At 45.2% G+C, this 65,235-nt stretch overlaps 1 long non-coding RNA gene across 1 annotated transcript; it reads left to right on the top strand.

Annotated features, from left to right (window-relative positions):
• The first annotated feature begins 12,676 nt into the window (after positions 1-12,676).
• LOC146036505 (uncharacterized) lies at positions 12,677-53,433 on the top strand. The gene is made up of 4 exons (XR_014460825.1): positions 12,677-12,726; positions 42,043-42,146; positions 43,452-43,683; positions 53,249-53,433. It is a non-coding gene; the product is annotated as an uncharacterized LOC146036505 (long non-coding RNA).
• The last annotated feature ends 11,802 nt before the right edge of the window (positions 53,434-65,235 follow it).

A 65,235-nucleotide genomic window follows, 5' to 3' on the forward strand; every position in this document is an offset into this window, starting at 1 on the left:
AATATGTGCTGTTAAGCCATCTGCAGGCCCCAATTGGCTAGTTTTACAGGAGTCTGGGGGTGGGGTTAACAATGTGTAGTGATTTTTGCTGATCGATCCCCCAGGTACAGTTACTAGTATCTAGCACATCCAGCTTAGTGACCCCGTGCTAAGCATGGGCCCTTTTAGTCATGGATGACATAATCTTGCCATAACTGTAACAGGGGAGAGTTACTGCAAGGGGTGCGCAGAACATCCTGGCACCCCAGCTGTATGTAAGTCGGGATCAAATATTGAAGTGGACGAATACAGAAGAGTTGCAATGTCACAACCTAAAAGAAAAGTTAGATGACGTTGCGACAGTAGGTAATTACTGCATCACTTTACTTTTATAGCTCAGGAACATTTTCTATATTTTTAGCAAGCCAAAAGAAACCTTTTGTCGTTGTAAATCAGCTTTATACATTTTACTTATGGTGACAGCACTGTACTTGAAGCAGGAAGACAAGTTAAGAAAAGACAAGCTGCTTTGAAGTCATAATAGAGGTTCTGTAGATATGACACAAACACACGGAATCATGGTCTATCTGGTTCAGTTCTGCCAACTGTGTAACATCCGATATGTTATACTCACCTGAAAGATTGTGACACTGTGGTTCTTTCTTTAGTCCCAATTTTGTGGGTTAAAAAATAAATATAATATTTAATCAGAGTAATGAAATAAATGAAGATGCTAATTAACGTTTTAGGGTAGGTGAAACTTTGTGGGAGTTGTAAGATGGGTGTGCGGGAGACGCTACTGCAATTTAGCTGCTAATTAAGTTGCCATTGTCTGACCCCCATGCACAAATGACTCACGGAACAAAATGTTGTTTATGTTTTTTTTTCTGTGTTGCTAAGACCGCCATCGTTATTTACACGATTTGTCTTTAACACATAATTAACGGTGGAATGTTTTTGGTGTTTTAGAACATTTTCATATCTGTGACCAAGAATTTATTTAATTGGAGTTACGCCCAGAGGCAGAACTCTGGGAGGCAATGGAGTCATCTGCCGCCAGGCTCCTGCTCCCAAGGGGGCACCTCTCCTCCCCTGTGAGTTTAAATCAGTTATTTAAAAGCCAACGATATTGTTTTTGTGGCTGAGTTCTTAAAGATATATGTGTTCTCTATCTATCTATCTATCTATCTATCTATCTAAACATAAATATATATATAGGGTTGTGTGTGTGTGTGTGTGTGGGGGGGGGGGCACCAATATGTATCTTGCCTCCGGGCAACTGTAACAAACTTACGCCACTGGTCACGCCTGTTATTTTAACTCAACATTTTTGAAAGATATAAATATTTCACTACTTTCCCATACAGGCGTGTAGGGGCATAATTACTCAACATTTAAATTATTTGTTTACTCTTTGGGGGGTATTCAATTAGGGATGGCCATCGGTGCAGTCGCCATCGATGGTGATTTTGCACCCAGCCATCGATAGTCAGAAACTATGTGATGGATAACCATCGATAGTTTAGCTATCAATGGTCATCCATTATATTTGACTGAATAGCCGTGGACCAATCAAAATGTGGGGGCGAGGCTTCTGGGTGTCGGGGGCACACTGAAAAAAAAAGGAACATCGGTTCTCCTTTGCCGTCGATGTAGGGAAACCATCTGGTTCTCCCACATCGATGGCAAAAGTATCCAACATCAGCCATAAACCATCGATGATTTCAAATCATCAATGGTCGATGGTCATGCCTATATTCAATCCGTGGTCACGACTGCTGGGACGTCCCAACAGTCATGACCCTGGCCCGTTCTCGGGCCGCCTGACTTTGGCAGGCGGGATTCAAAGTTGGGTCTGTTCTGCCGAGGTGCCTCTTCAATGCTGTTGGAAAAGATAGCATTGATTAGGTTCCCCCGGTCGGAAATAGCGGTGGTGGATTGAATACCCCCCCCCCCCCCCTTTGTGTTCATTCGATTTGTGCTTGTCTGGTTTTTCTAGACCCTTCCAATATTTTAAGGTATATTTTTAATAAAAGTACATTTTAATTGATGCATCACACTCTCTAAAAGGCAAGTGCCCAGTCCGGAGAGATCCTTTCCTATCCTCTCTTCGATAATTACTCCATACAACTACCCTACTCCCAGGCAGCACCACCGCAACAATACTTGATATATTCAAACAGTTCCGAAATTGGTGTCTAGTGTTTTTTTTAAGATGAACCTCTGATATTGTTTTAAAAACAGTTCAGATTTATATTGTATCATTTATATTGCATGTTTTTATATAGAATAATTCAGGTACTTCAGTTGGTATATGCTTTATTAGTATACAGTATATTGAATTATAATTGTTTTTATTCGAGTTATCCTTGGTCAAGTTGTATTTTACTCACCAGTGTATTTCCATTCTTTTATTTAATTTTGGTTATAAAGTGCCCAATAGCTGGGAGATGGGGAAGAAGAAAACGATTGTTATAGGACCGAAATAGGAAAACACATTTATGGGCGCTATATAAAAAAATTTAATAAATAAATAAATATATATATACTTCAACATCACGAAATATATTGTTTCCAAAAGTAACCATGTTATTGGCATTGTCCCTGCTAATGCCTACACTTGTAGGTAATCCTCATCAGATGTCAATGGAACAGTAAAAGGTGACAAACGTGTTGATTTACAACAAAAACATTCATTCTGTGTTTGCGGATGACAGCGACTATGCCTCTGAAAATGAAACAAAATTCAGCAATCAATATTCAGAAAACCAGGGTCAAGAACACCTGATGGCAAGGAAGCCCCTAATGCACATGTTTGCTAGTGCAATTCAGCAAATCCAACAAAAATGGAAAAATAAAAACACATTAATGTGTCAGCATTACCAACCGGTTGAGTGATGACCACAAACAATACAACTTTAAAAAAAAAAATCAATCCACTTTCAGTTAGCATATGCCATTGCTGACAATAACTGGAAATGACAATGCAATAAAAGGAAGTGTCATGAAATTACCTGCAACCTTTTCAAAAAACTTTCGAAATACCATCCAATACAATGAATGAATGTACGTCAGGAGCATGTGAGAGGCCAACAGCCATTCACTGCAAATTTAAAGTCTTCCGTTTATTTAGATTTTTTTGTAAAATAGACAAAATAAATGTCAGGTTATTGGGATCATTATGTCTTTAGTGCCTAAAGTGTGCTCCTGAATTTTTATTCTGTATTTGTTAAACTCAGCCACTTTGGTGACAAACCTTTTCATACATTTGCCAATTTTTTGGTTTGGTTTCGTATAGCAGTTTGCAGAAAGTGACTCGCATAGCATTATAATTGGTTAGGTTGAAAAAAAGTCCATCGAGTTCAACCTATAATATCTCCTGATGTGTAAATGACCCAGATTAGAGTTAAATGACCCGGGTAAGGTTACTGCCTATATATTATAAACCAAGATCCCCTACGACCCAAAATGGTTATCCTACTTACTGCTGAGTACACTATAGTGCCTATAATTATGGTCAGAACCTGTATTCTTTTTTCTGCTGGAAATTTGTATTTTTAAACGTATCCATTGCGTCTGCCATCGTAACCTTCTCAGGAGTATTCCATAACTTACATATGGATGTAATTAGTTAGTTGTAATTAGTTAGTTAGCTATGCTCAATTAGTTCAATAATACCACTCAGGTGCATGCAAGGGAGGGGTTAATACTGAGTAAGTAAAACAATACATTTTTCCCCCCAGCTCACTGAATGGTATTAGTAACCAATCTTGAACACTACATGATAATAGAATTATTTATTTATTTATTAACAGCTTCCTATATTTCGCATACATATTACGCAGCGCTTTACAGAGAATATTAGAACATTCACATCAGTCCCTGCCCCAGTGGAGCTTACAATCTATGTTCCAGACATGTTACAGACATTCTAGGGTTAACTTGTTGGGAGCCAATTAGCCTACCAGTATATTTTTGGATTGTGGGAGGAAACCGGAGTACCCGGAGGAAACCCACGCAAGTACAGGGAGAATATACAAACTCTGCACAGTTAGGGCCATGGTGGGAATTGAACCCATACCTGCGCAGGTGTATGATATGCCCCCAAGCCATGTCAAGGCTTCTCTGAATATTGGGCATCCCTAGTGCTATATCTAGGTGCAGGGTGCGGCACCCCAAAAAACTAGCATAAGCTATCAAGCCCATTGCAGCACGCCAGGGAGATACTATAGTGTTAATAAATATTAGTAGTAAGAAGCCGAAGCTATGTATAGAGAGAGAGAGAGAGAGAGAGAGAGAGGAAAAAAAATTATGAAGTGTAATTAAAATATTAAGGTAAAAGTGTTAGTGTGGAAAGTGAAAGTGTTAATATAATGTAAGGGCATGTCGCACTAGAGCCACCCAGCCTAACCAGTCCAGGGGCACCGCACCCCACACCACCGTTACCCTAAATTGGGTCTACAATTAGCCAGCAAGGAGCCACATGATAATGGCTCCATACTTAATATATATGAACTAAGAGCTACCTACCTTGGAGCAACCCCAGACTACTCCATGTGGCATATCAGGACCCACATCTCCTCCTAATATGGGCTCCCTTCTGCCTCTCACAACATACATACGGATAGTGGTAGATGCTCAATTAGTGCGGCACACCCTTACATTCTATTAACACTTTTTTCCCATAGCAACCAATCAGATTGTTTGCTTTGGACAACATTCAACTTCAATAGAGCTCCAATCTTAGTCAATTTAACCCCATGACTAAGATGTGATGGATGGACTATATGCAGGAGCCATGCATGGCTTTCAACCATCATTGGGCGATGCTTCAGCACCCAAATAAATAGGAAACGTCAAATATGCTCATTTTCAATATCAACATCATTCTCAACACCCTTAACATCATGTACCACTCAAAGTAAAATTGTTTCAGAATGACTGTCAACACTTGGTTTGGATCAGAAGGTGCATGCATTCAGCCATCAAAATACTAGCTTGCCTAAATCATGAAATAAGCCACCGGGTACTCACCAGACGATTACACATTGAGTATGTGACTTTTGGCAATGGTTCTGCTAAGCAGTCAAGATAAATCAATCACACACCATTTTGCACTCATGTATATAGAGTCTTGCATTTTTGACAAGAGTTGAGGGACTCGCTGTCAGATGTAATCATTCGTGCTCTGGTCATATGCGGGAAAAGCTGCATGCTAAAGAAAGCATACCTTATTTGCATATTTACGTTGAATCATATGTAGCTCAAGATGCACCCAATTGGTTTAATTACTAAAAAAAAATAATTCCATAAAAAATTGGTCTAAAAGCACCTAGAAATAATTGATGTACAACATTGCTATAACCGCAACCTCCAACGTGAAATTCCTGTGAATAAATGGACTTTAGGTGGAGTTCTACAAAAAGTATACACTAATTGGGCCCATACTGCAATTACTATTGTTATAGAGTACAACTTTTGTAGAATTACAAAACCTTTATAATGTTTCATCCTATACTTAACAACCCTAGCTATTGTAGTCTTCAATGAGGTTATTGACATTTTTCAGTATGTACAATACTTCAAAGGAACGAGTTTTTGTCCCATTAGTTAAGTTGCTTATATTAGTTGAAGTAAAATAAAAATAAAAATTAAATAAAATCTGCATTGAGCAATTTTGCAGCAAGCAGAATGCAAGGGTTCCTGGTACGTTGTATGATACAGAGACTCAGCAGTTTGGCCATGGGGTCAGGAGGATGGAAAACGTGAAAAAGAAGAGAGTGGATATGTGTGGACTGTACAGTGGGGATGTGATTAGATACTGTAGGAACGGTATATGAAGGTTAAGTGGCTGGTTCTGGAATGTGATAGGCTGCCTGAAAAGGTGAGTTTTCAGGGAACGCTTTTAAGTTTGGAGTCTGGAGGAGAGTCTTATTGTACTTGGGAGTGCATTCCACAGATTGTGATAGATAGCGAGTAATGAGTGTGGATGAGAGACACAGATCTTGGGAGGAGCGTAGAGGTCATGTTGGAAGATATTTTGAGACAAGACAAGAGATGTATGTTGGTGTAGATTGGTTTATGGCTTTGTGTGTGAGTAAAGGGCAGGGCCTGGATGTAATAGGATCTGAGTTATGTTTGATTTTGTGAAATGTCCGATTTTACACAAAAATCTGACATTTTACAAAGTCGGACAATGTCATAGCGTCTAAGCTCACTAAAAATCAGAAGCTTTCAGCTCCGAGAATGGGCAGTACAAAGTCGGATCCAGATGTTTTGACCATGTTAAACATACCTCTCGGCCAAGGCAATGGTAGCTTTGTAACTGGGACACAAAACAGCCCTACGCCCCATGTGCCACTGTTGCAACCACCAACACCCACCACACAGGACACCATTCCCACTGTGGAGGTCCGGGATTGAAGATGATGGTGATATCATCCTCCTCCTCTTCTCCTATTGAATAGGCCACCAGCCATGAAAAGGGCAGGCCCATAGGCAGTGGCATAACAATGGCACTGCAGCCCAAGAGGGGATTGGGGCAAATGGTGCATGGTCTCTGCAGATTTCAATGGGTCTGGCCTTCCATATGGAATCTGGTGTAAATGTCCCTCCAAAAATGTCCACAGGCGTAAAGGAGACAGATGCTAGAGGTCCTACTAGACAGATGCATAGATGCTAGATATCCTACTGGACAGCATATATTGCTACATGGACAAGGTGGATACGCTGAACAGTCCATGGACAGTACATGGATTCCTGGGAGCACCTCCAGAGGAATTGGATGCTTCAGTTCCTATTTGTACTCCGTGTTTTGGACCGCTGCAGCTTGTCTTCATTCTGCCCTGCAACTCTTGGGGTGCACCTCAGCCTTCTTGGCCTTCAGGACACATTTCATGTCACTGTACCTCTTCTTCACATTCCTGAGGTCAGTGTGGCAGGAGCTGACTGTGTTAATGGCTTCCAGGAACTTCCCCCACATGGCCTACTTCTGGGAAGCAGGGGTCTTGTGAACCTTGGCACCCAAGTATGTTTGGGTAAAACTGTGCCATGTATGGTCCAGAGCAAAGTTTTCTGGATATGAAAAGTGCACATTGCAGACTGACTTGGTCTTGGCAGGTGCAGATGCAGCAGCCTCCTCATCAGCGTCTTCCACATAACTCTCGTGCACCTTCTTCTCCTTATACTCTTTTTTTATAGACATACAGTAACTGTTTTTTAGAATAGAATACATCTAAATTCGCATATTTACACCTAGGCTCGCTGCCTAGTTGTTATCCTTGACTCTGAACGTTCCTTTGTTCCCCACATTCAATCTGTCTCAAAATCATGCCGCAGCTAAAAGACATATTCAAAATTTGCCCTTACCTTACACAAAACACTGCAAAAACTCTAATCCATACTGTCATCATCTCACATATTGATTACTGCAATAGTCTCCTTATTGGCCTTACCCAATCCAGACTCTCACCACTACAGTCCATCATAATTGCAGCTCTCAGTGAAATGCTCTCTCCCAAGCACAATAGGACTCTCCTCCAGTCTCCAAACCTATAAGCGTTCCCTGAAAACTCACCTCTTCAGGCAAGCTTACCAAATTCCAGAACCATCCACTAAACCTTCATATACCATTCCTATCTAATCCCATCCCCACTATACAGTCCACACATATCTACTCTTTTCTTCACATTTTCCATCCTCCTGACCCATGGCCAAACTGCTGGGTCACCGTATCATACAGCACACCAGGAATCTTTGCATTCTGGTGGACTTAAAGAATATCTATCCTTGTGTATCAATGCCTACTGTATTTCCCTATCGCTGTGTTACATATTATGGCAGTAGTGCCAGTTACATATTATGTCCTTATGTCCTCAGTAGTGCCAGCTACATATCATGTCCTCAGTAGTGCCAGTTACATATTATGTCCTCAGTAGTGCCAGCTACATATCATGTCCTCAGTAGTACCAGTTACATATAATGTCCCCAGTAGTGCCAGTTACATATCATGTCCCCAGTAGTGCTTTTAGCAACAATATTTTTTTCACTTTCTGCAATGTATGGTTTTCGGAATAATTTGGATAACGGATATTTGGATAAGGGATACTCAACCTGCATTGGCCTCAGTCTATGTTTACTGCACATCACCGACATTCTTCCTTTTCTCTTGTTTTAGTGCAATCATTGAATGATATTAGATGATTCTTGGGGGTTCTAATTTTTAAAATGATATTCATGGCAGTATCCATCCACATAGTTAATAGCTAATAAAGCTCTCTATTGCATAACACTAATAACTTTTAAATAGTAATATTGAGCGGCATGAGAAATGTGTTCTAGATATTTTCAGGGGAAGCTGTTCAGTGATTTTCTTGAATGCAGCGGTTACAAAAGGTAAATGAGGATTTTTTTTTAGAACATTTTAATTGGAAATTTTTGCCACTTAAATATGAAGATGTACTGAAAGTTATCAATGGAACTTGGCAAGGGAGAGGATTTTATGTGGCACTGTGTTTAAAGTAAGGTTGTACATTTTACCAATGCTTAGGTATTCTTAGATATTTAATGATTAGATGTAGCAGTGAATCTATAGGAGCAGCCTGTGTAAGTTATTAAGGGAACAGCTGGGCGACGTGAAATAAATAAAAGACCTACTTTAAAGATCTTACATTTTGAAATGAAAAACCTGTTCAATTGCATACAGTTGGGGATATTCATTAAAGTTTGGAAAAAGAAAAAAACAAAGAAAGATAAAGCCCACCTCCCAACTGTCCCGATTCTCATGCGACAGTACCGGGGCCGGAAGTGTCCCACAGAGGGTGGGGGGGGGGGAGGGAGTTGAGAGCCCCCCCCCCGCCCAAGCTGCTCTGCTACGGTGATTAGAAGCTGTGATGATTGGAGCAGCGTTGATTTGACGATGTGTGCATGCATGCAGCGTCTATTCGGACACAGAGGGACTGGGGGCATGGCCAGCAGCTCACCGAGCGCTGGCCATGACCCCCACAGCCAGGAGAACAGGTGCATGGCATGGCGGGATGCCCCCAAAATTCATCCGCATGCATGTGTCCTGCTGCAACCAATGCCAATGCTTGGAGGTATCCATTGGCGTAAGTTCATCCCAGTTCCTTGGGGGCAAGATGTATATTGGTGCCCCCCCCTTCATCCCCCCCCACATACAAAACCTTATATAAAATATATATATATATATAATGCTAAACAAACACCCCCCCTGCCGCCGCCGCTGCCCATGCCCCCATGCCTTACTTTCCGCTGTCCTTCAGTGCCAGGAACCCGCAGCCGGCTCCCCTCCTGGCTTCTGCTGAAATGAACCATTATAAAATGTTCGCCGCATACCACAGACACTTCTCTGAAACTGTCTGCTGTATGGGGGCGGACATTTTGCTATGGTCCGTTATTCATACCAGCAGAAGCCAGGAGAAAGCTGCGGGTCCCTGGTACTGAAGGACAGCAGAAAGTAAGGCACGGGGCGGCAGCGGGGGGGGGGGGGGGTTGGGTGTTCGTTATGTTTACTTGGGGGGGGGGACGCTGCCGAAATTTGCGGCGGGGGGGGGGGGGGGGGCGGTTTTCATAGTTACGCCACTGATATATAAAGAGAGAAAACACATATTTCAGAACCCATCAACAGAAGCGATATCAATGGCATTCAATTAATGGACTTTTTAAACTTGCAGGGGACAATAGGTGCCCGCTTGTGAGCAGGAGCACGGCTGCAGTTGACTCCACTGCCTCCCAGAGTTCTGCCTCTGGATGAATGGATACTACCTAATCGCCGTTTTTCAAACATAGTCTAAAAATTACATTTAAAAACTGACTGTTTAGTGCTTCATAGCGGTGTCTATTTTATCTCCAAGCTTTGATAAATCTCCCACCGTTGCGAGATTGCAGCGTGAAACAAAACTGAGCTAGATTGGAAAAGTGTCAACAGATCACGAGGTTAATTTCTGCATGCACAAACCAAGAGAGGTGAGAGAGGTTCACTTGGAAATATCAGAAAGAGATATCATTGAGATGTTGCTAAGTGTTTTATAGGTTAATATTTGGTTTTCTAATTTTATTTTTTTAATTGTATTTTTTGCATGACTGCCGGTTTATGTAGCGACTGGTATTAAGGAGAAGGAGGAAGTGAGCATAAGTCCAGGTGCATAATTTATACTAAATTGAATTGGAGCAAACCTCTTGAACCGTAGACAATTGTAGAGGAGGTTGCTACAATAATTTAGATGTTACGTGCATGAGGAAATGCCAAATGTGAAACTTGTTTTTACGATCAAGATAGCTAATGTACGAGGATGATTAGTTAAAACATGGGGAAAGGGACAGCTGGGACAGTTAACCTGTGCACTAGTACCACGTATATTTTGAATACAGAATATGTATGTTATATACTAATCCACTATTTTGTTATATCAGATGCTACTGCAAAAATACGTCTGTGGAGGTGCACCCCAGAGAGTAAAAAATGGTATAATCAAAGGGAAGAAAAAAGTACACTCTTTTTTTGGGGGCACGCTTAGAATTAAAACTTAACGTTTAATTATAAATTAATTTAAAATTGTTTTAGGACATAACTGGACAGACACACATAAAACATACAAATGCTCTAGATACTCTACTTTTGTGTTCTATATTGTTTGTGGATTGGTTTATATTCAGGTAAGAGTTCACCTATTTAGGGAGAATTCTCTATAATCGCTGCCAATTTCACACAACTGGGGTGCCACAATCTCTGAGGAGTGGACCGCGAATATTTTTTAATTTTCCTTAAATTACACCATAATATGATAAATTGGTTATCAGGTTACTCTGGTATGATGAGCCAGGGAATATACCTGAGAGAGTGCCAATTGGTACAGTCAATTTTATAAGTGCAAAGATATAGGGTAGAGAAAGAAAAGGAAATTGGTGTTAGTACACCCCTGCAGTTTGTTTGTTGCAACGGTGACTGCTGCTGATTGCTCTATCCGGCCTGGCTCAACCAGACCTTACAATTGAGCGGGTCTATCCGAGCTACAGTTGCAGATTCGGGTTAGAATAAAGTTAGGGTGTTCAGACTCTCAGTGTTAGAGTGGGTGACTCCCTGGTTAGCAAGAGCCCTTGCAGGGAAATCTACCCCAATCAGTGAGATTTCAACCCAGAAAGTGTGTAGCTTTAAAGAAAAAAGTTAGTTGCCATATCAGGTGTCTGTACACGCTGCTTTCTCCCACATGCTTTTCAGTATTGGTGGGCGATGAGCGGTGTACTCTACCTTTCTGTGCGACTAGAAAATTATAAATTAAATAGATATATTTAGGTAAAGAAATAGAGCAACAGACTGAAAAAAGATATTGCTATACAAATGCACTATGTCAGTGAATATACGGTTTTGGGGAGTAATCACAGTCAAGTAGGAATATCAAATTTCTACCCTCTCAAATTCTTATAATATGCACCGCAATAATTTCTGTCCAATAGCTATTCATACTCTCTCTCTGGACAATATTACCAGTTGATAATTTTTTACATAAGGATGGAATTATCGTTGAAGGTTATACAGAAAAAAGCCTCTCTAAATCAAATACGTGGGTGCTATCAATCAGTACATAACCAAATATGTGATATCAATTTCACCAATAACTGTTTGATGCACAGCCTATAATTCCAAGTAGCCAGAAATTATTCACGAATTCTGATATATAGGATCTGTCCTTCAACGAAAAAGATGCTGGAAAAATATCTTAGATTCACCTGGGTCTAGTTCAAATATATTTATCACAGTGGCTCTCTGATGCCCAGCATAAAGCACAAAAAAAGGCAGAAATTATGGGTCGTATTCACAAATACTTAATGTAGTAATCAGCCCCTTAACAGGGGTCTTACCACCGCCCAAAGTGCTGCTGTTTGCTGCCTGAAAAGGTGTCAGTCTGCCCAGAAAAGATCCCTGGATCCTCAAACCTGTGGCCTGATAACAGGTGATGGAGGAGTCTGGTATCTCCTCAATAGCTGAAGGTGTAAGCTGGTTGTAGAATAGGATAGACAGCTGTTTCGCGGAGGTCCCGCTTCCTCAGTATCCTAGTCCTGTCTGGCAAGTGCTGGGTTTTTATCTGGTGATCAGCCAGTAAAAGAGTGGGTGTGTGATAATGACGTAGGGTGGGTGTGTAGGTTAATCAGGTGTTCTTAGGTAATGCTATGAGCTCCTTCAATATGTCATTTCTGAGAGGAGACAATTGTTTTTTACTTGTATACTTTACTTGCGAGATGTAGCGCTGATGTATTAATCTATCTAGCGCCACACTAGAGCAGGAGGCTTAGTAGAAGCATATAAATATGGTAATCTCTATGGGGGAGGCGGCGCTCTATTATGACGCGCATCTATGTCTGGCGCGTTGGCATAGTAACATATCTATGCCTGGGGAAGCGGCGCTGTATCATGACGCGCGCCTCCATAAGGCGCGTCTGTCTGGCCACGCGTCTATGCCTGTGACGTACCTTCTATTCTGACAGGAGGCGCGTGGGCATGGCAACGCGTCCCTGCCTGTGGCGCACCGCTCTATTGTGATGCGCATCCATGTCGGGCGCGTCAGCGTGGTCACGCCTCCATGCCCAATGAAGCGGCGCTGTTTCCTGACGTGCACCTGCATGAGGCGCGTCGGCATGGCAACGCGTCCATGCCTGTGGCGCACCTTCATGTCGTGCATTCGCCTGAGGCACGTCGCCATGGCAACATGATCTGCCAGGCTACAGCTATTTGTACGTGTCCTGAGGGTACTAAAGCAAACCCGATTTTCATGCTATAGGCTTGTCCATATTTACATCTTAGATGGTCTGCACTCTGGTACCGTTAGCAAAAGGAGGAACCTTGTGAATGGAAAGAAGGGGAGGGAGTGTCATTAGGTGGGGATAAAAAAAGGGGGGAGGGGGGAGGGAAAAAGAGATGGGGATTTCAATGGTAGGGGGGGGGGGAGGAAAAATTGGGAAAAATATTCTGTGAAGAGAATAAAATACTGGGAAAAGAGAAGTAAAAAGGGGGAAAAAAAGGGGGGTGATTTATTGTGCGTGCCCGTGAATTGGTGCTTTGACCTAAATCAGTGGTCTCCAACCTTTTTTGGGTCGGGAGCTACTCGCGACAAAATAAACCGCCCGAAGAGCTACTAAAGTAAAAAATGTTAAAAAATCTGCATAATATAAAAAAAAACACAATGCAATGCCCCAGCCATAATATGGCACACACTGCAATGTCCAATATGTCACAAACATACCTCCCAACACTGTAGGTAGAGGAGAAGAGACATCTGCGCGTGCCGAAGGCACGCGCCAAAAATTAGAGGGTTCAGCTACTACCGTGGAACTCCTGCGAGGCTACATCCCCCATTTTTTCCACTATGGGGGCATGGTCAGCTCTCTAAGAGCTGTAGCCACATGGGGTGCGGCCATGGAAAATGGGGGTGTAATACACATATGCCCTCAATAGTGCAGTGCCAGATACACATGACCCCAATAGTGCAGTCCGTGATACCCATTATAAATATGCCCCGCACGTGATGCTCCACATTTTTTCCACTATAGGGACATGGCCAGCGCTCTGAGAGCTGCTGGCTATGCCCCCAGCCTCTCTGAATAGACACTGTGCCATATAAACCATGCCACCAGCAGTGCCAGTTACACAATGCCACCAATAACTGCAGTTATGCCATAAACACAATGCCCCCAGCAGTGCCAGATAAAAAATGCCTGCCCGATTGTGGTGCTGTGTGCGTGCACCATAGGCATGTGCTAAAAAATAGGGGTGTGATACACATGCCCCCAATAGTGCAGTGCCAGATACACATATGCCCCCAATAGTGCAGTGCCAGGTACACATATGCCCCCAATAATACACATATGCCCCCAATAGTGCAGTCCCAGATACACATATGCCCCCAATAGTGCAGTGCCAGATACACATATGCCCCCAATAATACACATATGCCCCCAATAGTGCAGTGCCAGATACACATATGCCCCCAATAATACACATATGCCCCCAATAGTGCAGTGCCAGATACACATATGCCCCCAATAATACACATATGCCCCCAATAGTGCAGTGCCAGGTACACATATGCCCCCAATAATACACATATGCCCCCAATAGTGCAGTCCCAGATACACATATGCCCCCAATAATACACATATGACCCCAATAGTGCAGTGCCAGATACACATATGCCCCCAATAATACACATATGCCCCCAATAGTGCAGTCCCAGATACACATATGCCCCCAATAGTGCAGTGCCAGATACACATATGCCCCCAATAATACACATATGCCCCCAATAGTGCAGTGCCAGATACACATATGCCCCCAATAATACACATATGACCCCAATAGTGCAGTGCCAGATACACATATGCCCCCAATAATACACATATGCCCCCAATAGTGCCAGAAACACATATGCTCTCACGCTGCCAGTTATGCCCCCACTGTGCCAGGTATGCTGCCCCCACTGTGCCAGGTATACCCCCACTGCCCCAGATATGCCCCCACCTTTGTTGTTGATCCTGCGGAGGGAGGAGAGTCTGGTGTCCCCCTGCTGCCCGGCTAGTGTTCCCCTGCTGCCCCCACCCCAGCTGATCTCTTCCCCCACCATCCCATGGGGAATGTATGGGGACAGTAGTCACACACATTTCCCACCGCAGCGCCTGAGCACAAACATCATTGCTGAGCTTGCTGGCTGGCTACACACGCTGCCTGCTACACTAAGAAAAAGTACTCACACGGCGCAGCTAGACTCCGGAGTCCGGGCGGTGCAGAGCTGGTCCGGCTCACTGTCAGTGTCACTCAGGTGACGTTCTGAGGGCAGGAGAGCACAGCTCGCGCGGCGCGCATCTCCTTCCCCTCACTTTCCTCTCTGTGACTGACTGGGCGTAAGCAAGTCAAAGCTCGCGGGCCGGCTCCTGATTGGCTGCCGGCCCGCTAGCTCTGATTGGCTGACGGCCAATCAGTCACAGGGATACACGGTGAGGGGAAGGAGAAGCACAAGATACGCTCTCCTGAGTCTCCTCACCTCAGAAGGGAAGCGGGCAGCAGCGGCGGGCAATGAATGAGGGAGGGAGGGAGGAACGGTTGGGTGGATGGGCAGCAGTGTGGTCGAGCCACCCGCATCGCTGCCGCGAGCTACTGGTAGCTCGCGAGCGACGGGTTGGCGACCACTGACCTAAATAGTGTCAATGTTTATATGTTACTGTTTTTTACTGTGGGTTGTAATAAAAGATAAAAACATTTTTTGTGATTAACAATCTATAACACTGAAAACTTAAAACCAGGTGATGTGTTGAAGTGAGTGTTATGTGGTATGTGTGTCCTTATAACTGAATAATCTAATTTTGAGAACAATTTTTGTGTCTCTGCGACTTAGTTCGCCATAGAATTTGTATCTATGATGTGGTATGAAAACTAATGGGGTGTGTCTATTCAATAAAAGGAGAGCTGATATGCTTGTTATGATTTGTATTCATGGAATGAGGTGTGGTTGTAGTCTTGTGAGGAGGAAATGAAAGAAAAGGGGTTACTGGTTAGCAAAAAAAGGAATTTCAGTGGGGAGAAGAGAGGAAAAAGAAAAAGAAAAAAAGGGAGAAAAGGAAAAAAGGAAAAAGGGAAAAAGTAGAGGATTTATTGGATTAGATTGTATGGTATAATTTCTTCACTGAAACCCATAGTCATTTAAATCCCCCACTCCGTTTATCACTTTGTTTTCAGGTATTTTTGTCATACCCCAATTCATATGTTTATGGGTAAGATTAGAACCATGATTAAAATGCCATGAACAGAATGGTTTTGTATCGATATATTGTTTAAGCTTTTACAGCTTTAATGTGAAAAAAGGGGGGGTTTACTATAATAGTAGTTTAAAAGTGTCCTAGAGAAAGAAATTCTCTTTTTTTATGACAGTATAGTATGTTTTTCTGAACAAGGTGACAATTAAAAGAAAATGTGGTTCAACCAAGGAATGATGTGTAGTTGGTATTCTCGTTCAAACCATATGGACTGACTGTATTAAGCAAAAATATCCATCTGCATTCTTTCTGGAGTAGGGTTTTCGCTACGTCATGCCAACATAGCAGAGACCGCATGGACATTCTAAATAGTACACTACGCCTATCGAGTTACAACTCATGTATTGTTTGATGAGATGTTTTTTGCCATGTCTGTCCTTGATTTGATCGATTTTTTTGATGTGGCTACACGCTTTACAAGAGCTGCACGAAAAGGTCCCTTGTAGTTTGGATTTTTTTTTGGCAGTTTTTTTAAAGTGGCTTTGTACCAACTTATCCCTAAGATTAGGGGAACGTCTCCAACTGAATGATGGTTTCTTGGGGAGAACTTCCCTTAGATCATTGTCTGCCAAGAGAACTGTCTAATGTTTTGTGACCAGATTTTGTAGTTCTCTCCACTCTGCGCAGTAGTTCGTTATAAAGCGTAGGTCCGATTGTTCTTTACCTGCTATCGGTTGAGGAAAGATTAGACTGTCTCTACCTGTTTTTAATGCTTGAAATTTAGCCGTTTTGATTGCTCTTTTACTGTAGCCTCTTTCTTGTAGTCTTGTCATTAATTCCACACTTTTGATTTCAAATGTCTCCCTGGTGGTACAGTTTCTTCTCAGGCGAAGAAATTCGCCTTTTGGAAGATTTTTAATCGTGGGGGGGAAATGTGAGCTTTCTTTATGCAATAGGTTGTTGGTTGCAGTCTCTTTTCTAAAGAGTTTAGTATGGATATTGCCTTCTTCACTGGGATAAATTTGCAAATCAAGGAAAGTTGCCTCTGTTTGGCTGACATTGTAAGTCAGTCTTAGATTTAATGAGTTGGTGTTCAGGATTGAAATGAAATCATGAAAATCTTTTTCTTCTCCCTGCCAGATTAGAAAGATGTCATCTATATATCTTATATAGGTGATGATCTGGTGGGTATATTTATCATTGGTTTCATTAAAGACAATCTCTCTCTCCCACCACCCGAGGAACAGGTTGGCATACATGGGTGCGCATGCCGCACCCATCGCTGTTCCCCGGGTCTGGAGGAAAAATTTGTCATCAAAGGTGAAGTAGTTTTTCTTCAATACAAAATCCAGTAGAGTCAGTAAAAAATCCTTAAAGTCGTCCATACCTTCTAGGGTGAGAAAATATTTGACCGCTTGTATGCCCTGGTCATGGTCAATACTGGTATACAATGATTCCACGTCTAGAGTTACCAAGTATTGATTTGGGTCAAGGTGGACATCATTCAATTTTTTCAACACGTCTCGTGTATCCTGTACAAACGAGGTCAGTGTGTGAACATGATGTCTTAGATGGTGGTCTATAAAGATGCTGGCCTGTTCTAAAATGCCTCCTTTACCAGATACGATCGGACGTCCAGGTGGATTCTCCAGATTTTTGTGCATTTTTGGCAACATGTAGAAAGTAGGAACCTTGGGGTTGTCAACCCTCAGAAATGCCAGTTCACTATTTGTGATAATGCCATTCTTATGGGCTCCATCTATCAATCTCATATATGTCAATCTAAAGTTGTCAGTAGGATTGAACATAATAAGATGGTAGCAGGTTTTGTCCAAGAGTTGTCTATATGCCTCTTTCATATAGGCTTCTTTCGGCCACAGTACGATGTTCCCGCCCTTATCTGAGGGCTTTATAACCGTGTCTTCCCATTGACTTATCTCTCTTATGGTTCCCCTTTCCTCCTGGGTAAGGTTGTCTGATTTTTTCCTGTTGTACTGTTTATTAAGGTGTAGGGTGTCCATTTCTTGTGATATTAGTTCACAAAACACCTTTACTTCGGGGCATGTGTTCATCATTGGCATGAAAGTACTTTTCTTTTTTAGGATATCTCTACTGGTTTTTTGAGATGTATTAAATTCCTGACTTTCCAACTCAAGTTCTTCTAAGATGGCTACTGCGGTGTAATCTTCCTCGGTTAGCAGTTCCTGTATTCCCGAGGTATTTGGGACAGTCTGATTCTCTCCTATATTTGCAGATGGGTATTGTATTGGTGATTGTTGTTTATTAAAATGTTTTTTCAAAAGGACCTTCCTACAAAAGAGTTGCAGATCCTTTTCCCAGATGAATCTGTCAAATGTTGTTGTAGGGGAAAAGGATAATCCTTTGCTCAGGACTTCAACTTGTTGTGAGGATAAAGTTTTTGAGGATAAATTAATCACTCTAAGATTGGAGTCGTCAATTAAAACTCCTTCTGAAACCTTGGGGATTGTCTCTGTGGTGTTTGCCATTTTCTGGCTTCTCTCATTTTCTTTTTCCTTCCCCTCCGTATCCTCCTCTTCTTGGAGCACGGTAACGATTTCGTGTGTCCGAACCCTCCTCTAAAAAAGAAGAAGAAACTGAGGAGTGGGGTGTATTGAGGAAAGATCTGGAGTTATTTTGACTATCCTCAGTATCTGACTGTTCGGTTTCGGAGGAGCTATATCCACTTTGGTATCTTTGAGTTTTGTTAGATGAAGGATTGGTCCACTTGAAAATTTTGCCGCTCAAAAAATCTCGTTTATCACGTAGAAATTTATTTTTCTTTCTGTCTATTAGAGTTTGTTTGTACGAGGATGATTGTAAGGGGTACATTAGAATGTTGAGATTAAAATAACTCCGATGTAGAGAGTTTTGGAATCCAGAGAATTTGCTATCGGATCTGTTTTTTTTATCTGTTTAAGCTGAAGTAGCAGGAAATCTGTACAACACAGCCAGAAGTTTATTTAATATACAGGAGACATGAGTGAACAAAAGCAGGCAGGTAGGATAAAGATAATGCTGCAGCCCAGTTCAGTTAATCAGCATTATTATCATAAGCATTTGCACCCACTTATAAAGGGTGCAAAAAATATATCTGAAATTATGCATATTTTGCTCAGGGCACCATCGAGGCGGGGGAGGGGGTGGAGTAGGTTGGATTAACACTGCGCCAGCAGGCAGCAGCAGCCATGGAGAGAATGAGCTAGTGGTATTTTGAATCTGGCACTGGGCGCAAGCCAATCGCAGTTTGCGGACCAGCATCTAATCAGCAGCCGCAGCCTGATGTGTGTCTTTCAGAATGGGGTGAGGGCAGAATAAAAGTGGTATAATGTATACTAAGGGAAACACAATGGGCGAGATTTATTGTGTTGACCGTTTTTCAGAAAATGCGATTTTTGCTCAAATCGCCCTGTATCGCCGTTTTTTAAAATGTTATTTGGTACTCTTTACCTAGGACGGCGCCCATCGCGACCATCGCGACCATCGCGACCATCGAATGCACTAAAAAATGGGTGCGATGCGATGCCCGCGATGGCCGCGATTTCCCATAGGGATCAATGTTAAAAGTCAGATTGGACGCGATTTTAGTGTTAAATGCCTCAATGCCCGCGATTTTTCCATAGGAAACAATGTTAAATGGGCCACAGAGCCCTAATAGTCCCCCTGAAGTCTGAAATGGCCCCCCCAATTTTTAACGGCACCCCACGATCAACGTCAACCCGAAGCGTGGCGAGCGCAGCGAGCCCGCGAGGGGCGGCGGTACGCGTCCTCCGACCTTTTCATACCCCCACTATCCACGTCGGCGTGGAGTTGAGAATAGAATAGTGTGGCGAGCGCAGCGAGCCACCGAGCCCGAAGCGTGGCGAGCGCAGCGAGCCCCGCGAGGGGACGCGGATACCTTCACAGGTAAACGCGTCCCCTCGCGGGCTTCACAGGTGTCCGCGTCGCCACGGACACCTGTGAAGCCCGCGAGGGGACGCGTATAACTGTGAAGGTATCCGCGTCCCCTCGCGGGGCTCGCTGCGCTCGCCACGCTTCGGGCTCGGTGGCTTAATGTACCGCGGTTTAATGGCCGCGATGCCCGCGATTTTTTACCCCCGACGCCCGCGATGCTAATCGCGGGCGCCGTTCTAGGTAAAGAGTACCTCTTATTTTTTCCCAGAAATCGCATATTTAATAAGGTGTGTATTCAGGCATGAAAAGTGTGAGAAAGTGCGATGTGGGGCGATTTTCGGGATGAAAAGTGCGATTTTTTAGTCATGAAAAGCTGCGATTTTGTGATAAAAAAAAAAAAAAACAAATTGGCGTGAGGTCCCCCCTCCTGTACATAACCAGCCCCGGGCTCATTGAGCCGGACCTGGTTCCAAAAATACGGGGGACAAAAAGCGTAGGGGTCCCCCGTATTTCTGAAACCAGCCCCGGACTCTTGGACCGGTCCTGGTTCCAAAAATACGGGGGACAAAAAATCTGGGGGTCCCCCGTATTTTGAAACCAGCACCGGGCTCCAACAGCCCGCAGTGTCATGCCACAGCTGGGGGACACTTTTTACACAAGGTCCACCGGCCGTACCATGAGCACCGTGGCTGGTCAGCCTTGGACGGGGTACCTGGAGGAGTGGGGACCCCCCCCAATAAAGGGGTCCCCCCCCCAGACTTCACCCGTCCAGGGCTGAAGCCTGGGGCTGTCACCAGCGTCCCTGGCCATTGGACGCCGGCCTGATAGGGTTAAATTCACATTCCTAACATTGCTTAATACAGGAGAACTACAAGTGCCAGCAGACCTCCCCCGCATGCTGGGACTTGGAGAACCACAAGTCCCAGCATGCGGGGCATTAATGGGCCCGCTGGGACTTGTAGTCCACCTGTAAAAAGAATGTTAAATGAAAACACACACACAGAAAAGTAAAACTTTATTACATACACACACATCCACACACCTCACTTTTACACCGCTATACATACCGATCCAGGATCCAGCGCTGGTCTCTCTGCCGCAGAGCCGGACAGCCCGCACTGACAGCGGCCTGAACCGGCTTTCTCCGATGCAGCTAACAGCTTCTGTCGCGCTGTTCCCAACGCGACACAGGCTGAGAGCGTGATTGGGCGATGCGTCTCCATGGAGATGCATAGCTCAGCCCTGATTGGCTGAGCTATGCGTCTCCATGGAGACACATAAGCCGGAGACGCTCTCAGCCTGTGTCGCGCTGGGACAACGCGACAGAAGCTGTTAGCTGCATCTGAGAAAGCCGGTTTAGGCCGCTGTCAGTGCGGGCTGTCCGGCTCTGCTGCAGAGAGACCAGCGCTGGATCCTGGATCGGTATGTATAGCGGTGTAAAAGTGAGGTGTGTGGATGTGTGTGTATGTAATAAAGTTTTACTTTTCTGTGTGTGTGTTTTCATTTAACATTCTTTTTACAGGTGGACTACAAGTCCCAGCGGGCCCATTAATGCCCCGCATGCTGGGACTTGTGGTTCTCCAAGTCCCAGCATGCGGGGGAGGTCTGCTGGCACTTGTATTTCTCCTGTATTAAGCAATGTTAGGAATGTGAATTTAACCCTATCAGGCCGGCGTCCAATGGCCAGGAACGCCGGTGACAGCCCCGGGCTTCAGCCCTGGGCGGGTGAAGCCTGGGGGGGGGACCCCTTTATTGGGGGGGTCCCCACTCCTCCAGGTACCCCGTCCAAGGCTGACCAGCCACGGTGCTCATGGTACGGCCGGGGACCTTGTGTAAAAAGTGTCCTCCGGCTGTGGCATGACACTGCGGGCTGTTGGAGCCCGGTGCTGGTTTCAAAATACGGGGGACCCCCAGATTTTTTGTCCCCCGTATTTTTGGAACCAGGACCGGTCCAAGAGTCCGGGGCTGGTTATGTACCTCCTGGGGACCTCACGCCAATTTTTTTTATTACTTTTACACATATTTTACCAAAGAACCATACACAGATCACAATGATCTGTGCATGGTTCTGACAAAATCGCCATGTTTCTGACAAAATCGCCAGTCAGGATCAGGTCTATTTTCTTTTTTTGAACTTTAGACCATTTTTTTGGGCGATTTCCAAATTTGCATCTCATTAAAAATGCGAATTGTATATTTTTCAATGGGGAAAGCATCCGGATGCGAATTCCGGAGTTAAAAAAAATTGCACTTTCAGAAAGTGCGATTTCGCGGCAAAATGTGCGATTTATGCCGCAAATCGCCACCCATTAAGTAGTCGATTTGGGAAAAAAATAAAAAAACGGCCGTTTTTGCGATCTCTAATAAATGTCACCCAATGTGGCTTAATGTTTACTAAGGGCTCTACAAAAAGGGGCATAATATGTATCCACCACTCAGGCATTCATTTTGGTTCATTTGTTGATTAGGTATTGTTTTGGTTTATAGTATGTGCACATATACCCATATATGCCCAAATTTTAAGCATTATTCCTTGTGTATGTGTGTGGTACATCTCCTTACCCCCAAAGAGGTGGAATGGGGATGGGCAGAAGTGAGAAATTACACACTGGGCATTGGCTAAAGACACCAGGACCCAGCAGACAACAGGGGAAGCGGGCAACACAATTCTTTTTTTGTGGGCAACATGGTGATTATTTTAGGGGGTGGTGCCTGTGATATTTTGTCTTGTATATGATTAAATTATATTTACCGCTGTTATTGTATATGGACGTGGTATTGCTCTGTTTTATTATTGAATTAACCCCATTATATATTGATTTCATTTGAATGTTGGTAAATATGTGTCTTTATACTGTGAATATTTTTTTTTTTGTATTGGTACTTGTGTATTTTGGCGGCGCCCGTCGCGGGCATCGTGTGCCTTAACTTTAAGGCACACGACGCGACGCGATGGACGCGATTTCTCCATAGGCTTTAATGTTAAAATATTTTTAACATTGAACCCGATGGAGAAATCGGGTCCATCGCGTCGCGTCGTGTGCCTTAAAGTTAAGGCACACGACGCGACCGACGCGACCGACGCGATTTCTCCATAGGCTTCAATGTTAAAATATTTTTAACATTGAAATACTGTCGGTCGCGTCGGACTTGTGCCATTATAATGGCACAAGATCAAATGTAGTTGATAAAGTCCATCTAACATAGAAAACAATGGGAAATGGGCCAATATGGCCCATTTCTCATTGTATATGGCCCCGTCATGTCCAAATATAAATGCCCCCCAATGTCAGCGGCACCCCAGTATTGACGCCAACCCGAAGCGTGGCGAGCGCAGCGAGCCCGCGAGGGGCGGCGGTACGCGTCCTACGACCTTTTCATACCCCTACTATCCACGTCGGCGTGGAGTTGAGAATAGAATAGTGTGGCGAGCGCAGCGAGCCACCGAGCCCGAAGCGTGGCGAGCGCAGCGAGCCCCGCGAGGGGACGCGGATACCTTCACAGGTATCCGCGTCCCCACGCGGGCTTCACAGGTGTCCGCGTCCCCATTTTATTCCATGTAAAATGGACTTTATCAAGTCCATCTTATCTTGTGCCATTATAATGGCACAAGACCGATGCGACCGACACGATTTCAATGTTTAAATATTTTAACATTGAAGCCTATGGAGAAATCGCGTCCATCGCGTCGGTCGCGTCGTGTGCCATGTTAATGCACACGACGCGACGCGATGGACCCGATTTTTCACACACGATGGACGCGATCCTCATTGTGGGCGCCGCCAAAATACACAAGTACCTTAGTATTTAATATGTTGAAGCGGTGCCAAACCTGTCTTTTTAAATAATGATAGAATGATTGACAAGTGAATTAACAATGTTAGGTATAAAAATAATGAGCGAGAACTTGAAGCCACACCCCCTGAGGAAGTTGATCCTGATGAAACACATTGAGCATGGCTAGCGGATGTGGACATGCTGACGTCGAAACGCTTGACTCCTGAAGTGGGAGGCCGAATCTGATACTGTGCCGGAGGCAGGGCCGGACTGGCCATCTGGCCCTTCTAGCAAATGCCAGAAGGGGAGATGGCCAGGTGGGCCGAATTTGAGTCCCGCTTGCCGCTGGCGGCGGCTTGGACTCCCCTCTGTTCAGCGGCACTGGCCGCGGCTTTAATGATATAGCCGTGGCTTCGGGAAAATGGCCGTCGGCCTCCTGCACTGAGGACCTGTCTAGACAGAGCAGGAGGCCGCTACAGAGGGAGGCCAAAATCTCCAGGGTATGTAAACTTTTAATCAGGGTCATTTGAATAGTTTCTGTTGTCATTATGAATTAAACAGAGTAAACACAGTTGTTTGACAATAAATGGCTTCACCTAACCACTAACCATGAGCGAAAGACAAGTTTGTGAGTTATCATTCATATTCTCTGACAAATGGCCAGAAAATCCCAAATTCTGCTAGGGTATGTAAACTTATGAGCACAACTGTATTTGTCAACCTCTCCCTGCAATATGCTGTCACTCTCTGCCTCTACCTGTCACCCAGTTCACCCCTCCCCTGAATTCTGCTGTACACTGCCTCTCACTGCCTTTTGCTGTCACCTTCTACCTTTCCCTGTCACCCACTGCTTTCCACTTTCACCCTCTGGCTCCCACTGCCTTATACTGTCACCCTCTGCCTCTCCGTGTCACTCACTGCTGTGTGGCATATTGTGAACTAGGGTTGGAGTGGAGGAGTAGGACCCAAATTATGTTTTTGCACCTGGGCCCAAAACACACAAGTTTCACCACTTTTTCTCATTTAACATCATCTACTACTACCAAGAGTAAACGTCTTTTCCATCCTTTGCCCAACTTATAAAAAACCTACTGAACTCTTAATTAATTTGTTGGTACTTATGTACTAACTGGGCTGCCGATTTTGAAATCGGGTCCATCGCATCGCATCGCATCCGACCATATCGCATGCGATGCGATGGACCCGATTTTTCCATAGGATTCAATGTTAAAATGGACTGAGTCCATTTTAACATGGAATTCAATGGGAAAAGGGGTCCTTTTCATACCCCTACTATCCAAGTGGGCATGGAGTTGGATATAAACCTGTGGCGAGCCCGAAGCGTGGCGAGCGTAGCGAGCCCCGCGAGGGGACACAGAATACCGTCCCCTCGCGGGGCTCGCTTCGCTCGCCACGCTTCGCTCGCCACGCTTCGGGCTCGGTGGCTCGCTACGCTCGCCACAGGTTTATATCCAACTCCATGCCCACTTGGATAGTAGGGGTATGAAAAGGACCCCTTTTTCCCATTGAATTCCATGTTAAAATGGACTCAGTCCATTTTAACATTGAATCCTATGGAAAAATCGGGTCATCGCATTGCATCGCATGCGATATGGTCGTATGCGATGCGATGCGATATCGCATCGCATCGCATCTGATTGTATGCCTTAAGTTAAGGCATACAATCAAAAAATCGGCAGCCCAGATACTACATAAGTACCAATTTGTTCAATTTAAAAAAAAATTTGGGGGGGGGGGGGGTTTGACATCTCAGGATTTTTTGTGCCCTGTAATCAATTTCAATACAGCAATAAAAGGTTCCGGATTTATGCTAGTTTTTAACCGCACAACAATAAAATTATAATTCTGGATACACATTTTAAACAGTTATATTATTTATGGTACTCTTGCCACTTAATATTCCAGGACATAGGTGGAGTACATAATCGCTCGACCTGTGTGTCTCTTTACAATGCTCATCACACAGGAAAAAAGCACAGTCACAAACCTGTTTATAAATAATGATTATTATTTATTTACCTCTTGTATATACACAGTGGCAGCCCCCATCCTACACTTAGGTAGAAGCAGCTGCTGGATATACACTAAGGCCCTTATTCTGATTCATTTACAAAGGCAAATTCTTTTTTAAATGGACAAAACCATGCTGTACTGCTGCTGCAGGTGGGGTAGATGTAACTTGTGCAGAGAGAATTAGATTTGGGTGGGGTTTTACTTCAAAGTGAGATCTATATTACAGTGTAATAATAAAGCAGCCAGTATTTACCCTGCACAGAAACAAAATAACTCACCCAAATCTAACTCTCTTTGCACATGTTACATCTACCCCACCTGCAGTGCAGCAAAGTTTTGTTCATTTGAGAAGGAATTTGCCTTTGCGAGTAAACCAGAATAAGGTCCGTTATTTGTGGCTATAAGCTGTGAATGGAAACCTAGGGGTATAATTACTAAAGCTTCTAAAAGAGTTGATGTTGCCCATAGCAACTTGATTGTCTCCATGATTTTCTAGTATGCAATAGAGAAATGATAGACAGAATTTGATCAGTTTTTAGCTTTTGTAAATGGACTCCTTAGATTCGCCTGTGTACAATGTTATAAATAAAAATAACATGCTCTTCATTACTGATAATGACATAATTATCTGGAAAATGCTACACTTTTTAAATTGAACTATCCCTATAACTAACTTAAAACAGCGTCACTCCTGCAAGGCCACGCCTATGTTTTTGGTGCTGTGGGTGCGAGGCCAGTGCCGTCTATGGGATGCTGGCCATGCCCCAGCCCCTGTATCTCCAGGAAGAGATGCTGTGCGCATGTTCACAGAGTAGCACCAGGCAGGGGGGACTCACAAGCTGACCCCCCCCCCCCCACCAAAGGACACTGTGGGCCCTGGGTAGGATGCGGGACCATCCCAAAAATATGTGTCGTCCCGAGAAAATCGTGACATTTGGGAGGTATGCAAATCAGCATACCTCCCAATGGTTCCTATCAGCATTAATTTTGAAAACACATTTGTGGCCACTAGGGTCACCCAAGAGCGCTGGTTTCCACAGAGTTATAACAAAGATGATGGCCTTTTTTAGCCAAGCTGCAGCCTCCTAATCAGAGGAATTGTGCACCTCTTATAGATTAGAAATATATGTTTGGTATCCAGCTAAAAGCTGGTACACCTAGGTGGCTCTGCTTAGCCAAAAAAACAATTAATCATTCAGATACCAGAGTTGAATAAGCACAAAATTTATTAAAAAACATAATTCATCAATAATATAAAAAGTAATCCTAGACATACATGACATACAACAAAAAACACATAATACTATAGGCGAGGCTGAATTCGGGGGCGGGACAAGGCTGACATCACCAAGCCCCGCCCCATGACAGTCAGCTGCATTAATTCTCGGGTCTGTGGATTGGTGGAGGGGCTAAAATGATGCGAAATTAAGCGATTCCTAATTTTAGCCCCGCCCCTCCCTGCGGACCCGCGGAATTTGATGTTTTATACAGCGGGGAAGGGGGGAGCATTGGCTGTGGCAGCGATGCAAGAGACTTGCCTACCTTCCCTGAGGGCCGGATGGGGAACCTGATTTGCCGGCCATTCCGGGATGGATAGGCAAGTATGACAGAACCCTATATAAACTGTAGTGGCAGTTTATAGATTATGAATCCCCTGAATTCCCCTGCTGTGTCTTGCTCCCCTTCTGGTGCACTCTTACTTACTTACTTACACTCTTAAATATAGGTCCAATGTATGTTACACTGTTCATTATTTTGCCTTTAGTGAAGTGAAACTAGAACTGCCGAGATATAAATAGCCACACTTGCGCCGTTATTTTTGTCATTTATATATGAATATTTCTGTCCTCTTTGCTAATTGATAGACACAGCGCAGTGACATTCTTGACCAATGTGCGTTTAGTGTCAGTGTTTAATTACATTGTCACCAAAACACAAACTATTTCCACAAATCAATGAAAAATATATTAATCTCCTGTCAGTACATGCACTTCTGTACCAATCGGATGATATGCAGTTGGGAGGTGAAAAGTGGTCCCCGGAGAGGTGTGAATCACAATCTGAAATTGCTTGGCAGCATTGGCAGGTAGAAATTGGTGGAGTTAATTTGCAATTCTGAGGTTGTACTTGAAGTTTATCAAAACTATTTGTTGAACGTAAGCAGTAATGATGAAGAAGGAGATGTGATTTCCTGCCAGAAAACCAGGAATAATAAAAATAAGATTATATCTGTGGTACTGGAGGTAATTCCAAACAATGGCCCTTATTCTGATCGGTGCGGATATTCCCGCATTCTTACGGAGCGGTCCGCACGCCACGGTGTTTTGCCGCATGCGGCCATCGTCCGTAGAAACGCCCACGTGTCCTCCGCATTCGGACGGACTCACTCTTTAAGAACAGGGCGTGTTTACGGACGACATACAAACCATGCGTGTGCGGGAGAAACACTCCGATTCTGCACGGTATTACAGAGTATTACAGAGTATGCTCGGAAATACCGCATCCGACCGGGAGCCAAGCGGTGCTACCGCCCGTAAGCGGAGTATTTACGCCAAACAACCCACTATTAAGTATCTTCTGCAAGACATCACATGACCCACTTATTCAATTACCTATCCTCATAAAAAACTGCTTATTTGGAATTGGAATCAATTAGATGCCAATATATCCTTACAAGCATGCCTAACACATGCATTGCACACATTAACCCTTACAGCAATTGAAGTGCAATGGTTTGTATTACACCCTGTGTAAAAGATTATAAACAATCTACACATATACTGTTTAATGTGCAAAGAAAACCAACAACTGTGAACTTGCATAAACAATTTATTAGAAAACACAATGAACATATAAATAAAAAAATATCAAATAATAAATTAAATCAGCAGATCTCTGAGGTCCTGCAGGTCGGCTAGCAGGAGCCTCAAGTGGTGCTCCGCCCGCAGGAGGGCCCCACGCACCCCCTCATCTGCCGGTGTGGTGTCATCTGTGGGCATGTCAAAGGGGCAAAAATTAGTCATGTTATTCATGCATACATTTCACATACTGCGACATAAATTGCACAAATGCTAGGTGACATGTGTGTGTATATATATATATATATATATATATATATATATATATATATATATATATATCTATGTAGAGAGATAGAGACACACATAGATAAATAGATATGACACATACATATATACATACATGCAAACTTATTTACTACATACTGTCTTTTTTTGCCTCTACCCTTTACTCTGCAGAAGACATAACAGTCATAGTGTTTCTTCTCAGTCACAACCCACCCATGACTAACCAATGACAAGCATGTCATGGCCTCCGTCAATAAGAACTTGTCACAATCTCCTCAGTCTAAGTTCAGTGATGGTTCGTGGCATGGGAGTTATGCAAATGTCAGGAATGCACAGTACACATCCTCCAAATCATAATTCTGTCTAAACCAACCTACAATTCTGTGACGGCAAAAAAACAATCTGAACTACAGGGGGTGTTTAGGTAGAGGAGGCTCCTGGGACACTGGCAACTTGTGACTCCATTCCAAGGTAGGCCGGCCCATACTCCATTTATAGCATACATCCTATAGTTTAGAAATAACATTCACCAACAATATAGATTCCACTATTTGATGGGTCATAATCAACGCTTGCAGCAGGTGAATTTAATCCACAAATGATCCACTCATCCCTTTACTCCAGGATCCTGTTTAACTACAACGGTTATGTGGCAGTCAAAATGGAGCTCCAAGCCATCCCACAAACCTGTGTAATTCAGAGGTGTCCTGGATGAAAGGGATGCCTTGGACACCCCATCTAACCCGTACCTGTATCTGTAGCTACCCACTTTGGGGTCTGTATTAATAGTATTGTAACAACATTTATCATCACCAGTGCTACATAACAAATACCAGTACAACTACTTCATGAATGATGCATTATGTAAACATACCGATCTGCTGGGACTCCGGGGCTTGGCACGCCTCCTCCCCCTCTGAATCTGAATCCTCTGGGGCAACCGTGGCCTCCTCAGCCCCCTCCTCCGCCAGCTCCTCTGCCACCATGACCACGTCCACCTCCTCCGCCACAAGCACCTCCTCCTCCACCTCCTCCTCCTCCTCCACCTCCTCCTCCTCCACCTCCTCCTCCTCCACCTCCTCCTCCACCACCACCACCTCCTCCTCCACCTCCTCCTCCGCCACCAACACCTCCTCCTCTGCCACCAACTCCTCTTCCACCTCCTCCACCACCACCTCCTCAGGCACCTCCTCCTCCTCCACCACCTCCTCCACCATCTCCTCCACCATCTCCTCCAACATTTCCTCCTCCTCCACTTCCTCCTCCTCCACCCTTGCCGCCACCTCCTCCTCAGGGTCTTGGGCCTCCTCCTGGGCCAGGGCTGGCTCGGCCTCTTCACGGGCCTGTCGGGCTCGGGCTCGTGCTGTGTGGTAGAAAAAAAAATCATGGTCAATGTCGGGTCATTGGGGCACATGTATTAATCCATAACAAGACATACATGGAAGGGTGATAATGATGGCAAACGATGCAGGCAAGTAGCTCCTTACTGTTAATGGACTCAAAAATGTGACATTTAAATTATTATGTGATTGTTAGTAATTTGTTCAAACATTACAACCCTGGCATTTATCAATGTGTAACACATATTAGATCTGGCACATTGTATGCATCAGAATCCTCAATGCTATGTCATTACATATAAAAGCCACATGACTGCATGTTAACCAGGAAGAAGCACACATAACAGTCTATGGACTTTTAAACCCATGGACACCCACTTATCATGAGACACATTTTATTGTTTATATATGCTATGTTGTAAGTGCGAAATTTCTTAGCTAAAATACTCACAATCAGCAATTTCGCCCCTGATTTGCTGCAACAGCTGGGGCTGGCGCCTGCGGAGGTCCGACCACCGCCTCTCGAGCTGCCCGAGGGACCTCCGCACCCGAGTGCGGGCGTAAATACGGCGGCCTGCCGCAGCATAGGCCCTCCGCTTATGGCGGTTAGTGATAAAGGGCCCCGCACGGCCCAGCCTTGTCTCCATGACGGAGACCAGAACCCTCAGCTCCGCATGTGTAAAGGGGTCTGCCCTTCGTGTCTCCGCCATGTTAACAATGGCATCTATCAACCAATCAGGTGGTGGCATTGGTTGATCACAGTTATTTGTGTTAATAACTTTATTGTTCATCTTTACATGAACAGCGTCTCTGCGCCAACACAAATGGTGACAAATTCGCATGCCTTCAAAACAGTAGTGCTGATGTATGGCAATGAACAAATCTGATATATATAAAACACAGTGTGTATGCACTTAGCAAATCCAATGACGCCTCGCTCCGCCAAGCAACGCGTGCTATAGCTTAGCAACGCATAGCTGTACTTAGCATTACTTACTCTATGCATCTATGTGTATGCGTACATTTATGTGTAAAAGACACATACACATACTTGCAGGTATCCTGAGACCAGCATTATACACCAGCCCTGCCTGCCTGCCTGGCTGCCTGCTCCTTGAAATGTTGAAACATGTGAATAAATTCAAATATCATATATATATATATATATATATATATATATATATATATATCTGCAAACAAATCATACATCAACACAGGAAAAAATCCCCAACACATTAGAGAATAAATCAATGTACTCACCAGTCATCAGGGATAGTATCAACTACAATAATGAAGATATAACAAACACATAAGATCCCTTGTACAAGGTATAATAATTAGCACCTATATTGAACTTCCCCCAAAACTAAGCACATATGATAAATATCTCCTATTTCTTTGCCATTAGGAGGGCAGGCTGGCTAATTTTAGTTTTGTAACACTGACAACTAACACACTGTACTTATTTGAAGGGCTGATTTTGACTAAAATTGGTGTGTTCTGTCAACTCGATAACATGTACCTGAAGTATCTTTGCGCCACAGAGTCCCGCAGCTGGTATCCCCTCCGGCATTCAGGGGCGCGGGATGGGCGCATGGGCGGATCTTGCGGCTCAGATGGTACCTCCCACTCATCAAAGGGTATCTCACGCCGCACAGCAATGTTGTGGAAAAATATACACAGGCCCACGATCCTCGACACCATTTGAGGCGCATACTGTAAGTCACCACCAGTGCGGTGGAGCACTCTAAATCGACCCTTTAAAAGGCCAATTGAGCGCTCCACCACTTGCCTGGTGGCAACATGCGCCACATTGAATGCCTCCTGTGGGCCCGGTGCTGGGTAGCTGTACGGCGTAAGTAGCCAGGGCGTACATGGGTAACCGGAGTCACCCAGAACCCACGCATCACGGCCTTCCAGCTCTTGTAGTCTTTGCCATATCCCGGTTTGTCGGATGACATGAGAGTCATGGGCACTTCCGGGAAACTTCGAGTTGAAGGCGAGAATCTCCATGGATGGGCCACATACCACCATCACGTTCAGTGAGTGGAACAATTTGCGGTTCCTATATATCTTCTCACTTCGAGATGGAGGCACAAATGGTACATGGGTGCCATCCACAGCCCCTATCACATTAGGGAAGCCAGCAATTTGATGGAAGGCCTGCTGGCTTCTGCGCAGGGTCTCGGTGGCAAATGTCATGGCCATGAAGTGCCCCTTGCGCCTGAACATGGCCGACGTCACACGCCTCAGGATTCGGCAGAAGGCCGGCTGAGATATTCCAGCAAGTACTGCCACTACTTGTTGGAATGATCCTGAGGCGCAGAAATGCAACACCGCCAGCAGCTGTGTGTGAGGCGGAATTGCTGTCGTGATCCCGTGTAGAGGTTCCAAATCGCTCTCAATTAACGTGAGCAGATCCAGAATTACATGTGGCGGTAACCGGTACCTAGTAAGTACCTCATCATCGGGCATAGCAAACAGAGTCACCCGTGTGCGATAGATTCTAGCACGTCCTGGCCTCCTTGGGCGACGAGTGGGGAGAGCCGCAAGTGCCCTTAGCCTCCTTTCCATGTAGCGCATCATTGCTTCAGCAACCTATAAAGAAATGAACATAAATACTGATGCACCTATGCACATAATGGCCATATCCCACTACAAATAGATTTGTAGGCTTCAATACGTACAATAGATGGCCGCCCCGTGAAATCCCGAAGATCCATTTGACTCTATAATGATGTAACAATAATATGAACTCAATACACACCGTCCTAAACACACAGATAAAGGTGTCAGCATTTTTTGCCGACATCATGTACTATGAGACATTTCATCTATTGCTGGGACATGTTGTCCTGCAATAGATGAACCCACACAGGTTTAAGACCTGTGAGTGAAATAGTGAACATGTGACATGTTGCAATAATGCTACAAGCACTTTGCTGGCCCAACAATCTGTAGTCAGTGAGGCAATGGTGCATACATTCATACACTTACATTGTTAATGGATAGCATATCTACATGGACCATGGAAGAGCTTACCTTAGACCCTGACAAGTCCAGATCTGCTGACAAATGATTCTAGCAGCAACTCACTATTTATAGGCCTCTCACATGTGTGGTCTATAACAGTAGAGATGAGTATTGCATGACTTGTGGCCTGGATTATCTAAGGGATTGGGCTACTTTTAGCTTGCAAACAAACGCCACAATACCACAGTAGTCATGAATCAAATGTCATGTCATGCTAGCAAATAGCATGTGTATTGTGCAATAGTCACAGGTGTATCAGAAGATTCTATGCAATGTTAGCATTGGTGACCAGTATTTCATGTAGAACTTTCGCCAGGTTTTACACAATGGAATTTCCGCCACCGTATGCGGCGCGAAAAAACAGCGACGTACGCTCACGCACGGAACGCAGCTGCCGCTGATGTCCGCCAAACAGGATACACAAACAGTATATAAAGGTGTATTAGAAGGTGACAATGTTGTTGCTAACATGTCTGGATCACAACCAGAGGTGGACCCAGTGCTGCAGCAACTATTTGACCAGATGGACTCCAGCACCACCTATGTGCCACTGCACATGCAGGCAGTGGGTAATGAGGAGGCTGCTGGCCCTTCTACAGCAGGGGAACCTGCACCTGACCATTCTACAGCAGGGCAACCTACACCTGGCCCTTCTGCAGCAGGCCAACCTGCAGCTGGCTCATATGCACCATCAGCAGAATTGTTTGGAACACAACCGGGGACTTCACAAGGTAGTACCATGGCCAGCACTTCAAGTGCAGCGACACGTGACAGGGGGCGTGGCCAAGGACGTGGCAAGGGGAGAGCCAGGGCAACAGAGGAACCAACTACAAGAAATAAGGCATATGAAGCACAGGAGCTTGCCATCCTGGTTCCCCGAGCACGTGATTGGATTGAGTGTCCATCGGAGAAGCTGACACACACACGCAGATGGAAGATTTGGGAACAGATAACGGCAGAGATTAATGAAGTAGCGCCACAAGTTCGTGAGACGGACCATGTGAAGAAGAGGCAAGTTGTTTTGTGATACATGTGCCCAGTAATAGCCAAGTAATGATTGAAATCATGCTTAGATGGATTTAGCAAATTGCCCGTGAGGTTGTTACGATACACATACATTATTGCCATGTTATTTCGGTGAGAGTTAGAGTAGGGTGATTGTGAATGTGTATTGTAACGGTGGATATCATAGTTGCATGTAATATTATCTTTTGGACATTAATCACATGTCGTAATATGTAGCACAGAGCAATGGCTGCAACAGCTAACATCTGGAGTGACATGTATTAATATGTCAACTTACATTGCAGGTGGCAGGACTTCAAAACCAACCTGAAGAGGAAGATGACCAAGCGGTGGCAACACAGCCAGACATCTGGGGCCGGGCCCATGCCATCAGGGCTAGAGCTCACCCCCCTGGAGTTGATGGCCGAGAGCTGTATATCAGTTGAGGAGATCAGGGGGGTGAGCACGATGGATAGCGAGGCCCCAGCTGAAGTGTTTGCGTCTTTTCTGGAAGGTAAATATTGGTCATGCCATAAACTTGTGCAAGTAATTATCTTAGAATGTCTCCTAATTGTGTTTATCTTTTTCCACAGACACCCCACCGCTTGGTGACGACTCTGCTCAGGAGGTGGAGGAGTCCGTGCCACCTGGCCCCAGTGGTAGGCCTGTGCAGCAGCAGCCATCGGCCCAAGCCGATTTGGCCGCCTTGGCCCAGATGCTTGGGGACATCAACCAGCAGGGAGACTTGGCATCAGAACGGATGCATAGGACCGAGGAGATCCTGGCGAGCTTGGTCAGCACCCAGCAGGCCATCGCTGCGAGCATGCAGGCCATGGCTGAGTCACATCAGGCCATGGCTGCAAGTGCTCAGGTGCTGGCCGAGCAAGCCACCCGCCAAAATGATCTCCTCCTCCACCATAATGAGCTTATGGTGGAGCTGGTTACCAGCAACAGGGTCCTAATGTCATCCGTTTCTGGTGCATTACCACCGGCAACACTCCCTGCTGGCAGGAGGGGTAGACCAGCCAACCCCTCAACATCATCTGCTCCACCTGCCCCAGCATCTGGCCGTACCCGAAGAGCTGCTGCACAGGCCAAGGAGCCTACCAAGGCCAAACGTGGTCGCAAATGAACTTGTGGCTGCATTAATCTCCACCGTTATGTGTTCCCAAATCTTCCATTGTGCTGTGTGTGTCAGCTTCTTGTGTCCAATCACGTGCTGAGGGTAACCAGATGAGCCCTTGCTTCATATGTCCTTTTTGGTTCCCCTGTTGCCCTCTTTTGCCTGCCATTACTGTCAGCTGTACTTGAAGTGATGGCCATGGTACTATCTTGTGAAGTCCCCGGTTGTGTTCAAAATGATTCTGCTGATGGTGAATATGAGCCAGCTGCAGGTTGGCCTGCTGCAGAAGGGCCAGGTGTAGGTTGCCCTGCTGTCGAATGGTCAGGTGCAGGTTGCCCTGCTGGAGAAGGGCCAGCAGCCTCCTCATTTCCCACTGGCTGCATGTGCAGTGGCACATAGGAGGTGCTGGAGTCCATCTGTGTGCAATTATATTTGTTTTGTATTATTATTTATTTTGCTACATTCCTGCCATGTTGTTTCTTTTTTGGATTTTGTATTTTTTGGTCATTGCATCACAGTGGCATTGACTGTGACATGTATAGAAATAAATTTGTTTACTTTACCCAAAAATGTGTGGTTTCATGAGTACATGTCGAATACACATGTGTATTGCTAGTATTAATATTCAGTCATGTCCATTGTTAGCAGTTTTAAAGTGTCTGACAAGTACAGCATATGTGGGTGTTTAGTAAGGGTTCCTTGAAGCAGCAATGGTTTCAATTAAAGCACTGACAAGCGGCCTATTAGTGAGTAATGAGTAAAGGAGTAGATTCTATTGGGTTCAGGTGTTAATGCTTGTAGTCATTAGGCGGTACGTTCGCCTACCGCATGAACGAGTGGTGTCCGCAAAGCAATAGTACACTTGTGGACACCGCACATTTCTTCCCTTTTTGATCGCGTGCATTCGGAGTGCTATCCGAATGTACGCCCCCCAAAATAAGTGTACTCCCCCGTGTCCGCCCATGTTTCCGCCCCGTTTTGCCCACTTTGAAACTACGCCCATGTGACATTCCGCATGACGCCCATAATACGCCCATATTTCCCGACTGATTGCGGGGAACAGTTTTGTACGGGATTTGGCCGAACTGGTACGGAGTCAAGGCGTGGCACATGCGCGTTGCGTTCTCCACGCATGCGCAGACGCCGAAAAGACGCGATCCGAAAGTATGCGGTAAAGTCCGCGTCAATCAGAATAAGGGCCAATGTTGTCTTTGGCATTTAACTTTCTGCTGGTATTTATTCCTCTGAGTCCTCAGCAAAATGTAATTTTGCCCATTGTATCATAATTGTGGAATCACATTTCATCTTTAGCACAAAATCAACTCTTTTAGCTCTTTGAACCGGTGGAGGGACTGTACGCAGGTTATCAGTAAGGGGAAAAGACAGTAGAATAACATTATTTATCCCTATCCTACCTCTATGTCGGTTTGTCCCAGTATTACTGTTTTCTATTGTAAAGTGCAACGGAATAAGCTGCGATATATAAGTAACTGTAAATGAATAAATTATTATTACCAGTTTCTTATATAGCGCACACATATTCCGCAGCGCTTTACAGAGAATATTTTAACATTCACATCAGTCCCTGCTCCATTGGGCCTTACGAAACCAAGGTGGCTGATATATTAAGCATGGAGAAGAGATAAACTGGAGATAAAGTGAAAGGAGATAATGCAAGGCCGGATTAAGCTCTGTGGGGGGCCCTGGACAAAAAGGTCTGTGCCCCCCCCCCTTCAGATGGAGGCATCACCCCCTTCCCCTCCCAGGACGGAGGCATCACTCCCCCTCTCCACCGGACAGAGGCATCAACCCCCACCCCTCCCGCCCAGGCATAGGCATCATCCTCCCCCCGCAGCTGGGCAGTGCGGGGTCAGTGTAGCGCTGGGGGGCAGGCGGTCCCTGCGGTGGATGCACAGTCAGCGACGGGTCCCTGCGGCAGATGGGAACTAGTAGCGCTACTAATTCCCATCTACCGCAGGAAACCCCGCGGCTGACTTCACATATGCCGCAGGGACCCCCGGCCCGCCAGTGCTACCCGACCCCACACTGCCAGTTCACCCTAATCCGCCACTGAGATAATGCACCAGCCAATCAACTCCCAACTATCATTTTCAAACACAGTTCATTGGCTGGTGCTTTATCGCCTTTTACTTTATCTCTGCTTAATACATCTGCCTCTATATTCTCTACCACATGCACATGCACACACATTCACACTTGGGTTACTTTTGCTGGGAGCCAATAACCCTACCAGAATATATTTTTGGATTCTGGGAGTAAACCCGAATACGCAGAGTAAACCCACGCAAGGAGAGTAAAATGTGATTGGTTGCTCTTTGCAACGTCTCCACTTTTTGGGCTGCAGTTAAATCTCCAAAACGGACCATTTTTTTTAGTTTAAAACAATATGGGCCTTATTCAGACCTGACCGCTGCTGTGTGAAATTGCAGAGGCCTGCGATCAGATAGCTGCCGCCCACACAGAGTAAAATAGTGCCCCATAAAGACTTATGAATGGATCGCTGATCTGTAAATCCATTGAATACAAATGTGCGTATCTTGGACCCTTCCACAGGTCTGCGACAGAGACAGGCTGATTGAGGCTGGAGCTGATGTCACAGACTATCCTCTGGATACGCTGGTATTTTTTTGGACACTCCCAGAAGACGTCAGGTTTCCAACCCCAAACGCCGGCTTCCTGTCAGTCAAGTTGCAAAGGGATTGTGAAAAAGTAATTGCTGATCATTACTGATGTATGGCCTCACACATGCCCGCTTCAATCCGTATGCCTGCGTGGTCATTCAATAATTCATTGGCTTACGAATTCGCACAACAGCAATTAACTCTGAATATCCCCCGATGTTCGCGGTTTTCGCATGTGCGAATCCCGACCGCAAACGGTTTCGGCGAGTTCAACACTCGCCGGGCCGTTCGCTGCAGGGAAAATGGGGCTCACCAATGGGAATGGCATTCCCATAAAAAATGTGTATTCCCATGACTACCTGGGCTGGCCGATGCCCTCTGGGGATGGATGGCTGACATCACAGGACAGCAGCCGCCTTCCCTTTATTTGCGAAAGCAGGTGACCATGGAATGATTGCTCTTGCTAACGGAGGCATGCAAAGGGATGTGTTCTTATACACATCCCCTCTCATGGTTCCCAGGGGATTTGGAGGAAGGAGGTGATGTGGACGGTATTCGGCTGGGCAGAGGGCGGCATTTCAGTAAGCAGCATTGTTTGCAGATTACTGAGCCAACCTGAATAAGGGCCTATATTTGGATCCCCATATGTATTAAAGATTTGCAACAGATATGTGTTGCGGACCCATGGCTGAGCAATCTCCATCACAGCCCACATTGGCTGTGACATACACTGTCATATAAAAGTCCCCTCCTATAATCAAAGGTTTGGAAGTGAACAAATACGGTTTAGACAACAACGAGTGCATAAAAGTCTTAGAATAAGAGTTTGGAGCAAAATTTAAAAAAAAAACATCAGTAAACCCATATATAGCGACCTCCAAAAGGATCAGGATCTGGATCAGACCAAGTTGACAGAATTTCAATTGGAAGTCTACTTTTTGCTAAAATCAGAACTCCTCTAGCCTTCAAGAAAAAAGGGGCATCCGCAAGGACTCGCTAACCTAAAGTGGACAATTTTTGGGCTTCAGGGGAGAGATGTGTCTCTTTTAAAAAGACCAAATCCAGTACTAATATATTTAAATATAACAGGCATCTTTTCTCTTTTCTTTATGGTGAGTGTATCCCACCTATATTCCACGTGCCAACTTTAATCATGGTCATTACATTCTCCTAGAAATATGGTTACACATGGCATACAAAACTCCAGCATTAAAGCCCAAGCACAGGTAGTAACTTTTAAGGCGGGGGGGGGGGGGGGGGTGGAGGAAAAAGGGGGGAGGGGGAACATAACACATGCATTCAAATTACTCATCCAATACAAAAAAACTGAAAATGCAAACGAAGGAAAAGGGGCAATATGGATAATCAAAATCTATTATCCAGGAGAAATCCTTAGAAGGAAATCTCTGATTCTTTAGCTCAAAAGAATTCCATGGAGCCTCCATGACTCCTAGCCACAACTACCGCTTTAACAGAAAACCTAAAGGATGAGACATAACACAACTCTTAACTATTCAAGTCCAGAAATGCCTAGGTCACCGATATATAGAGTCTGGAAATAAAACAATGGCGGAAGTGTGGTGGAAACTGTTAAGAGATGATGCATCACAATATACAAAAGGGGGAAAGTCAATCACCCGCCTCGGTATCACATGATCTTTCAGACAGGAAAGCTTTTGCACCCTCCGGCATGTTAAAATCACGGAACGAGTTGCCATCAACACAGGCGTGCTGGGTAGAGAAGAGCAAATTTACATCCAGAATGAACCATCTTAGTACAAATTGGAGAAAAAGCCTTTCGGAGTCTAGTAAGCTCTGGGGAATAGTCCAGGAATAATAACAACTTGGAATCTTCCCAAACTAAATCTTTCTTATTGCGTGAGGCAGCCCAAATAGCTTCTCTGTGAACATAATTGAGACACTGAAAGAGGACCAAACAGAGATTGGAGGATGGGGCTGTGGGGGAACAAGCCGTCCTGTTCTGTGCACTCTTTCCACCACTAAGTCCCCGCATACATCTTTTATTCCCAGCAATTCCGGTAAAGTGTGGAGTAGAAAGTGATATTATTTAGGAGATACCTATTTTCTAGGTCATCCAGTTTTCCCCACACCTGCATGTTGGATTTCTGGAGTGTAGTTGAGACCTCTCTAAGCTCAATAATAGACTGAGAGTTGCCACCTGCTATCACACGTCTGCATCCTCATATTCAGGAGATAGAGGCTTAGCAGGGCGCTTTGGAGGCTGGTGATGTGTAGTCGGCTGAAGGGCAGTTAACTCACCAGTATCCACACTTGCAGGAGCAGTGGTGGCCATCTTGGAAACTGAGCCATGATTCGAGTCCAGCCGTGGGTGGGGTGGTTTGCCAGGCATGTCCTCCAAGAAGCGCTTTATACAGCAGGGCTGCTCGCTGGGGTCAAGAGGCAGCAGGGGAGAGTCTCCAGAGATGCCGTTGGTGGCGATAAGCAGGGTAAGTGGTAGCGGGAACTGGAGCTAGTTCGAAGAGTGACTGCTCCATGCCGTTCCAGAACTTGAAGTCCAGAAAGGTTAATTTTACAGATGTTTTGGAACAAATTCAAGTGGATTCACATTTTTTAGAGCACCAGCCCAAGCACTGGAAAACACCATCATCACCAAGGATGAAGACAGCATGTCAAAAACAATCCAGATTCAAAACCATGTTTATTGTTTTTTTTGCTATCAAGGGTGTTAGCAGATGGGGTACCAGAAGTTACAAATGAGAATCAACATTACTACAAAATGTTCTAGAAACTTTGGGCGAACGTGTGGGGGACTGAGCAAATTAGAATAAGGTCCTTTGTTTGAAAGAAGCAGAATAAAGAGACAGCATTGTGATAAAAGTTTACATTCTCCATCAGGACAACGCACCAGCCCACAAAGATCTCTCTGTGCAGCAATTTTGGCCGAGAAACAGATTGCAGTGCTAGAACACCCTCCATATTCACCAGACAGCACTGTGTCATTTCTTTCAGATTTTATGAAAGTGTTATTTATTTACAGATTTCAATTTGCAATATGTACAGCCCTTGTAGTAATTACATTATTATTATTATTATTATTATTAATAATATGTGTCTAAAGATATATGTTGCTAGGTGATTTTCAACGAAATACAAGAAGCCTAGTTATTTAGTTGAAAAAGCTATAGGACATGTGATTTTATGTGCCAGGGTTGACCTGATAAATTATTATAGCTTCAAAAAATGTATTACATTTAATACCTGGGTACAATGTCACCTCAAGGCTTGAAAGATGAATATGGAATGGTTCCTTCTATATTTTTTTGATAGTTCGGAGATCTACTGTTTCTTTTATGACACACTTTCTCATTATCATTTCTCATTATTTTAAATGTTTTTATATTGTATACTAGTTAAAAGTCTGTAAAAAATGAGGCTTCTGCAATGTACTTTTACTTTGAGCTATGCCAGTTTTTACTTTCACTTTGAGCTGTGACCATTTTTAGCCCACAAACTCCCCACCGTACCCCCCAGCCCCTATCTGATACTACCTCCAATCTCTGCCCGCACAGGTTGGCTCTCCATTATTTGTTGATTCCAAAAACTGAAATATTCCGAAACTGGTTTCTCAGAAAATTTCATTTTTTTTACCCCTGGCCCTTTTTTTATACTTAAATTGTCCTCTGATGTCCATGGCCGCCTCCAGGATTTTCTTCAGCGGCATCTCCGGTCCCAAGGGTGCATTGCGCGACTATCGGGCACCACCAGGGGACCGGGTAAGTATGGAAAAAAATGGATTCCAAAATAAAAAAATATCCACTATCCAAAATGCTTGTGGTCCCGTATTTTTATTGTTTCTTTTTTGTCTTATATCTGATAATATATAACTATTACCATTTATTCTTCAAACATATTTCAAATCTATGTTGCTATCATTTATACACTTGATATAGCCTCTATAATTCACTGTCAATGTAGCTTTCAATACAGCATTGATTAAAGGAAGTATAAAATTACTAAGCAATAACTGTCACCTCTGCTTGGTAGTCATTTGATGGAGACATTTTCCTATAAAGTAGGTAAGTTGAATGATAAGTGCCATGTAATATAAACATAACTTTGGTTTCTCTGTGTATATACATTCTTTATCAGGCTTAGCTGAGTACCACCCACTCACATATTCACACTGAAATGTTAATTTGTATGTTTAGCTCTTGCCAAGGCATTCCAATATACACTTGCATTAGTGAAGGTACAATGTAACTGTTATTGCTGATGGCATCTCTGTTCCGCCTTTAGTGACCTCCATTGTCTCTTCGGTGGAAGTAGATTCCATTAACGACGGCTCACAAGTAAAACATTTCTATTTCCAGAAGTGAGCATAATGCTAAAGGAAATACCGGGCAACACCACAGGTGAAAAATCACAGATACCACAAACGTGACCGCCTGAATCAGAAGATGGTAATCCAGTTATGGTAAATGTGTTATTATCCTGCACTTAAGGTATAAAGAGATACACGTTCTGATGTCTTGCCTCTGGGCATGCTCAGTGTGTATATGTCTTCAGGTACAGTATAAAGGTCGCCATACACCTACAGATTTATTGTCAGATCTGGCTGGTTGGAACAAAAACCTGGTTACAGATGAGCGCAAATGACAGTGGACCACTTGCTTGGAAATGCTGGAAAACTGACAAACTGTCATTCAGATTTTACCAGGTTGCATTCACAGCGTCAACATTCACTGGGGGTTATTCTGGTGGATTTGCTCGGATGCGTATTCGCATCCTTGCGAGTCAACTTAACCCCGCCTTGCGAATGGTGGTCGCTGGCTCACCATTCCAAAGGCGCATTCCTTAATGATGTGCAATGTGCACGCATAAGGGTGGCACCCCTTACATATGCGTGCATGTTCAGAAGAAAGGGGGTGGGCAGCTGACATCCGGTGATGTCAGCTGGGTGATGTCAGTGGGTGCACACACCCTGCGTAGGCACATGCACAGAAATGCGCACGCACAGTAACAAAACATCGGTCCCTGTGCGAATGAACGCCCTTTGCGAACGGACCTAAATAAGGTCCATTATGCTGACATGAGAAAGTCATCATGGTCATACAGTCAACACTGTCAACTTTAACTATGTCAACATTTATGGTGGTATGTCAACATTATGAAATGTTGACATGGAAGTTTTCTTCTCATTCTAGCCCTAACTTCAACCCTAACCCTAATGGTCACCCTAAACCTAACTCCAATGGCAACACTCACCAAAGAACTAACTGTAAACCTCCTGGAAATGTCAACAATAGAAAAATGTTGACATGCCAAATGTTGACATTCTGTCAATGTAGACATTTTGCAGGTCATTTTAATGATTTTGATGTCATTGATGCCTGCTCTTTGCTGTCACCATGACTGTTTGGACAACTTTTTGGACTTTTGGAGTCCTTCAGCTTGGCTCATTCCTGAACTTTGCTCTCTTTTTGATCCCCTTCCTTTTATACCCCTTTCACACTTGCAAAAATATCCCGGGTTTTTACACATGAACGCGCATCAGCCCGGGATTTAGCTCAGTGTGAAAAGGTCTTGAAAGAAGGTCCTGACTTGGGTAGATTCCGGAATCGACCCAGGATGCGGTCAGTGTGAATGGTCCCGTACCCGGGATTGGGTGCAAGGGACTTTAAAAAAGCTGCTGATTGGGGCTTTCTTGGGCTCACAAATGCTGATGTCATCTTTCAGAGCCCTGGAGTCCATTTCTAATGACATGCATATGTATTTGCAGGGATTTACCGGCATTTCTGTTACCAGCACCATCGATATCTGCTACTGTATATCGGTGCCCTGCCCTGATTTCTGACTGCAGCCCTCCTCTTTGCTAAAGATGTATCATCTGTGGATCTACTTTCACTCCTACTTCCTGTCCAGTCGGCTCCTACAGAAGTCACCGAGGTCCGTTCTCTTCTTATACAATATCTTCTTCCAATATCGTTCCACATTCTGCTTTTGCTCTCAAGGTTTGTAGACAAAACGATGACTGAGAACCTCATGTTTCATGTCTACACCAGATCTTGCACAGAAATACCGGTTTACAATGGCTACGAAGAATTTATAATCAGTGGCGCAACTATAGTCCTGCAGCCCCTGCGGTGGCGGGGAGGCGCTGAGAAGGTGTGGGCGCCGGGGGGGTCTGCGGGGCTATAGTTACCCACTGCCCCTGCCCCTGGCCGGTACCTCCTGCCGCCGGTGCTTCTGTCGGGTCCCGGCTCTCTCGGCTCCTGCAGCATATAAAAAGTGACAATCAGAAAATGGCTGCCCCCATACAGCAGACTATTTTTAAGATTGCTAGAGGAGGGGGGCGTGGCCTGGCAGCCATTAACGGCAGACGCACTGACCCTGAGCTCCGGCAACTTCGGGCTTAAAAGCCACGATCCAGGGCTCCACCAGCAGGCAAATCTGGTCAGGGGGCTTCCTCTCAGGCCCCAGAGGCAGGCGAAGTGACCAGCGGGAGGCAGCGGAGTCGGGGCAGCCGTCCGCGGCTGCTCGCGGATTGCGGCCTACCCGAGAACCGGGAGCCGCGGCCTAAATTTCAACAGGAGGCCGCGCCGCGAGCTCCGCAGCGAGCGCGCACCGCAAAAGAGGGGGTGAGTAACCCAGGAAGCCGGCCTACACGCTAGCCCTTACCTGGGGGTTGGCCAGCACTCTACAGGGGGTCTATTCCCTCCTGAGCCCGGACAGCACACCACCATAGGCTCCCACACTCAGCTCCAGAGGCGGCGGCCATCTTGAGTGTGGCAGAGCACAGCACTGCCTCTGCAGCATCCTCTCCCCCCTTATAAGCAGCTGGACCCCACAGCAACTCCCATCATCCACTCAGGCCCATACCAGGGGCCCTACTAATACCCCACAGAAGGCCTGCAATCTCCACACATCTGTCGCTTCCTGACCAGAGCCTACGTGGTTAACATCTATATTCACATTGGTGACAGTAAGGGCTCCACAGCTCCATCTGGTGGCTCTAAACTATATCACTAGACCACATATATGCTATACCTGCTTAAAATACGATATGACCTAGACTGTCTTCATCTGGCTATGTAACGACTCACCTCAGGTCACCGGTGCTCCACACCTACCTACCAATCTAATGTGACACCTCAGGCCTATTTCACACTGGCATTATATCACATACTTCTATTTTACTGTAAACGACAATAGGGAGTCCACCCCCTCCTCTCCAGGTGGGATGCCTGCTAAACGCAACAAAGGCGCCTCCCAAGTACCTCCGGTGAGCTTCTTCAAACAGTCATCTCCATCTCCTGGTGCATCGGACAAATCCCATCCTAACAAAACACAAAACCCTCCGCCCATTAACAGCAATCGCCCGGGCCCTCCACCCACAACCCCATCAACGATGTCTGAGATGGCGGACGACGCCCCACTGACGGTTGGCACAATGAAACAGCTACTTGCCTCCTTCAAGACGGATGTCTCACAAGAATTCAAGTTGGCCCTGCAAAGCTGCCAACACTCCGTTGATGCCCTGGGCCAGCGCACCGACCATATAGAGAACAAATTGGAGGAGGTGGTGAAATCCCATAATGAGCTCATCTCACTCCATGAAGATCTCCAGGTAGAAGTTACGATGCTTCGCAGCAAGGTCGGAGATCTGGAGGACCGATCCCGTCGGAATAACTTAAAAATAAGAGGAATTCCAGAATCAGTACCTAATTCTGAACTTATACAATTTGCCACAGATATCTTCTCAAAATTGCTTCCCACAGTTCAAATTACGGACTTCCTACTTGATCGTATCCATCGCCTCCCCAAGGCGAAAACAGCACCTAAGGAGGCACCAAGAGACACTCTTATGCGTTTGCACTACTACCACATCAAGGACCGGATCCTCCAAGCGGCCAGATCGACAGGCGAGAGCGAATCTATCCTGGGTGACCTACAGATCTTCGGGGACCTCTCTGCTGCCACACTGGCCCTCAGGCGATCTTTCACCTCGATCACCAAAGCCCTCCGGGAGGCAGATATACCTTATCGCTGGGGCTTCCCTACCCGTTTGATTATCAGACGAGATGGCCGCATCATAACTATCTCCTCCCCTACTGAGGGCACCCAACTGTTGTCCTCCTGGAATTTGAAGGCGACACCGAGCGGAGGACTGCCTATGCCAAAATTGACACAAGACTGGTCAATGGCGGCCGATGCGACTTGAGAAATGATATCCTTTGGACAGTATGTTTGATTTAGGGGAAGCCCTCTGAGCCCTATATACAGTTTTACCTTAAGTTAGAATCTTTCATAGGTAGGACTCAGGAGGTGCAATTCCCCCACCCGCTTTCTCTCCTCTAGGAGGCCTACAGCTCCCAGTTAGAAACAGTATATATAGAGTATATGTTACTATTTCTGGTATGTTTTACACAATATGTTGCCAGTCTGTTAAATGTTAAGATACAAGCCCACCTAAATAAATTTTTTTTATAATCGATGTTTTGGTTATTAGGTCTGGATGGGCTCCAGCTCTCTACACCCTACGGTCCTAACGCCCTTCACAAATTTGAGTGGAGGAGGTGGGACTTTGGGGTCATAGATGTTTGAGGTTCACTATGTTCCCTGAATATTAAGTTGAGCATTGGTGGCACCCTTGGCCGCCACTACCCCCAATGTGCTACCATCTATGGTGGCCCACAGACGCTCCTATATGGTGCGCAATTTCAATTTCTGTTTGCTTTTTCTTTTACCTAACTACCCTATCTCCCCTCCCACTCCCCACCCCACATCCCCACCCCCTCCTCGAGATTAAAATAGAGAGAAACATCAAGTTAAATGTTGGTATTCATGTGAATGCAGGGGTGTCCATCTGCAAGGTTGCTATGTCATATTGCCACAGGCCGGCCCTGAGACGCAACTTTCTCATACTCGACAATGGTTAGGGTACTTTCCCTAAATGTTAAAGGCTTAAACTCACCAAACAAACGCCGACTAGCCCTCGCCCACTTTGCCAAGCTGAAGGCACATATTGTTGCCCTACAGGAAACCCACTTCATTTCCTCCTCCCCCCCAAAACTCTCTAATCATAAATTCCCCACATGTTATATGTCCAATGGACCAACTAAAAAAGCTGGGGTAGCGATTTTACTGGCAAGTTCCTGTGACCTCACTGTAACTAAGCAGCTCTCAGATCAGGACGGCAGGTACTTAATTTTGGTGGGCAAACTGCAGGATAGACCTGTCACTATAGCCACTGTTTATGCCCCTAACACCAAACAAGTTCCCTTTTTCCGCAAGTTCTGTAATGTTCTACAAGCTTGCTTATCCGGCCAACTGCTCCTATTAGGAGATTTTAATATGGTGGTTGATCCGAGTATTGATAAATCCTCTAAGCTCCGCCCTTCGAAAACCCGAAGTAGATGTGATAACTCTGCGGCTTTTCGCCGCATTATCCATGAATACGATTTATATGACATCTGGAGAGCCAAAAATCCTAAAGATAGAGACTTCACATTCTACTCTCCGGTCCATGGGTCGTTTTCCAGAATCGACATGGCATTCTCGGATAAGTGGACATTGCAACAGATGAGTAAGGCTTCTATCCTGCCAATAGCATGGTCCGATCACTCTGCGCTGCTTCTGATCTGGGACCCCCAATCCATTAGAACCCCACCCAACCCCTGGCGTTTAGGGGAACACCTCCTAACACATCCTGAAACTAGAGAGATAATCGCCCAATCTATCACCACGTATCTAGACACTAATGACCCGATGGACACATCAGTATTTACACACTGGTGCGCGCTTAAAGCGGTAACTAGGGGCGCAGCCATCCAGGCGGCAGCGCAATTGCGTAAAAAGAGAGAGGCTCACCAAAAGGAAGTTGAATCTAGACTTGCAGACTTAGAAAATAGGCTTAAATCCACTCCGTCCAATAAAACGGTCTACAGAGATCTCCTCAAAGCCAGGGAAGAATGGAACATTATTGCTCTGACAGAAGTTCATAGGAATATATTCCGTTTAAAGCAGAGGTACTATACCCAAGGAGATAGAGCAGGTAGAGTATTGGCAAGGCAACTGAGGGCAAAAACAGCTAAAGAGAGAGTGAAGGGGATAACCAACTCTAGAGGGGTAAAGGTCACTGACCCTTCAGATATAGCGGCTGCCTTTGCCAACTACTACTCCGATCTATATAATCTAAAAGAGGACGTTAATACGCCACAACCAACCGCCTCAGATATAGACTCTTTTTTAAGTAAGCTATCCCTACCTAACTTAAAGATGCCCGACCTCCAAGCCCTGGATCTTCCATGGACAGAGAAAGAACTCATACAGGTTATTAAAAGCTTACCACAAGGTAAAGCTCCAGGCCCAGATGGATTTATTAACAAGTTTTACTCCTGCTTCCAAGAGGTTTTGTCGCCGACCCTACTCTCGGTGTTTAATGAGGCTTCTGTTGCGGGCTCATTCCCCTCTGAAATGCTGGAAGCCAGAATAGTAGCGTTTCCCAAACAGGGGAAAAATCCAACACTAGTGTCTAATTACCGTCCAATAGCCCTTTTAAACGCAGATGTGAAGATCTACGCTAAGTTGATCGCTAATAGACTCAGCCCCCTACTCCCCTCATTAGTCTCATCAGATCAAGTAGGCTTTGTTCAAGGCCGTCAGGCCCCGGACAACACCAGGAGACTTATCAATTTGTTGGATGCCTCCTCTGCTTCCCCGGAGGCGCTCTTGTTGCTTTCGCTGGATGCAGAGAAGGCCTTTGATAGGCTACACTGGGGCTACCTCCATGCAGTTTTGAGGAAATTGGGCATAGAGGGAAGAGCACGCTCCTCCATCTCAGCACTGTATTCCAACCCCTCCGCCAGAGTATACGTGAATGGCATCCTCTCTGCTCCATTTAAAATTACCAACGGTACACGTCAGGGATGCCCATTGTCCCCGTTGGTTTTCGCCTTGGCAATAGAACCCCTCGCGGAAGCTATTCGAACTAATACGCTGATTCAGGGCCCCATAGTTTTTGGTAACGAATACAAAATTAGCTTATTTGCAGATGATGTTTTGCTCACATTAGCCAATCCGGATGTCTCCCTACGCCACTTACATATGACTCTGGAGCAGTACTCCGCTGTCTCATACTACAAACTAAACACCTCCAAGACAGAAGCCCTCCCAATTAACTTTACCTCTGCCCTTCTCCAATCAGTGAAGACCCAATATAGCTACGCTTGGCAGGATAGAAGCCTGCAATATCTCGGAATTCACCTTACCCCCAAAGTTTCAGACCTAATATCCGCCAACTACCTCCCCCTTCTTCGCAAAATTTCCATGCTATTATCAGATTGGATGATGCACCATGTCTCATGGGTGGGTCGCATAGCGGCTCTGAAAATGATGGTCCTTCCCAAAATGATGTATTTGTTTCGAACAATCCCTATTCTGCTCCCTAAGGCCTTGATCACTAAGTTCAACTCAGCCCTCATAAAATATGTCTGGAAAGGGAAAAAACCTAGACTGGCTCGCTCTACTATGTCACTCCCTAAAACAGAGGGCGGTCTATCACTCCCAGACTTGCGCCTATACCAACTAGCATGCATCCTTTCCCCCATTAGCGCTTGGTTTGTGGATAGCAACCCCAAAACATGGGTTAGACTAGAAATAGGACTAACTGCACCCCTCCCTCTGACCGATGTCCTTTGGCTCCCAGAAGGTGAAGGCCAATGTCAACTGTCACGCTCAGTAGTGGTCCACTCCGCAAGGAAAGCCTGGCTGGAATTGATATCCAAAATAGATAATGCTCACCTTCCATCCCCTGATCTATCATTAACAGGTTTAGCGTCTCTGATCCCAGATTTGAATCTAGAGTCCTGGATAGCTGGTGGCATGGTCTCACTTAACGAAGCAACCATGGATGGCAATCTCCTAACGTTTAGCCAACTTCAATCCCAATTTACCATACCTCATAGAGATTTCTATAAATTTCTACAAGTTCGCCATTGGCTACATAGCGTGACACGAACCCCCCATAAAATATACGTAATCCCAACATATATCAGAGAACTACTCTATAGAAATGACAGTAAGGGTGGAATAAGTAAGTGGTACTCGTATATCATAGCCCTACACTCACCTCAGAAATTGAAGGTCTTAGTGAAGTGGGAATCTGATCTTACCTGCTCAATATCAGATGAAGAATGGCAGGGAGTGTTCTATAATTGTTTCCATATGTCAAAATGTATATCTCATATTGAACAGTACTATAAACTGCTCCATCGGCTGTATCTCACCCCTGCCAGGCTTCATTCAATTTGGCCATCCCACTCCAATATGTGCTGGCGTAACTGTGGGGACGTTGGCTCTCTCATCCATATCTTCTGGTCCTGCCCTACCCTTGCCCATCTCTGGACAGCAGTTTTCACCCTCATATCTGACATCCTAGGCTACTATGTACACCCACTACCGAAACTGGCACTTCTACATATTTATTTTGGGGCTCTCCCCCCATCTGATAGGTATGTGTTGGGGCACATATTATTAGCGACCAGGTCTCTGATCGCTCAACACTGGCGTACCCCCCAAGTCCCCACGTTATTAGCAGTCGAACACGCGGTCCAATCCCACTACGAATATGAAACGGCAGGACTACTCTTCACTGGAAGCCCTCCCAACCAGGCCCTACACTGGTCCGCTTGGCGCACCTATAGATCCCTTCACCCATTATAATAAACCCGTGACCAAACAGCCATCCTAAAAATTTCCCAAGAGGCTTGTGCCTAGCTGACATGACCTCACTAACTGTACGCGAATATTACAACAACCTAACTATTACGGTACCCAGTCCCCTGGTGCAATTGACTCTATAGACACTCCTTGAAGTTATGCCTTGATGTTTTATATAATGTCTCCTCTATGTCTTGTGACAATGCTATGTAAATGACCATATGTTTGTATCTCTATTCCCCACCACCCCACCCTTCCCTTTCTACCATTCTGTACCCCTCTCCCTTTAACTGTTCTGCAAAAAAACCTAATAAAAATCTAATTTTGAAAAAAAAAAGATTGCTAGAGGAGGCCGCCGCCTACTCTAGCATCCTCAAAAACTGTCTGCATTATGGGGGCAGTCATTCTCTGAGTGTCACTTTTTATTAGCTGCAGGAGCCGAGAGAGCCGGGACCCGACAGAAGCACCGGCGGCAGGAGGTACCGGCTGCATGGGGAGGGGGAAGGGGGGTTTGTTAACCCTAGGGGTTGGAGGGGGTTTGTTAACCCTAAAGGGGGTGGGGGCGCTTCCCGAATTTGCGGCAGGGGGGTGCAAATGTAATAGTTCTGTCACTGTTTATAATATATAATAATGCTGCTGCCATACAAATGCACTTTCCTCTTCAGCAGCTACAACTGTTATTTCATTATCTTATTTATGTTCTAACTGCCCTAAAGACCAAATGACATGAAAGCTTGCACATCCCCTGCTGCCACATGCTCCTTTGTAGTGCCACCACCAGACCTGACCGATAAAGGAAATTTCAGGGGGAAGTCCGCTTTTATCCCTCTGATTTTTCAAATATCACCAGCCTAGAATGAGGCGCTCGTGCTGGTTTTACTAGATCAGGGTTCCTATGCTTTTATTTTTTGTTTTACTTCAACATAAAAACATAGGGTGCCAGATGAGATTGCAACATCAGGATGGCGACTTGCATCCAATCAAGTTTGATCCTGGCAAGAATCAGGCAACTTTGGGGGTTATTCAGATGTGAGCGCTGCTCTGCTAAGTTGCAGAACCCTGAGATTATTTATACTCTGCCCAGCCGGTGTGAAATCTCGCCCCGTGCAAGCCTGTGAATTTCTTCGCACGGTTTGTGAAAATTAGCTGGATCTGCGGCTAACTGCAAATCCATTCGCTGACCACTTTTCATGATTTTTCCAGCGTTGCCCAGGACTTACTCGGCGGCTGCAATTGAAGCGGTCGGATCAGGGCCAGGGCTGACGTCACACACCCTCCCCTCAAACGTATGGGCAAGCCTGTGTTTTCCCTGACACTCCCAGAAAATGGCCGGATGACCCACAAATTTCGACTTTCTGTCAGTCAGCTTGCGTATGGCCAGCGGTAAAAAATTAGCAGGATTTAATTGCAGGATGGCCCCCACATATGCTATAACTTTGCTAAATCATCGGCTATTACATTCCACCCAGTCCCTCAAAAAAAAAAGGGTACTTGTTTCCTAGCACGGCCACAATCTTGGGCCCGCGATGGACCCAATTTCCTTTGAAATCAGGTCCATTTTGCCGGCAAAGGGAAAATCGCGGGCATCGCGTCGGTCGCGACCATTAACATTGTCCCCGACGCGACCGACGCGATGGACGCGATTTCCCCATAGGCTTCAATGTTAAAATATTTTTTAACATTGAAATCGGGAGCATCGCGTCGGTCTTGTGCCATTATAATGGCACAAGATGAGATGGACTTGATTAAGTCCATCTCACATAGTAAAAAATGTGAAATGGGCCAATATGACCCATTTCACATTATATATGGCCCCGTCGTCACCCCACTATTGACATGAACCCGAAGCGTGGCGAGCGCAGCGAGCCCGCGTGGGGCGGCGGTGCGCGTCCTCCGACCTTTTCATTCCCCTACTATCCACGTCGGCGTGGAGTTGAGAATATAAAGTGTGGTGAGCGCAGCGAGCCACCGAGCCCGAAGCGTGGCGAGGGGACGCGTATACCTGTGAAGTTATACGCGTCCCCTCGCGGGGCTCGCTACGCTCGCCACGCTTCGGGCTCGGTGGCTCGCTGCGCTCGCCACACTTTATATTCTCAACTCCACGCCGACGTGGATAGTAGGGGAATGAAAAGGTCGGAGGACGCGCACCGCCGCCCCTCGCGGGCTCGCTGCGCTCGCCACGCTTCGGGTTGGCGTCAATCGTGGGGTGGGGTTTACGGTGTAAAATTGGGGGTCTAGGGAATATTTTACATTGAATCCAATGTAAAATCGGGTCCCAGGGACCCTATTCACATTTGATTCAATTAAAAAATCGGGTCGGTCGCGCCGGTCGCATCGCATGCGACCAAATCGCATGCGATGCGACCGACGCGATTTTTCCGACACGACCACCCCGATGGTAATCGGGGTGGCCGTGCTAGGAAACAAGTACCAAAAAAAGTGCTGTTGCTAGTTTCAGAAAAAGTAATTATAGGCCATTTACCTGCGCTTACTCCAAAGCCGAATCATAAACCCACTCCTTTAAGTGCAGCGATTAAGCATTGAGAAACCAAACAAAAACATCTGGGTGAGTGAATGAGTTAAGTAATCATATATGTTATGAGCAAACAGTTGTCAAACATTGAATTATTCTAGAACAAAGCCTTAATTCAATAAAATACTTCTCAATACGATTGCAATTAAATTCTAATAATGAATATTTGGCCACCGGGTGGCACTATTATATTGTCGATGATATTTTGCTCTGCCTGATGGAAGCAAATAATATTTATAAATGGCAGCGATAACCGACTTATTAATTCAGTGTGTTAAATATTCTTAATAAATGGACACTTTGATTTATCCTATGTTTTACAGCTCCTTAGTACAGTGATGTTGCTGGATGTTAAAGGACTCGTCCGGCCTGGATCCACTGCAAAAATATATTAGTGGCTGCTGCATTTATATGAAAATGATAAATGTCCCCCTGCATAATATATTATGTGTAGATCGGACACATATGTACCATAGATAAGAGTATAGATAACAGGGCCTCAATTACTGTAAGAGAAGGAATAAATTGCATTTGCTGGGAAAAATGGATTTATCAAATCTAACCCATTACCATACCCTACTATTATCTTGAACTTCCATGTGTTTTGTAATTATCTGTTGACCTTCGCTCCATATTCTAATCATAGGTAACACTGTCGTTTCCATATAGGGATTTTCCCAAGTTTATTTAGCAAAATAATTTAAAAGACGACATTGTGCAAAAAAAGAAAAGAAAAATAGAACGTAACATATTATTATATATATCGTTTTTGCACTGACTTTTATTTCCAAAGGGGAAAGAAATAATTTAATGGGACGGCGGGCAGCGCTTATACGCTTATATACTGAATCAGGCCCCATGTGACTGACAGGTGGGGCAGATGTAACATATGCAGAGAGAGTACTGATTGAGTCGGATGGCTCCGAATGCGGACAGACGGCCGATGGTTGGTGTGCGGAGACGTATCTGCGCATGTGCGAACGTCGTGCACGTCCGAATACGGTGTGAATTCTGTACAGAAAACGATCGGTTGGAACAAACCGAACAGGGGGCGGAGAGGGGCGTGAAGGGCTGTTTGGGTTCATTACCATATGCATACGCCCCACGTTTCATGGGCGTTCCCATGAAAATGCTGTCTGTACGTATGGTAATCTGGCTGTGACGCACGTGTGGGGGCGGACATATGACATAGCCAGATGCCAGCTGCCCACCCATATCCCTGCTTTTGCACAGAGAAATGCCTAATTGGTCTGGAGCACTCGGTGCTGCCTGACCGCTCGGTCCAGCATTCGATGGTCTGCGACCATCGGGGGATGGGGGAGGTTCCCACAGATGGAGGAGGTGTTCACATGAAACATCCACTCGCGGTCCGTACGCTCGGCGTCTTACCGCATTCGGACGGTGTGAGCGATTCGTACGGTAGGTGGGGCTAAGAACACTCGGTTCCTGTCCGAAAATATGCATCCAACCGAATCAACTAGAATAAGGGCCATTGTGTGATTTTGGCTAACAATATTGTATGATAAGTTACTCAAAATGTCACAGTGTTTCTCCTGCTTGCGATACTGATGCGCAGCCCCCTGATATCATTATCGGTATTGCACACAAGCCAATATTAACTGTGTCGCTTGTAATGTATTTGACCATAGTCCATATAGCACATAGTCAAAATTGCAAGTGCACATACCTCCTAACTGCCCCGTTTCCATGGGACTGTCCCGAATCCCACCCGGGGCCGGAAGTGTCCCGTGGTGGTGGTGGTGGTGGGGGGTGTGTGTGTGTGTGTGTGTCCCCTGACAGCATATTGTCATGGAGACCAAGGGGCTGAAAGCAGGGACAGCAGCTCACAGAGCACAGAAACAAAATAACATACCCAAATCTAACTCTCTCTGCAAATTTGACATTTGCCCCACCTGGTTTTGTCCATTTGACAAAAAAGGTGCTTTGTGATCAGGACTGAATAAGGCCCAATAACATGTACTAGGAGCCTGATTCTGATTTGGGAATAAAGTAAGGAAGAGCCAGCAACTGTGCACCTCGACAACACCATGCTGCACTGCAGTTGGGGCAGAAGTAACATGTGGACATCCGAGAGAGAGAGAAAGAGACAGAGAGATAGAGAGAGTAAGGGCCTTATTCTGGTTCACTCCTTCTGGCAAATTCCTTCTTAGATGGACAAAACCATGTGCGCTGCAGGTGGGGTAGATGTTACTTGTGCAGAGAGAATTAGATTTGGGTGGGATTTCACTTCAAAGCGCGATCTATATTGCAGTGTACAAATAAAGCAGTCAGTATTTTCCCTGCACAGAAACAACATAACTGACCCCAAATCTAATTCTCTCTGCACATAACATCTGCCCCCCTGCAGTGCAGCATGGTTTTGTCCATCTAAAAAGGAATTTGCCAGAAGGAGTGAACCAGAATAAGGCCCTTAGTTTTAGGTGTCTAAACTGAAATCTAAATTGCAGTGTAAAAGTGAGGCTCACCCAGGTACCACAGTTACTTCTCTAAGTATATAGGAAGGAAGAGAGGAGTCACATTGACCACTCCAGGAGCTCTTTTTAAGAGCAAGGATAATGAAATGATACAAACCTCCAGCTGATATAAAAGCTAGCTAGCCTTTAAACACACAGATAAAAGCAACACCAATTCCCTGCGCTTGGACTTGCTCTATATTTGGAATTGTTAAAAAATATTTAAAATTACCAATAGGACGGTCTACCAACCATTAGGTAAAAATACACACACATGCTCAATGTTACAGAGATTATTCTTTATTAAATCTTCATCAAATAAATACAAAAATAAGTATACATTTCGCTTAAAACAAACACTAAGGCCCTTATTCAGATCTGATCGCAGTACGAATTTGTTCTCAAAATGGGCAAAACCATGGTGCACTGCAGGTGGGGCAGATGTAACGTGTGCAGCGAGAGTTAGATTTGGGTGGGGTGTGTTGAAACCGAAATCTTAATTGCAGTGTAAAATAATGCAGCCAGTATTTACCCTGCACAGAAACAAAATAACTCACCCAAATCTAACTCTCTGTGTACATGTTACATCTGCCCCACCTGCAGTGCACATGGTTTTGCCCATTTTAAGAACAAATTTGTACTGAGCTCACATCTGAGTAAGGGCCTAAATGCCCTGATTATTTGGTAAAATAAGCAAGAATATAATAAAACCATTGATTAGTGATGAGTATTGTAAAAGCTCATTCATGTATGTTTGTGTCATCCACATCAAATTCCTTAGTAATTAGTATATATTATACTGTATTAATAGTTTAAACCCATCCCTGTAAGGGTTAACATGTCTCAGTCACAAAAGAGTGCCACAATTATTATCGTCATTAAGCCCCATCCACTCTAGACGACTAAGGGCACCGTCAATAGTTACCTGTATCTGCAGTGCCGCTGGTCAAGCAATATTAAGTGTACACACTGGACAATATCAGTAAATGATATTGTTCAGTGACATCACAGGGGCCCGCTGAACTTGCAGGGGGTCGTTAACGATATTGACGTTTTAAAAAAAAGATATTGCTCAGAAGGGCCCTTCTGAGCGATGTATTTTCATTTCTAGTCCATGTATGGGGCTTTAGTACATAAGCCGACAGTTCCTAGTGCTTTAGACCTCAATAGCATTTAATAATTACCACTTGTGTCAATTCCGATGACTGTATAAATCCAGAGTAACTTGTGATATCCTAACAGTGCACAACAATCTTCTAATGCGGTGATGGAAATCGGTCCAACAGATTTACACAGTATACGGATCCAGTGTTCGGCTCGGCGGGACCCTCCGGACTGCTACCACAGGAATTAGTATAGCTTGGTCTCATATGATGGGTTATCTAGTGGCGTCGTTCCTTGTATTGTAGAGTGGCACGGTTCCTTGCATGAGTCCTATCTTTATCATGTTAATGTAAAACATCCATTCACATGCCGTGCCATTGTGGGCTGGTGTACCACTATTCACAAGGCCGGGCTTTGATGGACTCGCTCGGCTGCGAATTCGTAGCCTTGTGTATCAACCAGGTTTCCCCCCTATATCGTTTGCTCAGGGAGTTCCAGCCAGTTCAAAGGAAATCGGTAATGATATCGGTCATGGACAGTATAGTCTATGCGTACCCAGCTCAAGAAGACCCTGAAATCCAACATTCATTTAGATTAAATGAAATGAATCATTTAGATTAAATAATAATCAATGGACCTTTAGTAAACTAACTAGTGTGTAAATCAAATCATTTTTTTTTCACTTAAATATGAAAGAGACAGTGGCGTAACAGTGGTGGCGGGGAGGCGCCAACTAAGTGTGGGCATCGGGGTCTGTGGGGCTATTGTTACGCTGCCGCTACCTGCAGGGTAACTATCCCGGTCGTCACTCTGTGGCCGCCGGTCGGGAGCCGCAGATCTACTAGCCTGGGGCTCCTCCTGGTACCTTATGACAAAATGTCCATCACAAAATGGACGCCCCCTTAGAGCAGACAGTTTTTTTTAAGATGCTAGAGGAGGCAGTGGCAGCCACACCACTGAATTGGCGCTACACCACTGGAAAGAGAGTCATACAAATGATGTATTAGGATGGAATTGCTGAGTTTACAGGGACCACAACAATATTAAAGTTATCTATAAATGCTCCACTGAAGATCCTTGCTTTATTTTCTCTTTACAATTGTGGACAATTTTAAACGTTACGCCATTAAACTTAAATATTTTTAGTCTATACGCAGAGGATAACTCCCCTGCATATAACACAAAGAGCGCCACACAATTGGAAATCAGATATCTCGTATTAAAAAATTATTTTATTAATGCATTAAATGTTGCATATCTTAAAAAAAAGATTATATAGCATAAAGAATTAGGGGCAGATTTATTAAGCTTGGAGAAGAGATAAACTGGAGATAAAGTGGAGAAAAGGTAAAAGGAGATAAAGCACCAGCCAATCAGCTCCCACCTGTCTTTTTCAAACACAGCTGATTGGCTGGTGCTTTATCTCCTTTTACCTTTTCTCCGCTTTATCTCCAGTTTATCTCTTCTCCAAGCTTAATAAATCTGCCCCTATATCACATATAAAAAAAAATATAATAACATTTGCAATTCTTCCTAAGGAAACATATAAATAGTCAGATTGTCACAAAAGACAAGCATTGAATCGATAATTTCTGATTATAGCCTTAGAACTACTGAGCCCAGCAATATAGTAATAATTTAGATGGGACGGTGTAACTCGCTTTCAGTGTTATCAGCTGTATCGATAGTACAATTAGTAACGGTACTCCTGAAAGGAGTTGGAAATAAATGTGGATTTGGTCATCGGACTGCTTAAGCCACCCCGCAAGGCGTTCGTCGCCTGTTGACGAACCGCCGCAGTGGTAGTGAGCATGAGGCGAGCTGTCCGTCTCCGGTGGATAGCACTGATATGCCGTCCTCAGACGTTGGGGTGAAGTTGCCGCAATATCTGCAATGATGATCGGCGGTATTGTGTTCACCCTGGCAAGCCGATTGGTGTTAGGGCCGCACTGATGCAGGGAACAGATGGAAATAAGTGCTCCAAAGGCTCTGGATAGTTTAGATGGTATTGCTGACCAATTGGAGTCCAGCCAGTATAAAAGTAGCAGGCGTGTTGGCTTAGTTTCCTTAAGCAGGTAAAGAAAAGCAAGGACCACAACCCTCAACGCGTTTCTCTGCTCTAGCGGTTTCATCAGGAGGTTTCACAGTTTCCAGTGCACCATACCCCCTCACATCGCTCGGCACACTATTTTATTCTTCTACCACGCCCTAGTGGATGGTAGGACACAAAATACCTCCTGACGGCACATGTCGGCTCAAAAAACAGTAAAAAACCCCACGTTGACCTTTGGACTGTCGACCTAGACACTGTCGACCTAACACTTGTGTCAACCTAATGACCTGTCGACCTAAACCCATGTTGACCTAGACCCATGTCAACCTTGATCCATGTCAACCTAGAATCATTTCAACCTATCTCCATGTCAACCTAAAGGTGTCAACCCAATGCTCGTCTACCAATTTGTTGTAGACCCAATGACCGTATCCCTACTCAACCACCAGCATCCTGAAACTGATGACATACACGGGCATGTCGATCTGATGCCTTTCGACGGTTTGAACCATGTCTACGTTCTTATGTCAACTTTCTGCTACTGGTTACTGTCGAACATTCAATTGGATACCCTCTTATCTGTGTAAGATTGTTTGTAAACTACTCATCTGCTCCTGGGCTCACAGCACAAGGCTGGCACTACCACAGCACAAGGCTGGCACTACCACAGCACAAGGCTGGCACTACCACAGCACAAGACTGGCACTACCACTGCAGAGGATTCATTACAGGAACCTATAAGATAAATATCAGGAACACAGAGGGGGTTATTTTGGTTCACTCTTTCTGACAAAATCCTTCTTAAATGAACAAAACCATGTGCACTGCAGGTGGGGCAGATGTTACTTGTGCAGAGAGAATTAGATTTGGGTGGGTTTTTTCTTAAAAGTGAGATCTATATTGCAGTGTAAAAATAAAGCAGTCTGTATTTTCCCTGCACAGAAACAAAATAACTCACCCAAATCTAATTCTCTCTGCACATTTTACATCTGCCCCCCTGCATTGCACATGGTTTTGTCCATCTAAGAAGGATTTTGTCAGAAAGAGTGAACTAGAATAACCCCCAGTGACTGGGACACTTACAGGAGACATCTCATCGCCCTTCAGCAGGAATATACTTCCGTTTATGATGTCCTATGCTACAGTATGTGTTCTCCTGATATAACACTGTGGGCTATACGTAGCTCCTATGCATGGGCTGCTGCTGCTCCTCTCCCTTCCCTTTCACAGGAAAGGGAAGAGTTGTAGCCCGTTAAACCTTTGTGCAAGAGCTGCTGGTGCATTTGCTCAGTCCTCCCCAGTACCAGATACTACCAGTACAGCATTGCATGGAGGAATAGGCCAGGCAACGAAGGACACACAAACTGGAGTAAGTTACCGAGAGACTAGTAGAGATGGGATTGGAACAAGGGCATTGAAGGTTATTCAGATGACCTGATCGCAGTTGTGCGAATTCACAAGCCGATGGATTTATCGAACAACTGTTCATGAGTACGGATTATATTGTGCAGGCATAAACCAACAACAAATCAGTGATTACTTTTTTTTCCAGTCCCCTCACAACTTGAAGCCAGCATTTGGGGTTGGTAACCTGTCATTTTCCGAAGTGTAAGAAAAAAACATAAGCAAGCACGGTTGTTTCCGTTAAGGATCGGTGACGTCAGCTCTGGCCTCTACTGCAGAGATGTGGAAGGGTCAGAGTTACAAATATTTGTACACACTGGAAAATCATCAGAATAGAATCAGAATATAAATCATTGCCGCTAAAGAGGTAGATGCAGAAGGGATTAAATAAACACCGGAACCGGAATAGATCCCAGAACGCTGGACCGGATAGGCACCATTCTGTACATTCTGCCTTTCCAGAGCTTGTAGTGTGTGCCACCATCCGGTGGTGTCCCATTCGCAGTAGCAGCTCCCCGGGGCAGTGCCATCTTCCCCATTTGGGTTTGCCCCTAGAATACTTGGGCCCCTGGGTAACTGCCCATTAAGCCCAATTGGAAGGACGGCACTGAGCATTTACATTCCTTTTTATACTGTATAAGGAAATAATGTGGAGGCATTCATAAGAAGAAGCCCAGTGAATCTATTCCGCAGCAGAAGCTAACAGTGGCAACAGCCTTTGATAGATACAGAGGGCGGTATTCAATGAGCCTGATTCGCCATGTTTTTATGGCGAATTTGTGCTGTTTGGCGAATTTTGGACTAAAACGGTGAATCACCCTATTCAATGACCACATGGCGAATACATTTGAAGGTTTTTTTCGCCATGATTCACCGAGTAGCAATCGCTATCTTTTGATGGAGAAGTGGAATGTGAACTTTTAAAATAAAGTGTTTTGTTTTTTACATTTGGTGTAAAAAAATCAGGAATTTTATTCTGAGGAGGGGCATGCTACTTTTATTCATGTGCTGTAAGCATATTTAATTTAAAAAAAAATATATATATATTTTTTTTTTTACACAGCAGCCAGCAGGGGGCGCCGGAGCCGAGCCGCTCATTACATATTCATATATTCACTGCACCCGATCGTTACGATCGGGTGTAGTGAATATAGGTCCCCTGCTGGCACCCCCGGGGGGCAGCCTGTGCTGCCTGGCACCCGGGGAGCCCACCTCCCCCCCACAAACGTTCTGGGGCAGGCAGAGAGACTTCCATCTCTCTGCCTGCCACCGTCCTCATGCTCCCTGCGGCATTCGCCGCAGGAGCTCATATTCGCTGGTCAGGGGCTCGCTGCCCCTGACTCGTTGAATACCGGAGCCGGTGAGGCTCCGGAACGTGGCGAATGTGCAGCGAATCCAAAAAAGGATTCGCTGCACCTCGCAGGTATTCTCATTGAATACCGCCCAATGACCACATGGCGAATACATTTGAAGGTTTTTTTCGCCATGATTCACCGAGTAGCAATCGCTATCTTTTTATGGAGAAGTGGAATATGAACTTTTAAAATAAAGTGTTTTGTTTTTTACATTTGGTGTAAAAAAATCAGGAATTTTATTCTTAGGAGGGGCATGCTATTTTTATTCATGTGCCGTAAGCACATGAATATATATTTAATTTTAAAAAATATATATATATATATATATATTTTTTTACACAGCAGCCAGCAGGGGGCGCCGGAGCCGAGCCGCTCATTACATATTCATATATTCACTGCACCCGATCGTTACGATCGGGTGTAGTGAATATACGCGGTCCCCTGCTGGCACCCCAGGGGGGCAGCCTGTGCTGCCTGGCACCCGGGGAGCCCACCTCCCCCCCACATACGCTCTGGGGCAGGCAGAGAGACTTCCATCTCTCTGCCTGCCACCGTCTTCAGGCTCCCTGCGGCGTTCGCCGCAGGAGCTTATATTCGCCGGTCAGGGGCAGCGAGCCCCTGACTCGTTGAATACCGGAGCCAGCGAGGCTCCGGAACGTGGCGAATGTGCAGCGAATCCTAAAAAGGATTCGCTGCACCTCGCAGGTATTCTCATTGAATACCGCCCAGAGAAGTAATGCCAGTGGCGGAACTACCGTGGGTGCAGGGGATGCAGCTGCTATGGGGCCCGGCGGCTGGGGGGGCCCGATAGACAGCAAGCACTCCCCTGCACCGTGCTTAGGTTTTTTTTTTTTTAGGCAGCCGGGGCCGCCTGTATTATGTTGCTCGCTGGAGGGGAGAGAGCAGCGAGCAGAGTAAGGAGCCGGGGGATGGGCGGTGGCGCTATTCCGGAAGATAGACTGCGAGGTAGGAGGGACTGTCTGCCTAGCGCACTAGCGCAGGCACGGCGTGACGGCAGTGGTACGCTTCTCAGTCAGTAGTATTACGATGATGCGCAGCCGAGGGATGAGTCCCAGAAATGTGCGGTGGTGGCTGTGTCACAGTAGTCGCCACCTCCTGCTCCCCGCCAGCTGTCGCCTATACCCTACCCTCCCCGCCGCCTACAACCCTCACTCCCTTCCAGGCTCCTCGTGCTCGTCCCCACTAGGAAACCATGGTAGCAGATACAAAGCTCCTGAGCTTCAGAAGACTGCTGCTACTTTCTCCCCTAGTACTGTCTGTCTCTGATCTGACAAGCAGATCTGGGACTGAGTCTGACAGCCTAACTTCTGGAGACAGCGCAGGGGCATTTTAACTTTGCTGCTGTCGGTGAGTGCTCACAGATCGGCAGTCGCTCATCCTGATTGGCTGCCTGTACGTGAGCTGTGATTTACTTCAAGAGAGCGGCACATTCAAAATGCTGCTGCGCTGGTTCTACAAAGTTTGAATGACAGCCAGACTCAGACCCCAATCAGAGCAGAGACAGACAGTCCTAGGGGCGGAAGTAGCACCGGTCTCCTGAAGCTCAGGAGCTTTGTATCTGGGTCACCAATCTCCTGCTGTGCCGCCCGGGGGTCTTTGGGCCTGAGACACCAGTCCCATTTGTCCACCTCCTGATGGTGGCCCTGCAGCAGCACGCACACCTGCCCCCCACTCCTGCTACTGTTGCATAATTAAATGGACCCCTATGCTCCCACATGCTGGTGTACAGGCCTCTCATACTCCCACACCTGTGAAGCAGAGAGGAGCCGCGGTGCCTGAGGAGCAGCGTGGGACAGAAATGCGGTAAGTTTGTAATTGTTTCCTAATGTGTAATGGGCTTTGTGGTATGTCACTTAATGTGTAACGTGCTTTGCGGTGTGTCACTTAATGTTTAACGTGCTTTGCGGTGTGTCGCATAATGTGTAACGGGATTTGCTGTGTTTTTCCTAATGTGTAATGGGCTTTGCGGTGTGTCCCATAATGTGTAATGGGCTTTGCTGTGTGTCCCATAATGTGTAATGGGCTTTGTGGTGTGTCCCATAATGTGTAATGGGCTTTGCGGTGTGTCCCATAATGTGTAATGGGCTTTGTGGTGTGTCCCATAATGTGCAATGGGCTTTGCGGTGTGTCCCATAATGTGTAATGGGCTTTGCGGTGTGTCCCATAATGTGTAATGGGCTTTGTGGTGTGTCCCATAATGTGTAATGGGCTTTGCGGTGTGTCCCATAATGTGTAATGGGCTTTGCGGTGTGTCCCATAATATGTAATGGGCTTTGCGGTGTGTGCCATAATGTGTAATGGGCTTTGCGGTGTGTCCCATAATGTGTAATGGGCTTTGCGGTGTGTCCCATAATGTGTAATGGGCTTTGCGGTGTGTCCCATAATGTGTAACGGGCTTTGCGGTGTGTCCCATAATGTGTAACGGGCTTTGCGGTGTGTCTCCTAATGTGCAACGGGCTTTGCGGTGTGTCGCATAATTTGTGAGGGGCTTTGCGGTGTGGCATAATTTGTGAGGGGCATTACCCTTTGATGCGAGGCCACATACTTTTTTATAGAATGTGTCCATTCTTTATTTTAGAAAATATATATTGGAGGGGCACATTATTACTGTAAACACTAATGGTGGCCACACACACGGCGGGATGCGCACTGGTAGAGACCTGAGTTAGGGGGGGCCCCATTATAATTTTTGCTATGGGGCCCACAAAGTTCTAGTTACGCCTCTGAGTAATGCTAAACATACAGTAATACACATACAAGTGATAGTATCAAGTGCTGAAATCTGGTGTACATGTAGCTGAACATTTAATAGCGCTGACTGCTAGCTATTGTCCAACGGCTTTATGCATTCAGGTGAGAGCACCAAGGATACAATTTACAAAGAAGCTTTACACTGTACACTGCATTATATGCAAAATATATATATAATACAACATGCTTTTAAAACATGCAGTACAAAGAGCTAGAATTAAATGGTGAAAGAAATCTTACACAATGCCATTAGATAGAAAAATCTGATTTCCAGATTTTTCTAAACATTATATATATATATATATATATATATATATATATATATATTGTATATTTATTTGAAAACCTGCTGCATTCATGTGGGTTTTATACCTGCTTTCACTGTTTTCCCCTGAAGACTCTTTGTAGACACTTTGCTCAACTACTGCAGTTGAATAAAATAATATGACTGTGGGGGTATGAAAGTTGTGTTGGTACAGGGCTGCACAACTAGCAATGTCCCTATTAAAGGTGTGTACACGGGATGCAGTCAAAATCCCGATAGGGTCAAAATCCTGAATGGGTCAAAATCCCGACAAGACAAAATCCCGACAAGGACAAAATCCCGACACTTAAAATCTCGACAAGGACAAAATCCTGACATTTAAAATCCAGACAAGGTCAAAATACCGACATATAGAATGTACAGGTGAAACAGTCAACATGACTTTCGGTCGACAGGTCGCGATGTCGACATGGGTTTTTTCACTGTTTTTATGACCCGACAGGCGGTATTTCACGCCCTACCATCCACTAGGGCGTGGTGGGAGAATAACATAGTGTGCCGAGCGCAGCCTGAAGCACTGCGAGGTGCTGTGGTTCACTTCCAACTGTGTCCATGTCGACTGTGTCAACATTCGGGTAAAAAAACAGTTAAAAAAAAACCATGTCGACGTCGCAACCTGTCGACCAAAAGTTATGTTGACTTTTTCACCTGTACACTCTATATGTCGGTATTTTGACCTTGTCGGGATTTTAAATGTCGGGATTTTGTCCTTGTCGGGATATTAAATGACGGGATTTTGACCTTGTCTGGATTTTGTCCATTCGGGATTTTGACCCTGTCAGGATTTTGACCGTCGGGATTTCACACCGAATCCGTGTACATG

This window comes from Crinia signifera, chromosome 9, assembly GCF_055691185.1.
Source record: "Crinia signifera chromosome 9, ASM5569118v1, whole genome shotgun sequence".
NCBI lineage: Eukaryota > Metazoa > Chordata > Amphibia > Anura > Myobatrachidae > Crinia > Crinia signifera.